Genomic DNA, 72,089 nt, shown 5'->3' with positions numbered 1-72,089 from the left:
ATTACAACACAAAAAAATTGGCTCTATATATCTATTTGTTTTTTCTGTACTTCATTTATATACTTAAATCATGTGCTATATTTGAGTCCTAGAGTATCTGAAAGAAACTCATCCATTTAAAAGTTTTAAAATGCTGCCATAATATTGAAGACAAAATAGATATAATCAGAGGCTAGAAACAGGCCATCAATAAAAAAGGAAATTTGGATTTTAGAGCAGCAAAAACTTAGAAATGATGTCAATAGTAAGTGTGACCTAGCACATGGAGCAAGAAGAATGCTCTCATCTTGCTAATGGAATTTTTTTTTGTTCAAAACATTTCAAGCAATTTCAAAAGCAAGTAGGAACTCTGTGGGAAAGCTGATTATGTACACTAACTAAAACTCAGAAATTCTGAGGCTTATGTCTTCGAGTGAGTTGACATTAAATGGGCCTGCAGGTCTAAGATAGTTACTGTCTGGTCCTTTACAGAGAAAGTTTGATAAACCTTTGATGTCTTGAACATGCACACAAGGAAAATATACAAGGTTGTTTATTCCCAAAATTCTAGTTAGTAGAGAATATTTGATTAAAATTTTATGTGTATTATGAAGAAAATGGTAAAAAAGTTGTGACTATTTTTCACAAGAATTAAATGAGAAGGTGCAGATTTCTGTATGGTATTATTTCCTTCATATCAAAAGTCTAAAGGTTGTAAACCAACATTCAATTTTACATATAGATAGATGCATTCAAATTATAAAACCGTAATTGCTGATAACAACGACCAAATTTAGGATAGTTTTTTTTTTTTTCTTTCACTTCTGGTACATTTGGGAAGAACAAATCACAAAGAATTGTGTAATAAAATGAAATCACAGAGAGAAAATTACAGCCCATCTTTATCTCTGTGATTTCATTTTATCACACAATTTTACATTTTGATTTATGTCTTTCCTGGTTTTAGATACTTAGATACTGAGTCTATAGGCCAAATACAGAGACAAATAAATAAGTTACCTGATTGGCCACCACCAGGCATTCGTATTATTTGAGAATCCTGTGATGAGACATTTGCCTAATTTGGATATGGTCCAATGGGATGGCCCTAGTTGTACCAGACATCATCTGGTTGGCTGTCTGTAATGGACTGAGGCCAATTTTTTTTGTCTGTTTTGTTTTGTTTTAAACCAGTTACAGAAAATATCTCCGTGTTGTGTACCAGTTGCTGATAATAAGAGCACTGGGTGCGGAAACGACCCCAGGCTAGTGGCCTGATGCTTATTTTATTTGAATACTTTTGTTTCACTAAACGCATGAGGGTTTTTAGACTATATGAGCATAAATGTCTGCACATTCTAATTCATAAAAAGTAAGTAACATACATTCACAGGGGACAAAGTTAGCCTAGTCAGAATTTTAATTTGAAGTGGTCATTATTCTAGTAAGGGCTGAGCTTATCTTTAGAGATGTCCCACCTGACTTGGTATTTAAGAATGTCTACAAGAAGTTTATGTTCTTATTCCTCAGGTACTCTAAATAGTAAAATTTATATTTTCTACCTGTTCTATTTTATGTACTCTATGAATTATATTATTATTGCTGTTATTTGCCCCAAATTCTAAAAAAAAATAAGACTTACCATTTTTAAATATAATTTTGAAACAGCATGGCCAGACAGGTGGTTTCCAGAAAGATCCATTATCACCATTTTTTCCTCACATTTTTAGTGAGTAAGATGGCTGTACAAGATACCTCCCACGTAGCCAACTGTGGCCCTCCGATGACCTTCAGGAGATTTCAATGTATGCAAAAGTGGCCTCTGTACAACTATCTTGCTATGTCCTTTGAGAAGGGCTTGCCCTGCACTCAGCTTTAGTTCTCTCTACTGGTAGCTGGACCAACAGAATGGGGGAGATGGGCACCAGCCGAGCTTCTGAGGTGTTATTGCTACACTTGGATGGTCCAGAATATCAGAATTGAAGGAGACAGGATTCCCGACTCCATGTACTGACATATTACCTGGAACGTTAAATGTGACCTTAGACTAGTCAACTGAGCACAAGACCTAAACCTTCAGAAAATAATATACATAGCCGGCAAGATTTTACTCTCAATCTATTGCACTTTGAAACTTGTACGTACTTGCAGATAAGTCATGCTGTCTTTCCACAGAAGCTTTAAAAGGGGATTTCAGTTCTGGGTGTATTCTCCAAGGCACAGGATTCCCGACTCCATGTACTGACATATTACCTGGAACGTTAAATGTGACCTTGCTAGTCAACTGAGCACAAGACCTAAACCTTCAGAAAATAATATACATAGCCGGCAAGATTTTACTCTCAATCTATTTCACTTTGAAACTTGTACGTAGTTGCAGATAAGTCATGCTGTCTTTCCATAGAAGCTTTAAAAGGGGATTTCAGTTCTGGGTGTACTCTCCAAGGCATACTAGTACTTAATTTAGCTTAAAGGATTTATCACAGACAATAAATGCAATGTACATTTTCATTCAATTGTATTTTGTGAGAATGCCATTCTCGTGCACATATGTGTTTGTTAACCTTTTATTATAACCCCAAGGTAACATGCTTCAGAAAATATACTATGATGTACCATTGTAAAGTGTCTTGTTTAAGCTCATTGAGGTTTTAACTTATTTTCACGTCAGAATTAGTTTAATATCCACTTAATTAAACTTTGGAAGAACCATTCTTTTTATTATTGGCATATTTCTTTCACACTTAAATTATATTCCTCCCGTTTTCAAGAAATGTTTCATTAATTTCAATTACATTGAGGCAGGTATTTCAAGATGCTGTTTTATAATCCTCAACATCATGCTTAAATTCATTTTTCTGTGTATTTTATAACCCTAAATTAACATGTTCAAATTCATATTATCAAATTATTTAGAACTGAGTTATAACAACTGGAAATAATATACAGGAAAGTATTTAAATATCAGCATATATACAGGTAAATATTAGTTAAAATGCCTAATTATATAAAGGTAAATATCTATGTACCAGTTATAAATCTATGTGTATTTCAGTAAATCAGAGTTGAAAATGATAAAAAGTCTTTGAAGCTCCTACTTGGTGATAAAATGTAGAGTACAAGTGGCAACAGAGTTGACCTGGCCTCCAGTCTTCTAGTAATGACTGTTTAACTTTTTTGAATCACCTTTTTATTAAGATATAAAATTATTATAACAATTATCCTAAAAAATCATTTTACATAGCTTGTGTCCTTAAGGCCTCAAAGTATACCTGTACTCTATAAGTGGAAGTGCCCATTTGAATTAATAAATATGGTGTTTTTTTTTTCTTGGCCCTCCTGAAGATCAAGACACATCAATAAACAGTGTCTGTAGCAGGGGTCCTCAGTGTTTGCATGGGACACAGCTCTTTGCGGCCGCTGTTTAATGACAATCCCACGCTGCTCATCTGCTCAGTCTAATTAACTGCTCACTTCTATCGTCCACTTTTCCCGCATTATTCTTGCTGCCCCACAGACCATTCTTCCCTTGAAGGCTGCTGCTGCTCTGCTGTCCATACTGAAGCTCTCTCATAATAGGGAGCGCTTCAGCTCCATTGCTTCCATCATCTCTTTTATACAGCTGGAAATTGTCAGGGCTGTGCACAGTAGCTCATCAACACCCAATGCCATACTTTCTGATTCTCCAGGTTGTTTTCACCAAAAGAAACTGAGAATTTCACATTAGCATAGCCAGGTCCTTGTACACCATCTGGCACAAATGTAGCCTGCTGTGTACTGAGTGGTTAGAATGCTAAAACACAGAGCACAGACAATGGAGTTGCTGTTGTGCAGCCCCTGCCCACAGAGCACTCCCCATGCCAGGCAAAGGTGACTGGTCTTTCTGTCGCCCCTCTTCTTACCATGTGTCTTGTAACCCAAGGGCGCTTGTGAGAGTTTGGACTTTTTGTTTTTCTTTTCTGCTGGACACTAACTTGGGCATTGTTATTTATGTGTCTGGACAATACCAAAACTGATACCAGAAATGATTTGCTTCAGCCCAGGCTACAATGCCGCTGTGCTGGATAACAGGACCCCAGATGACATGCACAGGTTGGCTTCAGTTATGCCTCCCTAACACTGGGCTGGGACTGTCTCTGCTGTTTGTTATCTCCTTGGCCAAAAAACAAAACAGATCATTCTCTGATGATATCAATGTTTATTTTTTCTCTTGAAATATGTTGTCTGTTGACACTTCTAACTGATAAATTAAACATTATAAAATTATTTCCTAGATAATGTCATATGCTTAGAAACACATCTTGTGTGATCTTACATATTCTTGTGTGTTTGTGTATGTATGTCAGAGTGTGTATGTGTATTTGTGTGTGTGTGTGTGTGTGTGTGTAGGTGTAGAGAATCTAGATACTGAAATTTTAATATTTTTTCCAACAAAAATTTAAATAGTCCTCTGAGCAATAATCTTTATATTTTTTTGAGTCAGGTTCTTGCTTTCTTTCCCAGGCTGGAGTGCAGTGGTGCAATCAGGGCTCACTGCAGCCCTGATCTCTTGCTTTTTATGCAGTCTTCTGCCTGGGCCTCCCAAATAGCTATAACTACAGACAGGTGCCACCATGCCAACTGAGAATTTTTATTTATTTATTTTTATTTATGTAGAAATAGGGTCTCGCTATGTTGCCCATGCCAGTATTGATCACCTGGCCTGAAGCAGTTCTCCTCACTTGGCCTCTCAAATTGCCAGGATTACAGTCTGAACCACTACACTGGCCTATCCTCATATATAATTAACCCTGAAATGTTGAGAATTTGCTATTTAACATTCTTTATGGAAAAATGGAGTGTCCACCAACAGTGTAAAAGTGTTCCTGTTTCTCTACATCCTCTCCAGCATCGGTTGTCTGCTGATTTTTTAATGATCGCCATTTTAATTATTGTTTTCATTTGCATTTCTCAAATGACCAGTGATGATGAGCTTTTTTTCATATGTTTGTTGGCTGCATAAGTGTCTTCTTTTGAGAAGTGTCTGTCCATGTCCATCACCCACTTTTTGATGGGGTTGTTTTTTTCTTGTAAATTTATTTGTAGATTTTTGTTATGAGCCCTTTGAAAAAATAAAAAATTTAAAAAAAAAGATTGATTGGCCACTAGGTAGATTAACAAAGAATAAGAAAGAGAAGATCCAAACAAGTACAATTAGAGATGACAGATATGATGTTACAACTGATCGTACAGGAAGTGGAAGAAATCAAAGAGATCCAAATAAGGACAGAGGAAATCGAACCATCTCTCTTCGTTGGTGATATAATTTTTACCTTCAAAACCCGAAGACTCTGGTAAAAGGCTACTAGAACTGATAAATAGTTTCAGTGAGGTTTCAGCATACAAAATCAATGCACGAAAATCAGTGGCAGTTTTATACACCAATAACATCCAAGCTAAGAGTCAAATAAAGAATACCATTTCATTTATAATAGCCACAAAGAAAATAAAATATTTAGGAATCCATCAAACCAAAGAGGTGAAGGATCTGTATGGAGTTCTACAAAACACTGCTGAAGAAAATCAGATATGTCACAAATAAATTTTAAAAATTCCATGCTCATGAATTGGAAGACTCAATATTACTAAAATAGCCCTACTGCCCATAGCAATTTACAGGTTCAACATTATTCCTATCAAACTACCAACATAATTCTTCACAAAATTAGAAAACAACTGTTCTATAATTCATATAAAAAAATCTAAATAGCCAAAGCAATCCTATGATGTTACTTCACCCCTATGGATTCTTTCCTACAATCTATAACTTCCGTGCAATCGTTGAAGAAAACACCAGAAAAACTCAAAGTGAAGAACATTCTACAAATACCTGATCAGATTTCCTTATAACTCTGAAGGTGAGGAAAAACAAAGATTGAGAAACTGTTAGAGACTTGAGGATCCTAAGGAGACATACAGTTAAATGCAGGTGTCTGGGATTGTGTCCTGGAAAAACAGATACCAGGAAAACACTACGTTGAACATGCATAAATCTGGAGTTTAGCAAATCATTAACAAAGATAGTATAAATACGGGCATTTTAATTTTATGAACATACCATGGTTATTTAAGACAGTAACAATAGGGAATTGGGTCAAATATTGCAGTAACTTATAGAATATTTTTTGCAATTTTTATCTAAATCAAACCTTATAATAAAACAAGTTTATGTAAAAAGAAAGGTGGAATGGCTATATTAATAGTAGGCATATATTTCAGAGTAACAAATATTACTAGAGATAAAGGTGTTATTCTTTAGGACATCCATAAATTTGATACATCTCTTGAATGAGTTACATACCTTAACACACAAAAAACTCCAGGACCACATGAGCTTACGGGAATATTTTACCAATACAATGAGTATTTTGTAGGGTTTGGCAATATTAATGTTTTTTTTTGTTTATTTGTCTTTAAGACAGGGTTTAGTTCTGTCACCCAAGCTGGAAGGCAATGGTGTAATTGCAACTCATTGCAGCCTTGACCTCCTGGGCTCACGTAACCCTCCCACATTACCCTGCTGAGTAGCTGGGAGTACAGGTGTGTGCTACTACACCAGACTAATTTTTTAAACTTTTTTTTTTTTTTTTTTTTTTTTTTGTAGAGATAGGATCTTGCTATGCTGTTCAGGCTGGCCCTGAACTCCTGGCCTCAAGTAATCCTCCAGCCTTGGCCTCTGAAAATGCTAGAACTACAGGTGTGAGCCACCACATCCAGCCAATATTAATGCCAATATATAATAAATATTTTAAAAAGAACACCAATTCTACACACACCCCAAAAAAGAGGAACTAAATATTTCTTAACTTCAATGAATCCAACATTAGTCCAATTAAACACATATACCCATATAAACACCTTTGACAAAAAAATTAAATAAAAAGAAAAACACAATACTGCATAATGGGTTATTAAAAAAACGAATGTGTATAAATCAGTGCAAGCATTCAAATGCAATTTTTGCAAATCTAATCCCACTATATGTAAAAATAATATTACATAGTGACCAGTGGAGAAACTTTTCCTACCCATGAATCAATCAGTATTAATTCATCCTTTTAAAAAAAATTAAAAATAAACCATCAATCATCTTAATAGATACAGAAAAAGCATTGTAGAGAATTCGACATTCATGTGTGATCAAAATTTCTCAGTAATCTGTAAGGAGGAGGCCACTGCTAACCTGATAAAGGTCATCTAAGAAAAGGCAAAAAAAGTGAATATTAAGTGTTCTCATCACAAAAAGGACACCTGTGACAGTGAATGTATTTGTTAACTAGCTAGATTTAATCATTCTACAATGTACACATACTTCGTGTACATGATAAAACATATAATTTTATGGTAGTTAAAATATAAAAAAATACAACCCCACAACTGACATTAGAATTATAAAAGACTGAAGAGTTTCCCCTTAAGAAGCTAGGGGAAGAGGCTGACTATTGTCATAGCTTATTCAACATCGCAGAGAACTCAAAGTGTATGATGGGGATCAGCGCCTGTGGTATAAAAAGGCTAGTTACAAACATCTAAAAAGTCACAAATGCAAAATAAGGAGAAATACCTGCCTTTGTGAAGTAGGATGGAGAAACAGCCAGGCAAATTACAAGAAAAAGTGAACTTCATAAAAAATCAGGAGTACCCCTGACACATGTACATATTACTGTAAGAACGTTGTATTTCATACATATTTTAATAACTGTTTTCCCCATATTTCTAAATCTGGAACCCTTCAAATATTAACAGGTTTATCCTTGTGGTTTATTTTATGTTCATTATAATGAATACCAAGCAATAATACATGTACTATTAATTTTAAAATAGGATGGTAAAATTATATTACCATTAATTAAAAAATTAAAAATACAAAACAGAAAAATAATGATAGGAGTTTTCTCTGTCATAAGAGATTTTGGGATATTTTATTTTTCTTTTGTTTATTGACTCTTTTAGATTTTCTGCAATTAGCACATATAAAATTATATCCACTTTATATATATATATTAAATGCATATATATATATGCGCTAATCCCCATCATACACTTTGAGTTCTCTACGATGTTGAATAAGCTATGACAATATTCAGACTCTCCCCTTAGCTTCTTAAGGGGAAACTGTTCAGTCTTTTATGTCTGCACATTGAATGTGAGAATGAGAAAGTTAGCAATGGACTCTGATACCACCATTTGGTGGAATTAATATATATATATTAATTATACATATATATATGCATACACATATATATACACGCACACACAAACATACACGGAGGATACACAGATTTACACACGCATACACACTAAGTTAAGGTGTCAGGCACAGTAAAAGACTTGAAACTTTTAGGGATATTCATACACAGTAAGAGGTTTAAATTGTAGTTAACTTTAATAAACAAGAACATCCTAGCTTATTATTTGATTTCGTGGTAATTAAGGAGCACAAATAAAGTACTCTTAGTGTCCAAAGGAACCCCATAGGAAGTGATACATTTCACAGGAAAGGACCTGGAAAGGCTTTATGAAGGTGATAGTACTTGATGAAAATTCTGACAACTACAAAATTTTGATGCACAAAAATGAGATAAAGAGCATCTTAAGCTGTTGAAAGATCACACAGGAAAGCACAAGTGGGTGAAACGTGAAATGCATTAAAGGAACAGTCAGCAGCCAGGTAATGTTCCAATAGAGAAATACTGCATCATAATGTGTGATTCGAAAAATTGGTGGCCAATTTGTGGATGACCCTAACTGCCAGAAAGAGGAAATTACACTTACTTTGGTAGGCAATGGAGTTTAAATGCATTAGAACAAGCAGAAAGGAATGTGTCATTTGTGTACCTATGATGTATCAGTATGTTCCTTCAGGTTACCCCTAGAAATAGAGCCTGAGACAGGGCATGTGGGCAGGTAGTTTATTTGAGAGAAGATTTCTCAAGGAAAGAGTGAGGGAACAAAGAGGAAGGGAAACCAGTATATTCTCCAGTTTCTACCGCATGAGAGTCTCACTTTCCCGCGACTTCTGAAACCTCCCTAGAAATGTCTGCACATTGAATGTGAGAATGAGAAAGTTAGCAATGGACTCTGATACCACCATTTGGTGGAATTAACACACCCATAGGTTCCTGCTGTGCTTGCTTATATGCAACTCCTGCCTCAGGAGGCGTTTTACCTAAGGCAGAAGACTGAACCGCAGTTTGTGCTTGGAATAAGATGTCCTTTGCTTGAGTTTGAGAATCCATGGAATTTTTGACCACAGATGTGGGTGAAAACAGAAGTGGTCTGAGAGATAGTACCCTATGTTTAGGGTTTTAGTCACCTTATCTCATTTGATCCTCACAATAGAAATGCATATCATCTCAACTTAGGTTAAGTATCTTTGATGTAAACTAAACTAAAATAAAAACTAAAGTAAAGGTATTATGAAACTGTGCAAGCTACTGAATAGCTGGATCTTGTTTTACTCTAAAGGAAAGTTTATATAGGAGCAAGGTAATTGCATGATCAAAACTGCAATTAGGAATGACTAACCAGTATGTCAAGGAAGAAAAATGCTTAAAAGAGAAACAACTGATAAGAGGGGTATTCATGAAAGATATTTTTATCCAAGCAAAAGGGGCTGCATTAAGTAAGGAGCCAAAGATTCAAATTTATACTAATTATTATTTAGCTGTGTAGCAATGCCTAATTGTATCATTTGTCTATCATCTCTGGAATACACAGAGGTTGTGCTTGTGTTCTAACACCTGGCCAGCACTGACACTTTGTGATTATGTGACCGTAATAATAATATTGAAAATGGAAAGTAGAAAGCAAGTATGAATGAAATTATGGAGTTAGAATCTACTGAAAGCATTAATTGGATAAATGTAGAAACAAAAGTGCCAAACTATAAAAAGACAACTCGGTTTTTATTAAATAATAAATATTTTGCTATCTCTATGACAAATTACAAACTTACAGTTCATGTGCATTGTCACATTATATCCACAAAATGTGTCTCTGATGAGGTTCTGTTTTTAAACCACAGTCAACCTAAGGTTTTTAAAAATTAAGTTATTGGCCATAACTAATAAGTGAGAAAGTATATTTTACCATCATAAGTGAGAAAGTATATTTTACCATCTGCTATCCGATCAGAGTCAATACTCACTGTTTTATACTGTTTCTAGCTTGATGCCCTAAAATATTGGATTTGGTATAGGGAATAGAAAATTCGGTTTTGAATACATGTGAGCCCTAATGATAGGGGATGTCAACTTGTTTCTGACATGTTTATTTCTTAGTGTGACAAAGTAGGGCGAATATAATTATGTTTTGCAGTAAATGTTTTGCAGAAAAAAAATCAGAGGACTAAAATCTGGTGTTATAAATTAGGATATTGGTTACCACTATACTGTTAGTGACTAATAATGAAGGCTTCCAAGTATTGTGATTTTTCTATTTTGTGATCTGAGATTTGGTTAAAAAGGTATTCTCAGTTTGAACAAATACAGTAAACTATGCCTTTATGGTTTCTGCAACTGCACATACATATAATATAAAATGTTTTGAGAAGTGTTCACTTGTTAAAAAAGTATTATCTGAGGCTTTCCACTTCCAGGAAGATACATAGAAAAAAAATGTTTTATTCCTCTTACTAAATACAACAGAAACACTGGACATTTTACACAAACCAATATGAGAATATTTCCAAACTGGGAAGAGGAGGGAAGACAAGTAGAGACCTAAGAACAAAGGAAGACATTGGTGTGGTTTCCCTAGATTTTTTTTTCCCTCATGTATTGGAGCTGAAGAAACTCTTGGAAACTAAACCAATCAATTCTAAGCAATCTATGAGTCAAATAGAAAGTAAAGCAAAATTTTTAAAAATACAATGAACTAAATAAAAATGCTACATATCAACATTTGTGAAATATAGCTAAAGCAAAGCTGTGAGAAAAATTCATAGCACTAAATTCAAATATTAACATGAGGTAATGTCTTCTTAATAACATAAGCTCCCACATCAAGAAGATAGAGATTTACCATCTGACTGAATAAATCAGTGTCTTTCTTGAGTCCCTGAATACTGCTTATTTTTTGAAAATACTTGCATCTTGGAATTTTGAGATAACACATCTCCTGATTTCCTTTAGCTTTGGATTTTTCATTTAAATTTTTCTTATGAATTTGACATTTTTCAATTACTCCTTACATATCAATATAACATAGAGCTTTGTTGTTACTTTCCTTCCTGTATATTACATACTACCTTAGGGAGAACTTTTGACACTTTTTGGTTTATCTCACGCTTTTTGATAACTCCCCAAAATCTCCCTTTAAGGTAAGATTGACTGCTGAGATTCAGATGTATTCTTAGTTCTAACTGAGAAACATCACTACATTGTTTCATAGACGTGTCAAAATCAGCTTTCAAAAAACCAAAGTACCACTACAATAGCTTGCTAAGGTTGCTGACACATAGTACCAAAAGCTAGTTGGTTTAAACAACAGAAAGGCAAAGTTTCACAATAAATACTCTGCAGACAAAAATTCCAAAATCACAGTGTTGGCAGGCATGATTCCTTCTGAGGCATTTGAGAAACAATTTGTTCCAGGCCTCTCTTTGGTTTGAAGATGGCTGTTTGTTCTACATATCTTCCCAGGGTCTTCCTTCCCTGTGTGTCTCTGTGTCCAAATTTCCCCTTTTCACAAAGTTATCAGTCATGTGGATTAGTGCCCATCCTAATGACCTAATTTTAATTTGATTGCTTCTGCAAAGGCCCTGTTTCCAAATAATGTCACTCTCTGGGTACTGAGGATTATCACTCCAACATGTGAATTTCAAAGAGAAACAATTCAACCCATAACATTCATGTTCCTGGAAAATAGGAAAGTGAGTTAGTAATTACAGTGTTCCATGGACACAGGGAGGGGAGCACTACACACTTGGTTCTGTCAGGGGGAATAGGGGAGGGACAGCGGAGGGTGGGGAGTTGGGGAGAGATAGCATGGGGAGAAATGCCAGATATAGGTGAAGGGGAGGAAGGCAGCAAATCACACTGCCATGTGTGTACCTATGCAACCATCTTGCATGTTCTTCACATGTACCCCAAAACCTAAAATGCAATAAAAAAAAAGTTCACTGTAAAAAAAAAAAGGTAATTACAGTGTTCAGAGCAAGTGCCAGGATGAATGATGGTGTGCTCCAGTGGAAGGACTTCGCTGTCCTTTCTCTGTGTTTTGGTGGCATTCTATTAATACCTCTATCCCAGTGCTTACTATTTTAGTTTATTTTTTGTCTGCCTGTTTCATTACGTTTTTGTTAATTGGAGATTTGCGACATCACCTGTTGCCAGCTCTTTATATGCGGCTATGATTTATTTGAATAAAGTGGATACAAGTCCATATTTTCTGAATACATAAAGTGATAAAGGATCTAAGTCCTAATGGCCTGCTCATCTCACCATATATTTCTCAATGTAAATACTCTAAATTCGCATCTTTATCAGAAAATGCTACTTTATTTTATGTTTTTATACATACTATATTCTCTGTTTAAAATACTTTTCTATACCTAAAGAAAATGGATTTGTCTCATTCCTTTTAAAAAATACTCCAGTAGTTACTACAGTTTTTGGTAGACAGTAAATGCTCAATATCTGTTGAACAAAGACTGGTCTTTCTAGCATGAAGCTCGTCAAATTTATAAATCAGTGACCATTTTCAAGAAAAATAAATATGATTTTCAGCCTTATGCTCAGCATTTGGTTGACAATTTCAATTCACAGATTTTAAAATAAATCTACTTTCATTTTATCCAATTCTTAGGAAATTCACAACTAAATATACTTTAAAAGTTGAAATGATTATTTATAATTTGATGTAATTTAGTAATATTTTATTTGAGTCTGTGGGTATGAAAATACTGTCTTATATATTTATATGCATATCATCACGTTTTTCCTAATACTAGATTAATTCTTAATGTACTTTTTTCAATTTTGTGTATTTATATTCATTGAAATGTTTTTATTCCTAGACATGTCTAAATAAAAGGGAAAGAAGGTCAGATACTAAAGGCAGAACACAGAATAACATATTCTCAACTCTCCTGATCTTTCTTCGATTCATATATTTTATGGGAGTAACAGACAGCTACATTTGGTCCTCGTGTGCAGTTTTGTTAATGGCCTTAGTCATTTTCAGTGGCAATTTCCTAGTGAGTGTTTACCTCCAGTAAAATGCTACTTCCAATGAAATAAGTCTACTGTAAAAACTACAGGAAGAAATCAATAGGAAGCAAGATCAGTAAAGTTAATGTTGCATCTCTTTGAGATGTTTTCAGCCTGCCTCCTTTTGACTTACAGTTATAATTACAGTACTTACAATATTGTATATAGTTCCCATTTCAGAGTTATTGGATAATTTATTTGACTAATAAGATAATTAATCTCTCATCAGAAATGTAATTTTTTATGATTGTGTTTACTATAAAATTGTCTTTGGTGCTACCAGGAGCTCATCCCGTCTATTAGAATCTCATAATCAGCCTGGTGACAAAGGCATGGCACAATGTCCAGTAGCATCTGGTTTTAAGATGACAAACTATTGGCAGATTACTGGCAAATAAATTTCCTTTATGCAGCTTAAAATATGTCTAAAGAAGCATAGTAAAAGTGTATGTTAACGTCTTTTATCTATCCACTCAATGGAAAAAGAACAGAAGGAATCTGTGCAGTATCAATGAGACTTTCACAAAGTATCTACATTAGTCCAAATTTTACAAAACATTTAAACCCATGTGCCCTGAATTCATCCAAATGAAAGATATATTCCACATATACTCAGACTTCCTTGACACTCTATTCACCACTAGCAAACACAAGCTTTATGTAAGCCATCTACAGTTTCAACAAGACCTCCTTCATGTCCTTCTACTGGAACAGTGTCTCCAAGTTCCTTCCAGTTCAATTTATCCTCCGTGTCACAACCAGAATCATTATTTTAAAACATAAAAACAACTTGCTGTTCCCTCTTTCAACCCTTAAAGGGCACTTCCTTCTCCAGCAATTGAAGGACAAACATATCTAAGACTCTACATTACATGGTCCCAAATTGCTATTCTGAAAATGTACAGTGAACTGTCTAGAATCTAAAGAAAAATGCTTTAGAATGTATTCCCAGTTCTTTCATTTACAAAATTATGAAACTAAGTCTTTCTGACCCAATATTCTCATTTGCAGTGTGGAGAATAGAACACTACCTGTTTCATAGGAATGTTGTGAAGAGTAAGTGTAAAACTTGCCTTATTTTTACAAGTATCTCAGGCTCAAATGCATATTAAAACTATTTTTTTTCTTTTTTGTTTTCAGCATTGAAAAATAAATTTAAAACCCATCTACCATTCCCCAAATCCACTTCCTTGAACACAGTTTGCTTATCTAATTATATGCTTGCTTAGAAATTCCAGGAGCCAGTTTGAAACAAACCAGGCAGAGAGACCCAGTTGGAGAATCTGCTTAGTAGGAGTTTGGGACAACCTACCACTACCAGGATGAAGTCAGGATGATGCAAACTGACCTCTTTGGAGTGTAGATTATTCAAGGTAACCACTGGAAGGAGGCAGGCAGACCTGCAGCCTCCTGCCCCACCCCCACGTTTCCCAGGCCTTCTCCTTCTTCAACCCCTTCCCTCAGCCCAGAAGGCAGAGGTGCTTCCTTTGAGGCACAGCCTGGCCATCTCCCAATTGCTAGCATTCGATCAATATCGTTGCTTTCCTGTCACCACACCTTGCTTCTCCTGTTTTCAGCCTCTGAGCGGCAAACAGCCTGACTTGAGCTGGTTACACCATGATGGATCAATGACGAGATTTTAAGAGTCCCATTAAGTCTCATGCATACATAGTAAAAGAAAACTGGACTCCTTACTCTTTCCTTATGAACTGTAAACCTCCCCCATATGTATCTTGCTACATGCTACTTCATCTGCCTTAAATACCTTCTCAGATTTATCTTTTTATTTATTTATTTATTATTTAATTGCATTTTAGGTTTTGGGGTACATATGAGGAATATGCAAGATTGTTCCTGCCTAAATCCTAACCATTTTCTTTAAGGCTAAAGTGCAAATTTTTCATGAAGCCTTTCTTCATCCAATTCATGGGAGGAAGGTAATTTTATTTTTTTATCCTCCTCAAATTATTAGTACTTCTGTAACTACATTTTATCTTCCAAATTTGTTGTAAATATTTGGTTTTCTTTTATTTACTCATTAGTCTAAAACTCATTGAAGGCTGAAATGGTATTTTATTTCCATGTGTCTTCCCTGAAACATCTGTCAGAGAACGAGACACTGATGGGGTATTAAAAACACATTCTAAACCCCATACTGTTTCTGGACTGCCTTGAAGAATGCATCGGAGAAGCAAAGCCATTCTTCCCAATTACCTAGCACAAGTACAAATGACAGAGACAATCCTTTTGAATTATATTTTTGTCCTTGGCCCTCTGTTTAAATACCCAATTGTCATTACAATTTGTGCCCAAATCAGTTACCAAAAGGTGAGACATTTTCCTGAAAATTTAGTGACAACAACAATAGAACCATGAAACTAATTCAAGAATTATAGTTTATCTTTGTGGTTACATCCGGCATTAACATTTTTTATGATGAGTTAATATTTGACATATTATTTTAAGCGAATGTTAAAGAATCAATCACTACATGAGACAATGTAAGGCCCCACACTTTTCACACAATTTGAGAATGTGTCTTGGTATAAGATCGAATGAACGGCCGGGCGCGGTGGCTCAAGCCTGTAATCCCAGCACTTTGGGAGGCCGAGGCAGGTGGATCACGAGGTCATAAGATCGAGACCATCCTGGTCAATATTGTGAAATTCCGTCTCTACTAAAAATACAAAAAAAAAAGCTGGGCATGGTGGCGCGTGCCTGTAATCCCAGCTACTCAGGAGGCTGAGGCAGGAGAATTGCCTGAACCCAAGAAGCGGAGGTTGCGGTGAGCCGAGATCTCGCCATTGCACTCCAGCCTGGGTAACAAGAGTGAAACTCCGTTTCAAAAAAAAAAAAAAATCGAATAAACTTAACCTATATAGGCTAAACAAATATGAGCAGCATAGCTCTTCTGAAAGCTTCGTGGTAATGTATCCAATTTTCTCCTTATTACTTTATTAAAAAAAAGATGCTCAAATTCAAATATAAATCAAAATGTATTTTGTGGAGTGGTTCAGTAGTTTACTGATCTTGGCATAATCATTAGGTATTCATTGTGTCCCCATAGTGTTTCTCAGAAAATCGTTATTGTAATCTTCCTGCTAAATACGAATAAAATCATAGCTTTCCGGATTATCCTGAAAATATGTATCATATTCCTAGCAGTTAGTATTACCTTGCACTTCACCATAGAGCAAATTTCATCCCATTAAATAGTAGCAGATGTTTCACATTTGTATTTATTTATATTACCAACTAACATTTATATTACTATTATATTTATATTAATAATAACATTGTTAAGGAAGGGCCTGAGTCTTACTACTTGTTATTTATTTCAAAATTTATATGCTTTTGTGTGCATTTATATCTTACTGTATCAAACAATACAGATACTGCAATGATTCACATAAAATACAAATATAATAGTAATAGAATGGTCAGTTAGACAATTTCACATCAAGTGGACTATTCTTTCAGACGTTATTCAAATATTTATTATTAAGTATTTTATTAAGACCAGCACCTTCCTACCATGTACGAGGAATAATACACGATAAAATAAAGATCTTCAAACCTGTATATTGTTTTTAGTGTCAACATACAATCAGCAAATTAGAATGTAAATTATGATTTAAAATAAGCGAGAATACTTTTCCAAAAAAATGTATAATATTTTATAAAGATATTATCTTTCCATAGCATTGGAAAATGTTTGTAGGAAGTACATATTAAGGGAAAAATATAAATGACAAAAATGGCAAGAAGCTACTCTAAATATATACCAAACTTTTTTAGTTTTTAGGGAATTACAAATCATTTGTGTGTTCTTTTATTTAGTATCCTAGACACTCTGAGAGATGTATTCTTTTCTCACAAAACTGTCTGCAAGTTTTGCTTGACACTCCCTATACTTTCTTTAGGGAAAAAAGAAGATCCTCATATCCTTACATAGAATAACAAATTAGGATGGCTTAGCCCACTGGAACTGCTACATTATAACAAACAAATCTGAACATAAGATTTTTCACTCCCACAAGAAGAACTGAAGGCAGCGAGGAAAGGTATTCCCATATGGCTTGTTACAGGATGTTTCCTTCCAGTACATTAATTATTTTACAAGTTGACAAAACATATTGACAACTAACTCTATCAAGCAGACAGCACCAGTCTGATGGAAATATTTTGGTATACAGGAGCGAGTGCAAATGATTACATATTACAAATCCCAATTCTGAACATGGTTGTAGAACTCTTAAAGTATATAAAATAATTTCTCTATTTCCTTTACCATGTGTAGAGAAAACATAATTGTGTCTCCAAAAATCCGATTGCTTGTGTTTATGTTACAAACTAAATTGCTGAATATGTGCTTGTAAGTGATTTAATCTCTCAGACTTTTTAACAATTATTTATTTGCTGGTATTAGGAAATATATTAATTTCCTTAACTGCAGTATTAATTTCCAACGGCTGCCTTAAATAAAACACCATAAATTTAGTGACTTAAAACAACAGAAGTTTGTTATCTTCCTATTCTGGAGCCTGGAATCTGAAATCAGGTTTTCAGGGGGCAGTAATCCCTATAGGGTTTCTAGGGGAGAATTTCCTTCTGCCTTTTTTGGCTTCTGCGGCTGCTGATTTCTTTGGCTTGTTGCCACATCACTCCAGTTTCTGGCCCTGTCTATACCTTGCTTTATCCTCTGTCATTTAAATCTCCTTCCGCCTCACTTGTCTTTGGATTTAGAGCTGATCTGGATCACCAAGGATATGGATCTCCTCTCAAAATTCCTAATTTAATCACATATTTCTCCATATAGCGTAATACCGACAGACCTGAAGATTAGGATGTGAACACCTATTTTGCGGGCAACCATCTGTAAATGTTACTTCTTTTTCAACCAATACAACATAGCAGTGAACATGCACAATTTTTAAAAAAGTGTTCTCCGTTCTCTTAAACTAGCTTTAAGCAAAGTTAATGATAAATTATAAACAAAAAACAAATAAAAGCTTTTCATGGGTTTTTACTGAACTAGAATAATATTCTCAAAATAGTATAAAGCAGAAAATGTGTGGCTTTTTTGCCTTTGTCTGCAGCATTGGCGTTCCAGTTTCGCTACAATATTGATTTACTTAAAAGGAAAACAGGAAGTGAGCTCTCCTATTTTGCCCTCCTCTTTCTTCTAGCTGACAGGTATTAATCCTTTGGCTGATTTTTTTTCCTTCTAATCAGAAATACCTCTCAAAGAAAAAATTATCAAGGTTAGTATCATCATGGTGGCATTAATATGTATTCCACACTGCCCAAGGGTCTACTAGGGCACGTTTAATATGTTCATACCTCATTTCAGTACAAGTGAGTTTTGGAATTTAAATCTCAATCTTCCTCTAAGCATATACATTAAGATGTCTATAGAAATGGATTTGCCTATTCTGACAATCTATCTGTAGAATCTGAAGCTTGCCAGCTGTTCTTGAATTGCTTTAATAATTTTCTGTTAGCAAACACCCATAGGATATGGCTGTACTTGTCAGAAGTCTCAATGCATACATTTTTCAGTTTAGAAATTAACAAGATGTCATTCTCAGGGTCTATATTGAGAAGACCATAATTATATATAGACCTCTTTTCCAAAACTGGAAATTTTCTGAGATCATTCTCAGCTGTATTTCTAGTTATTATAGATTATTTAACACAGTGGCTCCTAAGAGCATAGTGGTTAAAGTAATGCAAACTTTGAGAATGAGTATAAACTATTCAGAAAGACAATACATGTTTTCTACTGTTTACAGCTAAGCTTGAAAACAGTGTAAGAATTTGAATCACTGTCTAACTGCTAAACACTTTCCCGGTGAAATTTATGTGCATTTGAATATTGATACAGAGGAAATACTTATTTTAATACATTTTCTATGTTACATGTATTGTACCTAAAAATGCTATTTCTTGCTATGTCTCTTTTGAAACTATTTTTAAAATATCTTCCACTTAACCATACTTTATAATTTGTTATCAATTGTTCAATCCTTACTCACAAAACTGGTGTGTTTGCCATGATGCAACCTCTAGTTACTCTCAGACTAGGTTAATAGATAGATACACATACACTTATTGCCAGTCTCATCATCACATTTCAAAAGACACAGGTCTAGTTTTTGGTAGTACAATAGGGTGATTGTGGTTATCAATAATTTGTTGTATACTCGAAATAACTAGATGAGTCTAATTGAAATGTTCCTGATATAAGGAAATAATAAATGGTTAAGGTGTTGGGTATCCCAATCACATCACTTAGATCATTACAAATTGTATGCTTGTATCAAAGGATAACATGTACCCCATAAATATGTACAACTATTTTGTATCCATAAAAGTAAAAAATAAACAAATACTAAACATGTTATAGAAGGATCTAATGAAACACTGAAGAAAATGCTAGACACATGATACAGATCAAAAGAAACCATTTCATTATTTTTCAGTACCTTGATTCATTTTGAGACATTGAGAAAGCCAATACACCTTTTTATAAAAGTGTATTTACCTATAAAATATGAACACTTTAGCAGTAAAGAAGGAATACAGTGAAGACAGAGTTTTTGAGTATCCAAGCATTTTGCATGATTTCACAATATTCTCTCAACTTCCAACCAATTCTGCTATTAAAAGCAGGTATGTTTACAAATCGAAAAGTTAAAAGTAGTGCATTCCAACAATGTACCAACTGTTTACTTTTGTGCCTTTTTAAGTCCAGTGAAAAAAAGCCTTTCCTAGTGCAATGGTCCTGAATATATTTCCCAACATTATATTCCAATATATATGTGTTGCTTTTGAATCTCCTTGGAACTGATGACAATGAAGGAATGAGAGACAATTATATTTTATTAAATACAGACTGCCTAGAATAGCAGCATTAGTAATAAAATGGTTAAATCTTTTCTTGCTGATATGTTATCTTACTACGATCACTGCCATTACGATGAGGATCTCTTTCAGCTGGCCATTCCATTCACTGCTTGTTGACAGTGGTGCCAATGCTGTGCTGCTTGGTTAGCATAGCTTTATTATTCCTTGATTCTTAGGTTTGTCAGATCAATATTTCATCACCTATTACTTTTCCTCAGTTTTGTCTTCTTTTCAGCTTTTCTTTACTACTTATCCTTCCAGAAGAATTTTAATCAAACATCACAAGATCTCTGATCTGTATGAGGTTGTGGCTGACATGACATTCATTTACACACAGATTTGAAATGAAGGTCCTATGTAGTTAAAACTTATATCCATTAACACTACATCGATATGTATGTTTTAATAAATTTCAATAAAGTTGCATTCTTATTTTTTCTAAACTTTATGTGTATTTTCTTAAATGTGTACATTCTATATTTTGTTTCTATTAAAGTTGATATTTTGATTTCATTACAAAGATTCTGTGTGTATTACCTGGAAGAACGTGCTGAGTCTGTTAATAGCATTCAGTTTGTTGACAGAAGAAAACTAGGGGGAATCACCAATAAAGAAGAATAATTAAAATAGTAAACATTTGTATAGAAAGGGTCAAAATAGAAAATAAGTAAGCAAATTTAAAAATTTAATAACAACAAAAATCAGTATGGCAAAATAGCTATAAAAGAAACGTGACGAAACCCTGTATTTACTAAAAACACAAAAATTATCTGGGTGTGATGGCAGATGCCTGTAATCCCAAATGTCATCTACAAGTAAATGGATAAACAAAAGATGGTATAGCCGGATAACAGAATTCTATTGAACTATAGGTGGGAACAAACCATTGATACATCACATGGATGAATCTCAAAGTCTTTACTAAGTTATGGAAAGCAAACACAAGAGACTACAGATTATGTGACTGAATTTAAATGGAATCTCAAGAAAAGCCAGATTCAGAGATACAGTCACCAACTGTCTAGTCATGGAGCCAAAAGCCGAAATTATCCATCGATGGGAATTAAAGCAGCTTTGACAGTGATGGAAATGTTTTCAAACAAAATAGTGATGGTTGCACAACTCTACATTTGCTAAAAAAAAAAAAAAACCTTTGGGCCGGGCGCGGTGGCTCAAACCTGTAATCCCAGCACTTTGGGAGGCCGAGGCGGGTGGATCACGAGGTCGAGAGACCGAGACCAACCTGGTCAACATGGTGAAACCCCGTCTCTAAAATACAAAAAATTAGCTGGGCACGGTGGCGCGTGCCTGTAATCCCAGCTACTCAGGAGGCTGAGGCAGGAGAATTGCCTGAACCCAGGAGGCGGAGGTTGTGGTGAGCCGAGATTGCGCCATTGCACTCCAGCCTGGGTAACAAGAGTGAAACTCCGTCTCAACAAAAAAAAAAAAAAAAAAAAAAAAAAAAACACCTTTGAATTTTATACTTACAATGGGTGAACATGTAAAATATCACTCAACAAAGCTGTTTTTAAAAGCAACAAACCCAACCCTGCTACCATTTTTCTTCAAGGCCCGTCTCTCATCCGTTGTAATGAAAACGTATCAGTCTTAAACATAAGTTTGAGCGTTAAATTGTTATTGTTACTTATTTGGAATCAGGAAATAGTTTTCATTTTTTCAAGTAAAAAATGTTATAATTGCAGACAAGGGATTATTTGGTTTAAATATAGTTATTTTGTTCAGTCACACATCTTATGTTCTCTGTAATATTATGAGCTTTTCTCTGGAAAGGGAAAATATTAAACGCTCAAAGTGTCCTAAAGCTGTAATTACTGTATGAGTCATTTCATCCATACTTTTTCTTTTAGATAAAAATTGCTTCAGAAATTTGTGTGTTTCAACTTGGCTAGTAACTTGAAATGCCATCAATATGTAATGATATTCTTAAGGAGATATCATATGCTATTTTGGGCAATGCTGTTAATAAAAGCTGAAAGCTTTAGGAATTTTGTTTTTACTTATGGTTTTATTCTCCTGATGGTTCACTTTTCAATTTATTAAGCAAAGAAGGTAAATTTATTTTTATTTTATACTAATCTGAAACTATATTATGGCTTATAAGAGAAATGCATTTGTGTTAACCCAGAAAATTATATTGATAAATGCTATACTAGAATCATAAGATACTAATTTATGGCATTTAGAATTGTAATAAACTTGTGTTTCTGGGATTTTCATTGTACTGTAGTTAGTAAGGCTTTTTGAATTAAGAATAATTTTACTGTATCATGCAATCTTTCAAATTAAAAATTTTGATAGGCATATAAATTTCTAAGAATACAATGTTTTCTTAGACTATTAAGTAAAACCACCAGTAGGCAAAAAATGAAAATAAAAGTTGAATGTAAACATTTTAAATGAGTTTTTTAATAAAGTTATTTGATAAACAGGATAAAAATGACTGTGAGGAGAAACAGAATCGAATATAGAGTTGTTAGTAATGGGCAAGTGATAAGGCGTTCTTATCTGGCATTTTTTTGCAATTTTATACAAGATTATTACTTTGTCACTGCTTTTGAGAGTTAAATTAATTTTTAAAGTGTATTTTAAACTACCTTAACTGTGCATTTTAATTCCTTCGTCTAAGTGGTTTACATGAACAGTTCTGGCTTAAAATGAGCACAGCAGATAGAATTAAATGTTGTGGTGGAAATCATAGCAGATTTAGCATTAGATAATACTTAAAACATTGACTTTTCCCTGTAGTATGTCGTGATTTGGAGAAAGTTACTAAAATAATTCACCTCTTTGAACTAGTGTAGATTGACGGCATTTGTTGTGAGGTTGTTGTGGGAATTTGATGATATTATGTGTTTAACATTTTTTTAAGTATTATTTCAAATAAAGATAATTTTATTCCTTAGTTTACATCCTAATTAATATGTCTGTCTCTTCACTATATACAGCTGTCTCATCCACTTGTTGACATTTTTTGAAAATTATAAATGACCTCTCTGACAAGTGAGAACACTAGTGCTGTGGTTTGGCTCCGCGTTCGCACCCAAATCTCATTCTGAATTGTAATCCCCAGTGCTGGGGGAGGGACCTGGTAGGAGGTGACTGGATCAAGGGGAAAGACTTCCCCCTTGCTGTCCTCATGATACTCAATGAGTTTTCACAAGATCTGCTTGTTTAAAAGTGTTAGCCCTTCCCCCTTCCCCATCTCTCCTGCTCCACCATGTAAGATCTGGTGCCTTTCACTTCCCCTTCCATCATGATTGTAAGTGTGCTGGGGTCTCCAAGCTGTGCTTCATGTACATCTTGCAGAACTGTGAGTCAATTAAATCTCTTTCCTTCATAAATCACCCAGGTTCAGGTAGTTCCATGAGATAATGGACTAATACAGCAAGATTGTGTGAAACATTGGGTTCATATCATATCCTTCGTGCTTCCTCATTCTTTCAAAGATGCAGGTTGGAAATAATAAATGATACTTGAAATCAGAAGAGCAGAATTAGCAGTTCTGTACTTACCAGCTACATGCTGTTAGGAGAAGCCCTTCACCCTTACCTCTTCAGGATAAAATACATAGCTTGGACAAAGTGACCTCCAAGATATGAGCAAGCTTATCGTGTTACCTTTGTATCTTCTCTCAGTTCTATAAGCAGTGATGGGAAGTGCCAGTGAAGAGGTTTACTTTAAAATGAAGTTATGGCAGTGTTATGAGCCATCTAAAGTATTCTCCACAGGTCCAACATCAGGCCAACCTTCATTCTACAGTGTAAGTGTGCTTTTTTAAAGATTTCAAATATCCTTTTGTCCCCTGAGGTAAGTTAGTATTCTCATGTTTTCAAAATAAATCAGAAGAATCTTGGAGTCTGGGAAATGATTGTTTGGTTTGTTTTAATTATAAAATGTAAAATGATATTTTTTGTTTTTTTGTGTGAGGGGAGAAAAAAAGAACAAAAGGTAAAAAAAAGGATAATTTACTTAGACCCTTAAACCTCAAATAAAAGAGAGTTCTCATAATCATTTCAGCATGAGAATCAGCAAGCTGCTGCCCCAGTTCCTGGTGTCAAGGAAAATGCTGCCCAAAGAGACCTAGATTTCTGCTTCCTCTTTCCCTTGATTTGTGAATGTCCTTATTCCACCCTTTATGGCGCTCCCTTTTGTGGTGCCTTCCTTTTAATGTCTGGGCTGGAGAGTGTCGAAAGTGGGGAAGGCCTCCAAGCTTAAATTTTGTCTTCACCTGATTCAACGATAAATGATGAATTTCTCTAGTGATGCTAAAGCTTTCAATTCTCTCAGGTCAGATTGCCAGCCTAGTCCATCCCAGCTTCCTTCTGCCAGCTGCCTCTTTTAGGGTCCTCTTTGGACAGCGGATCTAGGAGAGTAGTCAAGAGAGACATGCTGGACTGTAATTCAACCCGGGGTGAATCTGGGATATTTTTCAGGTGAATCAATTATTAATTTCCCTTTGATGACCTGTTTCTCAGCTCACAGGGCCAGTGTTTAGTCATCCTCAGCACAGCGTTTAGTAAGTGGAAAAGCCAAGTGGTCATGTGGGTATGAGATTTGCCAATTACTGTATAAAAGAAAAAGCTCAATATGTTTTCATGTAAATACATCTTAATTCGTTTTTTTCAGAAATATTATCTAGTTTATTATTTTATAAGCAAATGACAAAATCCCTAGCCAAATTCTATTATTATTCACTTGTTTTTTTTTTTAATTGCATTTTAGGTTTCGGGGTACATGTGCAGAACGTGCAAGATAGTTGCATAGGTACACACATGGCACTGTGTTTTGCTGCCTTCCTCCCCTTCACCCACATTTAGCATTTCTCCCCAGGCTATCCCCCCCAGCCACCCCCCAGTCCCACCCCTATTCCTCCCAATAGACCCCAGTGTGTAGTACCCCCTTCCCTGTGTCCATGTATTCTCATTTTTCCTCACCCACCTATGAGTGAGAATATGTGGTATTTCATTTTCTGTTCTTGTGTCAGTTTGCTGAGAATGATGTTCTCCAGATTCATCCATGTCCCTACAAAGGACACGAACTCATCATTTTTGATTGCTGCATAATATTCCATGGTGTATATGTGCCACATTTTCCCAGTCCAGTCTATCATAGATGGGCATTTGGGTTGGTTCCAGGTCTTTGCTATTGTAAACAGTGCTGCAATGAACATTCGTGTGCATGTGTCCTTATAGTAGAACGATTTATAGTCCTTTGGATATATACCCATCTTATTTCTAACATTTGACATTTTTTATAAAGACAGAGTCATGCTCTGTTGCCCAGGCTGGAGGATAGTGGCACAGTCTCAGCTTACTTCAACTTCTGCCTCAGGGGTTCGAAGGATTCTCCTGCCTCAGCCTCCTGAGTAGTTGGGACTATGGGCATGCACTACCACGTTCAGCTAATTTTTGTATTTTTAGCAGAAACGAAGTTTCACCATGTTGGCCAGGCTAGTGTGGAACTCCTGACCTCAGGTGATCCAGCCACCTCGACCTCCCAAAGTGTTGGGATTATAGGCATGAGCCACTGTGCCCAGCCTAATACTTGAGATTCTTAATGTCATATTTAATTTTAAATAATTTTTGATACTTCAGGATATCATGAGGCATCTTAAGTATCATGATGCCTATAGATCTTAAGGCATGCTAATGAAGTATTGTCCTGCTTTTAAAATTCACAATTTAACTTTCCTGACATCTGCTTGAATATCTACAGTCTGAGATGGATTGTGAGTTTGAACTTGTATTATTTATCAATCTGGATTTGTATTAAAGGAAGAATTAAATACCTTTTTTTCTTATGATCCATAGCTTATTTCACATTTAACTGCCCCTATTTCCCTTTATATTTAATTTACAAAATCATCTTCATAGTCACTCAGGAACAAAGCTAAAATGTATGAATTTTAAGCCCTGTTTTGCCATGGAATCACTACCTTATCTTGAGCAACAGATTCAACTTGCTGTGTCTGTGTTTATTCCTATGTAAAAATAGAAGAGGTAGGCAAGGTGTGGTTGCTCACGCCTGTAATCCCAACACTTTGGGAGGCCAAGGCAGGTGGATCACCTGAGGTCAGGAGTTCAAGACCGGCCTGGCCAACATGGAAAAACTCTGCCACTACTAAAAATACAAAAATTAGCTAGGCAGGGAATGACATCCCTGTAATCCTAGCTACTCCCAAGGCTGAGGCAGGGGAATCACTTGAATCCAAGAGGCAGTTATTGCAGTGAGCTGAGATCACACCACTACACTCTAGCCTGGGCAACAGAATAAGATTCTGTCTCAAAAAAAAAAAATAGAAGCGGTAATATGGAAATATGGATGACTACTGCAGAGGGTTGTCATCAGGATTAAATTAGATAATAACATGCAGCCCCAGTACAATGAAGTATGTGAAATGACATGACGAGGTTCGTGAATGACCAGGGAGGTCCACACTGGCAGCTACCCAGAAGACCTGAGGGTTCAGCCGAGCTCCTCCAATTCAGTTTCTGTAAAGGACCACTTGCCATATTCGAGTGACCACGTTCAGCTCAGCGTGGAAGGACTCAGTGTACAGTGCCTGCTGTGGAATAACAGTACCATAGGTCCGACCCAATACAGTCACTCATTTCCAGACTTTCCCTACACACTTCAATTAAAAGATAAGAAGTTTACTCAGTTACTTTTGATACAGTGGGAGGAGAAAATAATCATTTGAGGCTTGTAGGGGGGACAGACTTACAAGTGGAGGACAAGGACAACTACATATAACATTGCATCCACATGTAATTGACTGCAGTGTTTTACTGTGAATGCTTAAAGGAATTAGAAGACCAGACGTATCTGTTTCACACAATGACTAGGTATTAGTATCAGCACTATCCTGACCATAATCTTCATTCTTCTCTGTCAGTATTCCCTGTAGCACAACAAAATTAGTCACCATTTTAGAGTACAATAATACATATTGTTTTATGTCATAAACTCCCCATACTTTATGTAGTTATGTTAGTCATGTTATTCATTTAAAGGTAATAATTTAAAGGTCAATATCCGTGCTGTATCTTTCAAACCCTAGCATCATTATGTGGTTTGTGACCCACAGTGAATATGCAAAAGTGTTCGGCAAAAAAAAATAAACGTATCTGCTTTTAACCATTTTGGAAATGTTGGCATAAAGTCACATAATAAATTAAATATATAAAATGTATTAAATATAAAAGTATAATTAATTCTGATTGAATATAGCCATTAATGGCATCAATATTCTTAAGATTAAACGTTTGAGAATAATGTACATGAGACTATGTAGGGGAGAAGAAAGAGAGGACCAAGCGATGTGAAATGATTGAAAGGATTTCACGCACATAAGGCTTGAAGCTAACCTGCCTTAGTTCAGGAACTAGATTTTGGCCTTTGCTCCTCTTAGTCATGGATCCAAACCCTTTCAAAGACCAGTGCTGGATTCCTCAAGCATAACCAGAAAAACAATTACAGACACAGGCAAGTAAAAGTAACTCGTTAAACCAATAAATTACAACTATTTTTTTGCTGTTCTAAACAATGAAATGATTCCATTAAAATTTGTTTCTCTAATAAGATATTTTTATTTGCAGAGATGAAGTCCAATAATTATTTAGTAAATATACTGAATACCGTGTCCTTAAAACATAGCTTTACTAAATTAATATCTATTAGCAAAATCTCGTGTATTTTCAAAGCTGTCTCCAGTGAGAAGTTGGTCATTTAGAGAGAAAGAATGGTTTGAACTGAGTGGAGCAACACAAAGATATATCTGTTTCCATCTTTAGGGTTTGCAGATGGCACAGATCCACGGTCATTTCTTCATAATTCACAGAATCCCTGACGGGAAGCATTTCTATACAAATAGTCTTCATGTAAATCTAAGGAAACACTGAAGGACTCCATTTTCATCCGTGGAAGACAGAATAAAAAAACTTATAATTTTTTCATTGGGAACTGAAGGAAAAGAGAGGACTCGCAATTAGAGAAAATATTTGAGCAAGCAAGTAATTCTAAACAACCACATTTTTTCCAGGATTCAAAAAACAAATATTTTAAAAGAGAATTCTGGGTTTAGGTTCCCCATGCCAGGGGACATGATTTATTATTGTTCATTACTGCCTCCCCCTCAAGCTGTTGTCAGGTCCTATTCTCAATGCCTTGGGGTATAGCTGGATATTACAGATTTATCAATGTTATTAGCTGATTTCCTAAGTGAAACATTGTCCTGAAGTAAAACAGAAGAATACTGTACACAGTCATTGAGTATATTTTAGACTAATGGTGTAACTGTTTCAAATTTAATAACCTGAAACTAGGTCATGGCTCACAAAAATGCAGAAGGAAAAATAAACTATACTCACAAATTATATAAAGCAACTTTTTGTTGTTATTGTTACTAATTTGACTGTCTTTCTCACCGCTTGTATTTTCATATCTGATCATAAGTTCCAAATCTACCTGTGTCTTGCCTTCCTTCCTCTACCTGGGCAACTTCTGAGTACATTGGTGATCCATAGAAATAATTTACAGGAGATTTGTTATGTGAGTTTTCTGGAAAAGCATGAAAACTTATCGCAAACATGAAAACATGCTTTCAAGTGTGGTGGGCTGTAAACATTTTCTCTGAATTCTCTCTAAAGAACTTTGAAAACGATTATATGTTGCTTGCTTATATATTTTAAAGGTTATATGATATTTAAAGATTATATTCAATCTATAATTTTGTATCATAATTTTATATTGTCTCAAAAGACTGTCATTTCTGCCATGAATCTTGACATTTAAAAACAAGATGGTCACATAATTCTTCTAAATGTTTCCAAAGGTCTGTAAATACCACAGTGCCTTGATAATCACCATCATCCATTTAAGAAACAGTTGAGGAAGTTCTAGATTAGCAACAGAAATTTGGGGATGATGGCAGAGCACCTTGGAGATACAGGGAATGTGTCTCCACACCTAAATACTGGTGCTGACAAAATCTTTCTCATATAACTATTTTGGAACTCTGAAGTCTATTGAAGGATTTCTATTTTCAGTGAAAGGCTTAGGCTGTGCATTTTAGTTAATTTGGCTCCATTTTAGCTATGGCAGAGAGTTGTGCATGTGTTCCTGGAGTAGCTTCAACATAGATGGGGACGCTCACTAAGGATCCACTTCTCCAAATAATAGGAATATTTCTTCTGACTACTTATTGCTGCCTGCGGTGAATAAGTGCAAAGAGAGGTGAAAAGAGAGGAGCAGTCTTTGTTTTTGTACCTACCCCCATTGTGGCAAAGCCCTCTCACTGTGTCTGAAGTGACACTCACGGGATTTAAAGGACTAATGTCTCATCCACCCCACTCCCTGACCACTGCTACCTTTATTTTCCTCTCTCTCTCTTTTCCCTGGGAACCAGACATGAAAGACTAGCAACTGCATATATGGAGAAAATTAAAAGTGACTGCAGATGACCAGGAAAAGATATAGGCTCGGAATGACCTGGGAAGACTACATTCATACCTCAGATTGATTATCAGCATAGAGACAGCCTACAGTACAAATGGCATACCAAGAAATAGGAATGTATAGTACATTCAAACAAACAAACAAAAATAAATCAACAGAAATTGTTATCGAGAGACCTGATGTTGGACCTACTATACAAAGAGTTTGAAGAAACTATTTTAAAGATTCTGAAAAAAGGAATGTATAAAGAAAACGCAAATAACAATAAAGGTATAGAAAATCTAAAGAAATTTAAAAGAAACTCTACAGCTGTAAAATGCAATAACTGAAATGAAAAATTCCCCAGAAGAATTAAAGGCAGATGAGAATTGGCAGAAACAGGATTCAGAGTGCTTGAAGAAAGGGCAATTAAAATTATGAAGTCTGAGGAACAGAAAGAAAAGATTAAAGGAGAAGAGAAAGTCAAACAACATGTGAGACAGTATCAAGTTAACCGATATTCACATTGCGGGCATCCCAGAAAAAAATTATATAGCGAGAAAGTAGCGGAGAAATTACTTGAAGAAACAATGGCCAAAATTTTTCTCATTTGATGAATAAAATTAATGTGGACATCTAAGAAGCTCAGTTAACTCTAATTGAGAAAGTCAGAGATCTACACTAAAACTCAGAATTAAACGTTCAAAATACACAAATGAGGAGAGAATTTAGAAAGCCACAAAAGAAAAGTTGTGCATCACATACGTCTCAGCAAATTGCTCATAAGAAATTCTAGATGCCAAAAGGCAGTAGGTTAATATACTTAAAGTGCTAAAAGAAAAGTAACCCAGAATCATATATCTGATAAAACTTTTGTTCAAAAGTCAGGAGTGATTAAGATGTTCTCAGGTTTTTAGAAAGCTCAGGAAAGTCATTACTATTAGAGCTGCTCTGCAAGAAATGCTGACAAAAGTCAGTCCTGCAGGTTGGAATGTGTGGGAACGCTCCCATGTGAGACACCCAAGTAGTGGGTCACACCATATGGTTGAGCTTGATCCCAGACACAGGCCCCCTGTTGGAGGTAGTTGAGCTATGGGGAAGAAGGACTGCAGGAAGGCTTATGTGATATACAAAAAATAACATGAGTTATTACTCTATTGTGCTGAGGTGATGGGAGGCATGGTGTCCACTTTTGGTTCTCTATTCATTATTGTTTCTTCTTAAAGTTATGACTTAAATCTTCAAAGCAAGCCAATAGTAAAAATTGCTTTGTTTATGTCTTTCCTGCACCTGGACCCTTGATATGGTATTTACAATACTGCTTGTGACTTAATGATTTATAATGTAGCCTGTGATTTTCTTGTAAAACTCCTGCCCTAGATAAATAGTTTCTTTTAAACTTTTAAACTTAGATATTGCACCCGGACTCTTATGACTGATAATTGCACCCCCTGCTTTAACCTGATTATGTATCTCCCTGTTCCCAGCATATTTATCCAAAATATGGTGACTTGTGATTGTATTGTAAAACTTTCTGTTCCCACAAAACACTGATCCCATGACGTAAACACTTCTACTTGTAATGTATATAACCAGGCCCTGAGTTCAATTAAGCTGTTGGTGAAGCATCTGACTTCTCAACCCTCCAGACCCCGTCTGTTCTTTCTTCTTCTCTTCCACACACCCCCCTCTCCATGTTGGGACCCTCTTGGTGGCCAAGAGCACCCCAGCATATGTGCCGGCCCCCACAGGAATGAAAGACCTTGGAAAATAAGTCCAAGCTATTGAAGAAAGAATGATCTCAGTAATGATAGATAAATGGCCTATTGTAAAAGCTAGTATTTTTGTTTAAATCATTTGTAATCCTACATTTTTGTTTTCTACATGGTTTAAGAGGCAAATACATTTACAAAAACAATTATTAATCTAAAAGTCGTGTTATTCTAACTTTGGTTTTTCTCTACATTTTATTTTTCACATAATTTAATATACTAACTCATTAAAAAACAATTATTATTTTATGTGTTTGGACACATGGTTCATAAACCTATAATTTCGTAATATAAATAACAGAAAGGCGTGGTGGTGGAGCTGCATAGGAACAGTTTTTCCATGTTATTGAAGTTAAGCCCCTGTAAATTCAAATTAGAGTGTCATATAACTTTAGATTGTTAAGTATAATCCCCATGGTAACTACAAAGAGAGGTCTTATTAAATACACAGAAAAGAAAATGAGAAGGGAATTTAAACACTTCACTAGAAAAATCAGCTAAACATATAAGAAGGCAGTGGTTCAATAAGTGAGGGAAATAAAGCTGTAAGAAATATAAAAAGTAAGTATCAAAATAAAAGTTGAAAGTACTTTCTTATTAGAAATTATATTTAATGTAAATGAATTAAACTACCCAATAAAATGCCAGGGTTAGGACAATGGATAAAAATAAAACATGATCCAATATATTCTCTTTATGAGAGTCTCACTTTAATCCAATGACAAAAACAGGTTGAAAGTGAACAGGTGGAAAAATACATCCCATGTAAATAGTAACATCAACAACAACCAAAGAGTATAGCTGGCTATACTAATACCTGAAAATAGAATTTAAATTAAAAATAATAAGAGACAATGGACATGATACCTAATAAGAGTTTCAAAACAGCAAGAAGATGTAATACTTATAAACATTTCAATATTATTATTATTATACTTTAAGTTCTGTGGTACATGTGTAGAAGATGCAGGCTTGTTACAAAGGTATACACATGCCATGATGTATACCATCACCCCATCCATCACCCCATCATCTACATCAAGTATTTCTCCTAATGTTATCTCCCCCCAGTCCCTCACCCTCTGACAGGCCCTGGTGTGTGATATTCCCCTCTCTATGTTCTCATTGTTCAACTCCTACTTATTAATTATAAATATTTAGATATATAACAAACAATCAAAATTTATTAAAAAATGAACAGAATAAAAGGTAGATAAAGGTATTTCTAAAATAATAGTTGGAGGCTTTAATACCTCACTCTCAGTAATATATAAAACTGTCAGAGGCAAAATTAATAAGGAAGTAGAGTACTTGGACAACATGGGAAAACATCTATAACTGGCAGACATGTACAGACTAACAGACATACACAGAACATTCTACACAACAATAGCAGTATACATATTCTTCTTAAGGGTGCATGAGGAATTCTCCAGGTCACAGCATGTGGTACTTCCCAAATTTAATTTTCAATACATTAAGGAAGATTGATATAATACAAAGGAACTTCTCTGTCTATAGTGAATGAATTTAGAAAATAGTAATAGAAAATTAGAAAATACAGACACATGGAAATTAAACAACCACTTTTAACCCATAGGTCAAAGAAAAATCACAAGATAAATTAGAAAATACTTAGAGACAAACAAAAACAAAAATACATCATACCAAACTTACGTTGATTTCACCGAAATCAGTTTTTTTAATTGAAAGCTATAAATGTTCATATAAAGCAAAGAAACCACCAGCAACAAGAAAGATTTCAAATCAATAACTTCGCAACATAAGATACCAAAAAAAAAGAAAAACAAATTAAAGACAGTATAACAGATAAAAGGAAATAATCAAGATTAAAGAAAAGAAACAAAATAGAGTACAAACAACAGAAGAAATCAATGAAGCCAAGCTAATTCTTTGAAAAGATAAAAAATGTTGACAAACCTTAATATATATTTATTATTAATATAAAGAGATAATATTCAAATTACTAAAATAAGAAATAAAAGTAGACATTCTTATAAATTCTATAGAAATAAAATGATTGTAAGAAAATATTATGAAAGATTGCACACCAACAAGTGGATAATCTAGGTGAAAACAATAAATTCCTGGAAAAATTAAATTTACCAAGATTGAATCATGAAAACAGACAATCTGAATGTCTACAGTTCATAAAGATTACATCAGTAATCAAAAATATCCTGGTGCAAGTGCGAGCATGTGCACGTGCACGCGTGCACACACACACACACACACAAATTCTTCTGGAAAGGAGACAGTCTTGATTGCCCCAAGGGAGATATAATGTATGCTTACCTAAAATGTTAACATTTTATTTATTTCTGCAAATGAAGTACAGTATTAGAATTTACATCTCCAAATAAAATCCAAAGAAAATCTCTGGATTTTATAACTTCACTGATAAGTTCTACCAAACATTTCAAGAAGAAATAACACTAATTCTTCTCAAAATTTTCCAATAAAATTAAATGTAGATGAGCAGAGGAAAATACAAATAAGATGTGTTATATACATACAATGCAGTATTAGTCACCCTTATAAAGGGAGGAAATTTTGATACATGTTTCAACATAAATGGACCTTGATGACACTATGATAAATGAAATAAGCCAATCACACAAAGAAATATGCTGTATGATTTCATTTATATGAGGTACAGAGTTATCACAGTCATAGAGTGTAGAATGTGAATTAGTAGGGGCTGGAGGTCAGCAGAAATGGGTTGTAATTATTTAATGCACGTACAATTTCAATTTTGCAAGGTGAAAAGAATTCTTTCAAATGATGGTGGGTGATAGTTGTATAACAATATGAACGTACTTAACATCACTGAACCACACCTAAAAATGGATAAGATGGTTATGCGTATTTTGCTACAATAAAAAAGTTTATAAAAGAAAATTGCATGTAGAAAGCAACAAACACACACATTTCTTCTGCAAAGGTAACAGTCTTGATTGTTTCATTTAATCTTAGATTTGTGACCATCCAAAATGTTCCCATTTTATTTATTCCTGTAAAGGAAGTACACTAGTGGATTTTACATCTTGAAAGGAAAACACAAAAGCCAAATACACATTGCATATTGAGACTGTGCTCCTTAAGATAAGCTCTCACAGAAAATGATAAGGAATGAACATAAGCACCTGCTAGGAAGTACAGAATGCCATGATGATTCTCGAAATTATAGAACACAGTATAAAAAGCACCATTCTTCATAATTCTGGAATATATACTGCAGTAAAATGTCAATGTGATGTGTCGAAAAGGGTTTTACTCTTTCCTTTATTGGTGTGAATAAGAATCTTCAAAAAATTCATAAATACGATGAGCATATACTTTTCTTTTCTAGAGTAGAATGCAGTGAATTTTAAAAGAATATGCAGGTATTATTTACATAGCTCGCAAAACTCAGGGAAATGTCACTTAAATCCATAACTAAACACAGTCTATAACTCCAGGTTTTCTTTTAAATTTTAACTCAGCTCCAAGATTCACAATAAAGAGCATATTTCCACATATTTTTACTATTTAACTTTAGGGGGAACTCACTTTAGGATGTGAAATTAATAAACTTCAGGAAAAGTTACTAAATTCAAAGGAAGCTTTGGGATTTTTATTATTTCTACTTACCAAAACCCATCTTTCAAAATTTCATTAGCATGTATATAGCCTGATTCTTTTTGTAATATTTAACTAAAATTGTTAAGATTCTCTAAAGGTTTCACAGCTCTGCTAAGCCAGTCTTTATAGGGAAAGTATTCAGAAGACCGTTTACCTAACTGACTGTGAAGAGAATTATCAGTTGCCCTGTTCATTCCTCTCACCCTGATTTTGTCATGTCATTAATTACTTGAGCTGAGAGAATGTGACATATTATTTGAACGCATCCTTAGAATTGTATGAAATGCACATTTAAATTAATCATAAAAATTTCCAGTAATGATGAAACCAGTAACATCAAACATTGAGTTATTTTCTTTTATTGTATTGTAATACCAGTAGTGTTACAAGGTTCCAAGGAAATATGTTTATTCAACTATAACAATTGATCATTTGCCCATGGATAGAATTTTAGGTTGGAAAATAATCTCCTGGAGAATTTTGAAAATACTGGTCTGTTAGCTTTTAGGGTCCCTGACGTTATGGAGAAATTGGATGCCTCTCTCAGTATTGTTTATGTAGTTTGGTCGTTATTCCTTTCATTGTCTGATAACATTATAAAAACTAAAGAAGTACGGTCTTTGACACACCTTTTCTTGTTCGTATAGTTACATGTAGTACGACATACCGGATTAATAAAGAACAAAAGAAAAACGTTTTTACTGAAATATTAGGAAGTTATTTTAAATTGCATATTCAGAATGAACAAAATAATAAAACATTTATTAATAATGCTGAGTTCAAACATTAATTGACATTATACATAAAACAAAGCAAGTATTTCTATTAATTTGCTAAGTACGCTTTAGAAATCAACAATCCAAATTTAATCACTGCAGTAGGCAGACCACAAGGAAATTTTTACTAATAAATTTATTGTTTGAAATTCCGTTTGCTTTATTATCTTAAGGCTTATCTAACAGAAGCGTTCATCTTGAAAAATATCTAATAATGTATTTAATATTTGTAATTTTGAGAAAAGTATGGCTTTTATTTTTCATATAATAGTACTTAAGGGAAATTGTGTTCAGCTATCACATCAAGATAGATTTTTAAAGAAATTACCAGCATTTTTGTAATTACCAGAGCTATCGTTCTTAGCAATGGTGGTGCAGTAGGAGACTTCAGTTGGAAAAAAAATTGATATTAAGGTGTTTGATATATTAATTTTGACTGTGAGTGAAAATGCATATTTAATTAAATATTTATTAATCTTATTGTCTTCTTAATTTACACGGCCTCCAAATCTGTTTTTTCCTTACTAGATATTTTGCCATGGGAAAGAAAAGGTTGTATTATTGTGTCAATTTTTTATACCATCAAATGTCATTTTAAGATTTTAAAAAATTAGCATAAGCAAATTTAAAAGCAGAGATATTACTTCTATTCAATAGCAAATTAAGAGAGAGCAAGGGAATGAGAGTGATTTATCTGCTCATTCTTGTGAAAATTTTTTGTGTAACATTTTAAGCATGTTTGCATTTGTATAAGAACATAGTTTGATTAGAAATTAATTTTTCATATTTATGGGTATTTGTTATTCTGTTTTCGGGACATTTCCTTTGGAAATTTTTTTGAATAACACCAAAGAAGAAGAATTAATTAGGATATTTTAAAAATTAAATAAAGGTTTTTTTTATTAGATTTTTACTAAATGGAATGGGTGATTTAATTAAATTATGCAGACCATTTTCTCGTGACAGATTTGATACAAGACAGTGCCTAATAAAGTGACTGTCACATAAGAGGTAGCCCATCAATATGTGCTTATTCCTTATTCTTTTCTTTTCTCAGAAGAAACACACCAAAGCTATTTATCTGCTTATTTCTTATTCTCTTCCTTCCTCATAAGACATACACTAAATCTATTTGTTCTGTTGCAGTATAATTGTTATGGTGTTTTGTACATTCTACCTACCTCAACCAAAAAATGCAGCTAGTCGAGATTAATATTTGCCAACAGAATGGCAGCTGACAGGAAAATAATCCACATTATATTGAAAAGAGAACAATCTTAAATGGCATGTGTAACTATCATTATGTTTTGTCTCACTCCAAAATATAACTGTATCTAACTATATTTTAAAAAATAAAATATAATGAGAAATATATACACAAAAAGAGAATGAACTGCAAGCTTTGCCGGGAGGTTTCCCTGGGCTATTTTAAACTGTATAACACCTCATCATCACCTGGCTCAGTCCCAGACAGCAGGCAGACAGTAGGGCACATTCTTGAAGCTGTAATAAATAACAGGTTCAAAATGATGATATCAAAACTTGTGTCATGCTTAAAAACAGCAAGGAATAGAAATGTAGCATGCAAGCCATCGTCCCCTTTCTTTTAAGGGTTAGAAATTGGATTTGCTTCATAATCTTTCACAAAATACATTTTGTGCAAACGAAATATATTCTGATCCTCTGCTTAGCTTAGCACAGTTAGCTGTACCATTAAAAGACAGTTTGATCTCTTCTTAAGAAGGTTGACTTTCCTCAAAACATTCTAAGCAAATTTAAAGCTTCTTATAGAACATATGGGGGACTGAGTTTATCACCAATTTTAGCTTATTTAGTGTGGTCCCCTTTCTTCTATTATCCTGAATGTATTTGTCTTGAGACTCATTTGGAAACAAATTTCTGAGATAATTAAATACGACAGATACCGTAAATGTAAAGGAAAGTGCTCTGTCTCTTCAACCCTGTAATGACATGCAAATTTCATTGATAGTTACGAGGTACCTCTTAAACCTAAGCTAGACATTGATCCCAAAACCTGTATCTAAGTTACATACTCATTAATACTAGCAAAGGAATTCCCTGTGGTATCAAAATTCTCAATTATTTTAAGAAAAATGTTAGGCAATATGAAAATGCCCATTTGGTTATGTGTAGCCCAAGGATTTCATAAGTCATGTAACTCAAATGGCATCTGTACTTTGTCACATGTATCTGTCAAATGGGCTACATAGAGATGCTACCATAGAAATGAACAATTACTGTGTCAGACTCATCCTGCTCCAAAGGTGTTTTATCATATATTACGCTGATTACCACAAACTACATCAGTGAAAGGTACAAGCAAAGAATGACCCAAAGTGGTTTCTCAAGTCTTTAATATTCAGAGGAAGAGGAAACCTTTACTTTAAGGGCATTCATTAAATCTCTAATGCAGCACACGGACATTGGAGCAGAGTTCAAATACACCTGGGCAAGGTCAGCATCTGGCGTGTCTGTGCATGTCATTTCCTACTGTCAGAGCCAAATCCATCCCTTTGTATCTGAGGTGGAAGTGTTTGATCAGGCATCCTTTGCTGTTCCCTTTCACAGAGGAGAAAGCCGGGAGAGTTAATTGAGGTGAAGTGGCATCACTCGAGTTTCACAGTTGTGGCATCGTGCTTTATATAGGGCAGAGTAGAAATTTAGCTGAAGCAGGGGTGCTCAGGTTGAATGACAAGGAAGGGAGTAAATTAAGGAGAAGTAGAAATCCAATACTTTTAAAGTATGTATAAAGCCAAAAAAAGTGTCTTGGTTATAATCTAGAGCCAGAATTCATTTAGTAAAACATTTTACAGAAATAGTGTTGAAGCAGAAGATCAGAGGAGCATGAACCAAAAATACATTTTGGAGAAAAATTGCTATAATTAAGATGTTCAAGGAAAAAGGATAAGAGTTAAATGAGGGTACTTCTCTATATTTGCCTTAAATAAAAATATATTTTATAACTCACGCATACATGAGGTTTTTAGCATTCCATGACATATTATAACCTAAATTCTAATACTAAGTCAAGTGCTTTAAATATAACTTACGTTCAGCTGTGTTCTTTTCAAATGATCTTAAGTATTTTATGTGTGTATGTTCCTGACTCCATCTACTTATTTTCACAATAATTTAGTTGTATCTAGTTGTCATTGCCATTCTGTTTCCTGACTATTAATCGCAGAGCTGTGCTTTCTCAGCACTTGGAAAACATAAAGGTCCTTATCCCATGGAGGGACAGAGGCCTGTCTGTCCTCTATGAAACTGAGAATCCGGGAGCTGGCCGTGACATAAAATAAGATAGAGCTCAACATCCTAGAAGAAAGGCCATTTTGTAGGCAAAGGAAAAGCAAGAGGAGGGCATAGCCAAACTGGCTGAAAACAGGAAAAAGTGAAAACGTCATTGGAAAGGCCCATCAAATGACAGTCACCGGCCACAGAGTGTCCTTAAGGCCCCTTTGAAGCTGTTACAGAAGAAGAGTGTTACTACTGCAATGTGTAGTTTCTATGTTTTACTCAGTCGTTGAACTTCCCATATTCCAGCATGGACGCTATTCGCCAAAGGACTGTGTCAGCAAATATGCTGAGATTTTAGAGAAGATGGAGAGAGATGCATTTGCATGAAGAGTCCAGAAAGTGAATTTCTATGGCAAGAAACGTGTGTTAAACTTGCCTCACATCAGTGGGTCCAAATTAAAGAGAACCGCTGGTTTCAATCAGAGTAGAAGCAGAGTATGATTGACAGTAGCGGACAGTTCTCACACCGCTGTTTCTGCAAGAGTTTGTCCGAGCTCTGACAAGACAAAATGAAAAAAAAAATCAAACTGTGCCAAAAAGTTGTAAAAGGTGTTGACAGCACAGAGAAATACTGAATTGTTGCCTATGTCACAGAATGTGTAACAGGAGGAGGAGAAAGATCACTTTACCCACCTGAGGACTCTCTTGAAATGTGTTTGGCATATGAAATGGAGAGCCAGAACTTGGTTCATTCAATTAAGGATCTGGCAGGAGCGAAAGCCACCCTGATTCAAGCAAGTATCCAGATGTGCGTCAATATGAAACAGAAAAAAATCAGCGTTAAGCAAATGGCTCACATCAGAATTTCACATTGAGGCTAAAATGAAAGCGAGTGAGAGAGAGAGAGAGAAAGAGGGGCCACATCATATTGATAGCTAGAAGCATTATGTTCACATATTTGGAGGAGGTTAAAAAAAGCAGAATATTTCTGTATCATATATAAAATTATAAGGAGGAATTTATTGAATCCAGTGGTGGAATTTTTGGCAAAAAGAAAGACTGTTATAGGGATTTCACAGAACTGTGCTAGCAAGGAACAAAGCCAAAATAACCTGATGCTGTGAGATCATTTGATCTCCCTCATTGTGTAATGTGTGATCATAAATTGGAAGGTTAAATACTTGAACAACATTTTATTTAGCATTTTTCACTTTTGCTATGTTAGGAAATGACCAAACTGGGGACTGGGAACCAGGATATCTGTTACTGAGACACATACAAGTCAAAGGCCAATTTCCAAAAAATCCAGGACACTATAGGAAGGAAGGCTGATATTTTTATATCAGAACTAAAGCAAGGATGTAAATCAGATAAGCAAAGAGTAAATTGTTTTTGTAGGGTCAAAATTTAGTCCAGGGCTCTTTGAATCTGTCCTGCTTCTAATCAGGAACAGTACTCACGCAGGATACGGAGTTGAGAGGCTCAAAGTGCCCTTAATTTTAAAGAGAAGCATAACTATTGGATTGTGGGCAGCGGGTGGCATAACTAGAACTTTATGCCTAATCGAATAGATGTCCTAGTTACCTCCTTCAGTGGTAATAAAATGTTAATATAAGACATAAATGGTAGAATATTAAAGAAATTTTACTCATGCACAAAGTCATAGTTTACTTTTATATTTGTTTTCTTTGCCTTTTTGGCAATTTTAATTATTTTATTATTACATGTATACAGAGAATCCCAAGGCCAGTTTTTAAAAAATGTTTAGAGGAAAGCAGCAAATCTGTTTAATTGCCAGGCAAATCAGATGTAGAAAAGAAAAAACAGCTAATTATCCACAATCCTCCCTTTCTTCACTATAGCTCTTAAGTTAGCCACTGTTCCATCACCATAGATTCAAGTTAACTCTTCTGAAATTTATATTACTGGAACCATACAGTGTGTATATTCATGTTTGGCTGCTTTCTCCAAATTTTTCAAAATGGGATACATTCATGTGTTTTATAGGGATAGGGCAAAAAGAAATCAATTTCTGATAAAACAAATTAGCCTTATAAGTCCTGGCTTAAATCAGGTATACTCACTATCTTCAGTATGTTTGGAAGTGGATGAGCAAAATGTCTCCTCTCTTCTACACAGCATCAGCCATTTTAGCTTGAAGGCTCATAGCTGGCAACAAAAATACCTTAAGATGCATTGCAGCTTCAAATGTAAATCTTAAAACTATAGAACTTTAAAAAAATAGAAGGAATTATTTAATTCTAGGACTAGGCAGTTAGACCCGGCATCAAAAGTATGAACTAGATAAATTGAAACTCATAGAATTAAAATGTTACCCCAGTAAAAGGATGAAGAGAATTTATAAACCTGGAGAAAATATTTGCAAACCACATATTGGACAAAGCTGTGTTATCTATAATATATAAAGAAAGATTAAAACACAAGCATACAAACATTAAATTAGGGAGTGGACAAAAGAAAGGAAGAGATTTCACCTAATAGAATGCAGGCAACAAATACACACATAAAGAGATGAGATATCACATCTTCTAGAACAGCTAAATTTTTTTAAAACCAACAGTATCAAATACTGGAGCTGTAGAGAAACTGGATAATTCATTCATTGCTACCGGGACTGTCAAATGCAGTCACTCTGGAAATGTGTCTGGAAGTTCCACACAAAATTAAACATTCATTTACATGATTAGGCAATTTAACTTTGATGCATTTATCTCAGAGAAATTAATTTATTTTACACAAAGACCTGTACCCAAATATTGTCAAATAGTTATCAGTAATAACTGGAAAACTGGAAACAACTCAGACATACTTCAAATGAAGAATGTTTGAAGACACTCTGAAATATCCATACCATACAACACTACTCTGAAAACATAAAAGGATCAGCTGACTGATAGACACAACTATTTCACGGATCTCAAGTGCATTATACTAAGCAAACAAAAGCCAACTTCAAAATCAGATGTTATAATGTATATGACACAATGTCATTTGATGTGATTAGTCCACTTATTTAACTTTCTTGAGAAGACAAAAATAGAGAGATGGAGATTATATCAGTGGTCGCCAAGGATGATTGTCCTTGATAGCTATTCTTGGATTGCAATTTAAAATTATATGAGTAATGTTTGTATTTTTGCAAGTATGTAACAATTATTGTTGATGATCTTTTTACTTGAGCAAATGTATTTCAATTGCCCTACATGTAACTTAAAATCTGCTAGGTTGGCCTGTGTAAAGATTCATTGAGATGATAGGAATAACTTAAGCAATCCCTGTACATTCCACATAATTTCAGTTTGTTTTTCAAAATGTGTGATCTCGTTTTATCCCTCTGCTTTAGTATGTGTGTCGCTTCTAGTGCTTATATTGCATTTGTTTAAATGTTCTATTATTATCTTTCTTTGTGTCCGTTCTAGCAACCGTGGTGCAGTTTACAGCATTCCTAATAAAAGCTTCATTCCATATAAAGTCTGTATAATCCGATAATATTTACTGCAGCATAATGCCATTTGATAAACTTTAGGTTGTCATTGTGATGTATTAATGCAGAAAGCAAACTTGATATTATAAAATTATTGGAGACTTTCAGAATCTGATATATAGAATCCCATTTTTAATCTAAATATCAGCTGCTTAAATAGGTGTAACGAACAAGAACACAAGTTCTTGACTTGTTAAAAGGCGTAACCACAACTCCATAGCAGATATAATAGATACGCTACTTTGCAATAAATTCCTGTAATTTGAAGATTTTGCTAGCAGATGCTCAAAGTTACCTGCTTATTTTTGCTTTTCATTTATGTTATTTATTATGCTAAATTATTTAAAGCACTCTATAGATACTTATATGTCTATATGCATATAGGAAATGTATCATTAAGATTTTTCTAAGCATGAAATATAATGTTATATTTACAAATGGTGTTCTTATAAAATATTTTAAATTATTTCTGATCCTTCAGAGGCCAGGATGTTACCAGATTTCTATCTATTATTACTTTGGTGTTCAAGAAAAGAAAAAAAAAGCCATTTGCATGGAAAACAAATAGTAAGTTGGCAACTTTAAGATTTGATTACTCAGTATTTCAATAAAATCATGAATTAAATGTGAAACATTTGAAAAACACAAAACATTAAGTTAATGACTATGGATTAGTTGATTTAACTTCTATTTTAAAATAAATTTATGATAAAATATTCATATTTAATAGTTAATAGATTAATAGCACAACGGAGTTCGTTATCATTTTAATTTTCTTCATAGTACTAAACAGTGAAAATCAAAATAACTTTGATATAAGATTGAGAAATTCTTACACAAATAATGTTCATATTATAACCTTACAGAGTCAGCGAGTCCATCAATACCAAGCTTATAGTTGAAATAAATGAATTTACAACAAAAATGCAAGTTGTTATTATAGTGGTAACAATAAATCCCTTATATTTTAGAACAATAATATAGCTTATGCCTTTTGAACATTTTTTGATATTGTTTTCCGCAACTTAGAAATTTATGCTGAACATATGTTACAATCAAAATGCAATAAAACCACCTGATGCTGCTCTTGACAAAATGCTCAGCGCTTTGACACAAGAAGTGAATACACTTTTTCTTCTTCATATGAAACAATGAGTTTTTGGTAGTTTTTGCAGGGGAATTGTCATAACAATTTGCAGCCACATTTCATCTCAATTTTTGCATCCAAATATTTATAGTTTTATCAATTATCATAGCTAGGCACAACAAGGGTCATATTCTAACAATGACAATGCTGCAATATTCTGTCTTGTAATTTCTTAGAATACAATAATCATATTTAATATAATTTGGGATTACACCCTCCAGTCCTACCATTTCCACATCCTGAAGCAAATCTCAGACTTATTCAGAGGAATATTTTCCAGAGTAAAACACACGTTTTAAACAAGTCCATTAAACATTTTAATTGAGTCTCCTTGCCACTTTACCAGAACGACAAGTCCATCCAATACAAAGAGTGGTAAACTTTCAAAAACGCCTAGAAAATCAAAATATTTTACCCATAACATCATTTTCTGGATATTATTGCGAAAACCCATCTTCTTCTAACAGAGATGACTCTTTTTGTTAAAAAAAAACTAACTGAATATACTCTCCATTTAATTTAAGTGAAATTGAAAGTGTAATCACATAAGTTAGCATGTGGTATGCTATGCCACAGGCACTCTAGTTATGAATTCAAGTGTTGGTTAATGAGACTTTTTAGGCCATCTCTGCCTCATATAACACTGTGCATTATACTCACTGAACACATGCTAGCAAATTATGAGGAGAACAAAAGTGGAGGCTGCAGGTGCCTGGCTCTGTGAGGAATCACAGCTGGTTCAGCCGTTGGGGAAAATCTGGATGACATAAGCCACCATTTATTTAGGCTGAGGGTTGCAGCCACAGGATTTTTGATGATGTAAACTAAGTGTATCCACCTGCTCAGTGTAGATATATTCTCATGGTTATTTTACTTGAAGTATTTTAGGAGAAGGAGAAGGAACAGATTTGTTATATTATGCCTATAGGAAATGAAACCTACAATAACTACAAAGGGATTTTTTTTTTCTTACTGTCCCAAATGTACACCCAAAGTACCACTGGAGACTCCATTTTCAATGTACGTGGCAAAAATGACAAAGCATGTCAGACACTGTCAGTGAGGATGATGAGAGAAAACCATAAGTAGACTTACCTGAATCCAAAAACAACATAAGCTTTGATAATAAGCTTCACATAAAATTACCAATCTTATCAATCTTAATGTCATAAGGGTGACACTTTCAAATAAATTTTAGTAAGATGTTTATTCATAAATATTCATAGTTTTCTTACTATGAGCCATTTTCACTTCTACGTTCTCCAGGTGAAAGAGTGAAGAAAACACAGCATTCATAGTCTCGTGGCAGTTATACTCCAAAGGGCAGAAAGATAATAGATAGTAAATACAATAAATATGCTGCTAGCAGATAAGATAAAGAAGGAAAAAGCATGAGTGGTACAATTATAAAGAATGTGACCAAGGAAGGTCTTACTGAGGGAGTGATACGTGAGTAAACATGAGGAAGTGGAAACATGACAAGAGAGAAAAGACAAGCCCACAGTCCTCAAGGCAGGGCATGACACTCTGCCTCAGGAATAGCATGGAGACTCAGACATCTGCAGTGCAGAGAGTACCAGGAGGATGGAGATGAACCCGGGAGGTGAGGAAGGAGGTTGATTATCTAGGGACTCTTACATTTTGATAAGGCCTTGGCTTATACTCTCAGTGAGATGAAACACCGTCAGAAAGTATTTGAGCAGAGGAATGTGTTGATCTGACTTATTATTTCATAAGATTAACACCTCAGCTGACATCAAAGGTGGAATTAGGGTGGCAAGATAGGAGGTTATTTAAATTATCTGAGCCGAAGTGGTAACAGTGATTTTGTACAAGGTGGAAGCAGCAGATGTATGTAGAATCAGGTCCTGGGAATATTTTGAGTTAGGGTCAGCAGAATTTATTGATGAATGATTGGAGGGGTAGTAGAGATATAAGAACCCAAGGGCTATTCCAAGTGTGCTGTGTGGTGTGTGTGTGTGTGTGTGTGTGTGTGTGTGTGTGTGTCTACTGTAAAAATGGGATGTCATTTCTTGAAATGGAAAAATGATCTGAGGAGTAGATTTGGAAGTCAGTATAGAAAATATCAGGTCCACAGTACTTGACATGTTCAATATGAGATGCTTAACTACATATCCAAGTGGCGATGTTGACGAGACAGTTGAATACTTGAGTCTGTAGTGCAGGGATGGTTCTAAACCTAAGGCATGTAGATATGCACATTTATAGTAAAACGACTAAATGAGACTATCCAGGAGAGTGAATATAAGTAGAAAAAGGAGCAGTCTAAGGTTCCTGAGGATTTTCCAGCTCTTTTTCTTTTTTTTCTTTTTTTTCTTTTTTTTTTTTGAGACTAAGTTTTGCTCTTATTGCCCGGGCTACAGTGCAAAGGCATACTCTCTGCTCACTGCAACCTCTGCCTCCAGGGTTTAAATGATTCTCATGCCTCAGGCTCCCAAGAAGCTGGAATTACAGGTGCCCACCAGCACTCCCAGTTATTTTTTTGTATTTTTAATAGAGACGGGTTTCACATTGTTGGCCAGGCTGGTCTTGAACTCTGACCTCTGGTGATCCACCCACCTCAGCCTCCCAAAATACTGGGATTACAGGCGTGTGCCATGGTGCCAGCCTCCAGCTCTTATTAGAGATAATGGGTTATGAGCATCTGGGATTACTCCAGACTTTCAGTGCTGTTCTAGCCATTGCTGCTACTAAGAAAACTAGTGCCAAAAACAAAACAGAACAACAACAAAAAAAAAACCAACGGGGAATATGGTTTCCTGTAAAGTTCTTACATATCCTAAATCTGTTACATTATCCTCATGTCTGCATGTCAACTTCCCAGGTTTATTGATGGCATAAACTGATACTGTTCTAACAGAATCTTGGTATTTTACCCTGCTTACCCAGATCTGTTGTCTACATAACTTACCACAACCCTTAAAAGACAGTAAATGCTTATAACACTGACATATTCAAATAGAAAAAAAAAAACAATGATTTTTTATGAATTCTAAAATAGTGAGGATTTTCTAAATTAAAAAAGAGATGGGGAATGGCAAAATTTATCATTGATAGTTAAATAAATGCATATTAAATAACAATGACATTTCTTGTAAAAGTCAGAATGTAATATGGTATTCATAAATTTTTTAATTGCTTGAAACTTATGGGATTAATTTAATGGAAATTTATCAAGTATAATTAGTTATTGATTTTGAACATTTTATTTTTGGATAGTTACATAGTTGATTAATGTTTTTATTTTTGTATTAAAAAACTCAAGGTGAGCAAATATGGTTTTCAGAATAAGAGTACTCGCTATACAATTTTTTAAAAGAACACAGTCCTTAATAATTCAACATTGAACATGTCTATTTGCCAGACATCAGTCATTCAGAACTCAAGATGGAAATAACAGGCCATATCTATTTCCATAGACACTTACATTCTAATCAAGGAAACAAGTAACGCTATGCAATATTTGAGGAAAGAAGTACAGCCCAGGCACGGTGACTCACACCTGTAATCCCAGCACTTTGGGAGGCCAAGGTGGGAGGATCACCTGAGGTCGGGAGTTCAAGACAACCTTGACCAACACAGAGAAACCCCATCTCTACTAAAAATACAAAATTACCTGGGTGTGGTGGTTCATGCCTGTAATCCCAGCTACTCTAGAGGCCGAGGCAGGAGAATCTCTAGAACCCTGGAGACAGAGGTTGCCGTGAGCCAAGATCACAGCCATTGCACTCCAGCCTGGGCAACAAGAGAGAAACTGTGTTTCAAAAAATAAAAATAAAAATTATGATAGCAGCACTGAAGAACTCAAAGGAAGCCAAGGCCAGTGGGGTGTAACCCATCTCGGTTTTCGCAACTATGCCTCTCCCTCACTGAGTGGTCCCATCGCCCTCACCCTCCCTCCCTCCCTCAGTGGACATCGTTGTCACATCCCAGGCTTGGACAGTTGCTTTTCTTTCTTAAATGCCTTTTTTTCTCATCGTTCCTCATTCTGGTATTCTCACCCTCGGATCCCAGCCCAGAGTGAAGACTGCTTTATTAAATCAGTTAGCTCATTTAAACATCGCTACATTCCACAGAGACTTCCCTGCTCATTCTATGCTTCATTAAAAAAATAGGTTTGTAAGTTCCTGAACGTGATATGAACATTGAGAAATATTTTGTCCTTTTAAAAAAGTGAGACAAAATATCTATGAGGTAATAGTGCCATTTTTCTCTATTTTTAAGCTATGCTGTTTTAATCATTAAATGTGTCCTGCTGAATATGAATAGACTATCTTATTTATTTCGTATTTTCATTTTTTTATTGTACTTTCAGTTCTGGATTACATGTGCAGATCGTGCAGGATTGTTACATAGGTATGCACACGCCATTGTGGTTTGCAGCATCCATCCCCCCATTACCTACATTAGGTATTTCTCCTAACGTTATCCCTCCCCAATTCCCCCACCCCTTTCTATCCCTCCCCTAGTCCCCCATATTTTCAAAAGTGAAAGAATATGCCTGTTACAAACATAACAAGTAAAACTTTCAAATTTTAAATTATTTATAAAATAACAATTAAGATTTGATTTCAATTAAAACAACTAAATGTTAGATATAAAACATTAAATTTAGTAATCTCCAGATTGCATGTTAAATACTCTCAGAGCAAGTGCATTTGTACTAACCATCTTTGTTATTTTTTTTTCTTCTGTGTCATGATTTATTTTGCCCCTTAAACCTGGAATTGCCTGCTCTCATCTTGCTAGAATTCTGGTCAGCCATCACCTCAACATTGATCTAAATTCGCCTCGGAACTCAAAGAGCACCCTGTTTATACATCTGTCTTTGCATTTGCCATATTATGCTGTAATTCAGTGCCTTTATGCATCCACAAGGACAGTGTATGTGTCTGCCTATGTGTATCTGTGTGTGTGTGTCTAAGTGTGTATGTGTCTATTTATTTATAAACACCAGCTTATTCCTTATGATAAATGCTTAAAAATTAAAAATGATTTTCAATTTAAAATAATCTATTCAAAATTAATATTAATTTAGTTAGAATTATCTACAGAAATTTGCTCCTGTATATGTCACACTTCTCCTGTGAGTTATTATTGCTATACAACTTACACATCTATGTGGGTTTAAAGAAAGCCTATGAACACAGTTTTATAATTATTAATAAATAACAGAACAAAACATCACAAACAAAATGCTTTTATGATTTATTTCATAATTCCCATGCAGTTACTTTTACTGGTGCTCTTTATTCTTCATGTGGATTTAAGTTAACCTCTAGTGTCCTTTCATTTCAGGCTGAAGGATTCCCTTCAGCATTTCTTGTGAGGCTGATAATCCTCATGAGATAATGGAAATTCCAACGCTGTACTACAATACCATTTTTCTCTACTTGAGAGTGATCTTGTTTGATTTGTGTGCATTTTCTTTGTCTGCTGCAGTTCCCTATTGAGAATAAACACTGTCATACAATTTTTGTATGATAAAATCACTTTGGGTTGGAAAAATTAAATTACAACTCAACATCCTCCATTCCTATGTCCAACAATTATAGAATTCTGTATAGAGAAGGAATAGTTGGAGCTATTTCTCTAGAGCAATTTTTCAGTGATGCATTTGTTCACTCATGCTCTCGCTTATTATGTTTTTACAAACTTATTCACTGTGTTTGATTGTAACTAACGTTTTCCTTGAAATTCTCCATGTTGCTTGACTGATACTATAGAAAAATTCAACAAGTGAAATAAAAAATCTACTGGAAGCCTTAATAAAAGATTACAGATGGCAGAAGGGAAAAAGAAAACAATAAAGTCGAAAAGAATGCTATAAAATCTATCCAGTAAGTTGGGGAGAGAGGAAAAAGCAAATGTAATATTAAAATAAATTTATATATAAGCCAAGAAAATATTTCCCTAATTACTTTATGAAAAATCTATGGTCTTACCTTTCACATGTATATTTACACTCCAAAATAATGAATGTGTAGGTATGAGGTGTGAGTCAGATGTATTTATCCAAGTGCATAACCAACTTTACTGGTACCAGTTATTGTGTGTGTGTTTTTCACAGATAACTTTTGTTTGTTCTTAGCCCTTCACCTTGAAAACCTTTAAATACTTGCAAAAGTGAAGAATATGTACACTGAACCCCACATATTTTTTCCAAACTTCAGCAACTGTCAATTTAGGGCCAATCTCATTTAGAATAATATCCTCATTGAAATTTCAACTGTCAACCACCTTTTTGGGGGAGTATTTTAATATGCTTTTTTCAAGGAATCAGCTGCATTATTTTCAAGTAAATCTTGGACATAAGATTAGAGAATCAGATATTTATTTATTAAGTTAATTAGTTTCCTTCTTATTTTATTATATTGTGGTAAGAAGATTTAACTAGAGATCTTCCCCTTTTACTATGTGTGAATGCACAATAAATTATTAACTAACAATACAATGGTGTATTATTTTGTTTTGTTTTCTCTGATAATTACTATCCTGCTACTGAGGATTCAATATGTATTTCCCTAATGATGAATAATGTCGGCATCTTTCATGTACCTGTTGACCATTTGGGTTACTTGGTTTTGTTTTTTGCTATTTAGTTCCAGGAGTATCATACACCAGATTTCTAAAAACTTTATAGCCATTGATTATCTCTCACTCTCCAGACCCTGGCAACTACCATGTTACTTTTTGTTTCTATGAGTTTATATTAGACTCCTCATACAAGTAGAATTTGTCCTTCTGCGACTAGCTTATTTCACTTAGCATGATGTTCTCAAGTTCTATTCATGTTGCATATTGCAAGTTTCTTTCTTTTTAAGGCTGAATAATATTCTAGTGCCTACACTGTGTATATCACATTATTCTTAAACATTTCATCTTTCAATTTGTTTACATATCTTGGATATTGTTAATAATTCTGTAATGGATGTGGGAGTGTAGATGCGTCTTTGAGATTCTGAGTTATTGCGGGTAAAAATCCAGAAGTGGAGTTGCAATCATTTTGAGTTGCATGAGTAACACAAGAAGACATTTTCCTAATTATTTTCTGAAATATTTATTGTTTTACTTTTCACATCCAGATTTATGCTCCACTTACAATGAACCTCTAAGGTGTGAAGTGTGAGACAGATTTATTTATTTATCCGAATGCATAAGCAATCGAAATGGTTTTCCTTTACACTCCCATTAACAGGGCACAAAGGTTACAACTTTTTCACACTCTTGCTAATATTTGTCTTATTTTGTTTTGTTTCCTCCAAGAGTAACCATTCTGACATTGAGGTTTCAATATGCATTTCCCAAGTGATGAATAATGTTGATGCCTTTCATATACCTGTTGACCATTTGAGTTTTCTGTTTCTTTGTTTGTTTTGGTTTTTGCTATTTAGTTCCAGTAGTATTATGTATTTTACATATTAGCTTTAGTTGAATATTAATCTATTTTTGGCATATGTTTTACAATATTCTCTCACATTCTGTAGATTGACTTTTAATTTTGTTGTTTTATTCCTTTGCCATCAAGACACTTTTTACTATAATGTATTTCTACTCTTCTATTTTTGTTTTGTTCCTTACACTTTTGGTATTATATCCAATGAATCATTGCCAAGAAATTTTTTTTGGAGATTTTGCTCCTATGATTTCTTCCAGGAGTTTTCCAGTTTTGGGTCTTATATTTAAATCTCTAATCCATCTTCAGTTGATTTTTGTGTATGGTATTAGTGTCCAATTTCATTCTTTTGAAAATGAATGTCCAGTTTTCCTCAGTCTATTGCTGAAGAAATTATACATTTCCTATTTTATGTTCTTGATATCCTTATAGAAGATCAACTGGTCACACATGAATGGGCTTATTTCAGGAATTTCTTTTCTATGTCATTGGTCTATGTTTGTTTTATGCCAATACTGTAAAGCTATAATTACTAGAGCTTCATACTGTAGCTTTATATCGCAATTTCTGACTTATAATATATTTATAAGTCAAAAAGTGTGATGACTTCAGCTTTGTTCTTCTCGGCTTTGATTTGGATATTTGAGATATTTTATAGTTCCCGGAGAATTTTAGATCTTTGTTCCTATTTCTGTAAAAATGTCTGTGATTTTGATAAGGATTGCATTAAATCTGTAGATCACTTTGAACTGTATAAACATTTTAACAATATTAAGTCATCCAATGTACCAACACATGGTATCTTTCCACTATTTGTGTCTTTAAATACTTTCATTAGTGTTTTGTTGTTTTATGATTACAGTCTTTTGCCTCTTGGCTTAGTTTATTGATACACTTTATTATTTTTGATGCTATTGTAAATGAGATATTTTTAAAATTTCTTTTTTTATTATTCATTGTAAGTGCATAAAAGTGCAACTAATTTTTCACGTGGATTTGTTTCCTTTGCTGTGAAGACACTCTTTACTATGATGTATTTCTACTTTTCTATTTTATTTTATTGAACTTGTTTATTTGTTCTCATACTTATTTTTGTGAAGTCCTTATGGTTCTATGCATAAAGGAACATTGGCTGCAAGCAGATTATTTTACTTTTTAATTTTCTATTAGTATGGCTTTTTTTTTAATTGTCTAATTGTTCTGCTTAGGATTACCAGTACTATGTTGAATAAAAGTTTGATATGATTTGGATCTGTGTCCCCACCTAAATCTCGTGTCTAATTGTCATCTCTAATATTGGAGGTAGGTTATTGGATCTCAGGAGCAGATTTCCCCCTGAGTGCTGTTCTTGTGGTAGCAGTGAGTTATTATTAGATCTGGTCATTTAGAAGGGTGTAGCACCTCCCACCTACTCATCCTGCTCTAGGCATGTCAAGTGCTGCCTTCTACCACGATTGTAAGTTTCCTGAGGCTTTGCCAGTGCCATAGTTCCTACATAGCCCGCAGAACCATGAATCAATTAAACCTCTTTTCTTCATTAATTACCCATTCTCAAGCATTTCTTTATAGCAGTGTGAGAACAGACTAATATGAAGTTCCAAGAGTGGGCATCTTTTCTTTATCATGATCTTATAATTTAGGCTTTCAGTTTTTCACTATTGAATATGTTCACTTTGGGCTTTTCATGTATGCTTTATATTACTTTAAGGAAATGTCCCTTTATTTCTAGTTTGTTGAGGTATTTTATCCTGGAAGATAGTTAAATGCTGTCAAATGATTATTTATGCATTAGTTGAGGTGTAATGTGATTTGTATTTATTCTGATAAGGTGGTATATCACAGCAATAGATTTGCACATGCTGAACCATCCTTGCATCACAGGGATAAACCATATTTGTCATAGTGTGTATTTCTTTAATGAGCTGTTGAATTTATTTTGCTATTATTTTGTTTAGGGTTCTTGCATTTGTCAGGGATAATATTTTCTTCTTGTAGTGTCTTTTCTGGCTTTTATATCACTGCAATATGGTATTTATAAAATAAGTATAGGTGTGTTCCCTCTTGAGTCATTTTTAAGACTTTAAGAATGATTGGTATTAATCCTATTTTAAATGCTGACTGGTTTTACCAGTGAAGCCCATTGGATTTAGGCTCTTCTGTGCCAGGAAGCTTTTGATTACTCATTCATATCTCTCTGCTAATTAGAAGTCTATCAAAGCTTTATATTTCTTTGTTATTCAGTATTGTTTGGTTGTATGTTTCTAGGTTATCTAACATGTTGGCACATGATTTTCATAATAGTCTCTTGTATTTTTTTCATTTCTTTAGTATGACCTGTAAAGTCTTTGCTTTCATTTCTGATTTTATTTGAATCTTCTCTCTTTTCCAAATCTAGATAAGGGTTTGCTTTGCCATTCTATGTTTTTTAGAAACCAACTCACTTTTTAAAATTTTTATCTTTTTCTGTTCTCTGTTTTATTTCTGCTACAATCTTTAGTATTTCCTTCATTCTGTCAACGCTGTGCTTTCATTGTTCTCCTTTTTCTAGTTGTTTGAGCTGTTAGGCTATGTGAGTTTTTTTTTTTTTTAATAGGAATTTATGGTCATAAGCTTCCCTGTTACCACTGTTTTTTCTGTGAGATATGACACATTTTCATATCTTGTGCTTGTTTTTTCATTTGTCTTAATAAACTTTCTAATTACCCTTCTGATTTATATCTTAACTTAGTGGTTATTCAAGGGTGTATTGTTTAATTTTCACAAATTTGTGAATGTTTTTGGTTTCCTTTCTGTAATTGATTTCTAGTGAACACCATTTGTGAAAGAAAACTATATCTCTCCCACTGCACTATTGTGCTTTCAGACAATTATGTCCCACTTATTTTTTGTAAGAAATATACTCTATTCTATTTAATTGAGATATTACTTACTATGTCTATATCTCACTATACAATATTCTATAGCTTTCTATTACCTTATTGTTTAATATTAAAAAATTCTATGTCATTTCCCTTTTTAAAGATTGTTTTAGTTGAATACTCTTTTACGCTCTTCAACTCTTATAGGTCTATGAGTGTTTTACAACCAAGTTTTTAATGTTCTTTCCCTAAAAACAGACACAGGGTTTGATTGAAAAGGATTTCCACACATAATATAAATATTATTTTATATCTCTAATGTGGTAAATTACTGTAATATGTATATATAATGTTTTATATTTTAATTTCTTTTACTCTTATTTACTGCTAAGTTACTGTTATTTTTAAATGATTCATAATATACTTTTTTTCTTACAAAATTATGTTATCTGATACAAATGATAATTTGCTTTTTTTGGCATTTTATATGGTTTTTTTTTCCTATTGTACTTGTTAGAACATCTTCTATAATATGTCTAGAAACAGGAATCATCAGAAACTCTCCTTCTTCCCTGCTGATGCCAAGTGGTAAAATTTCTGTCATATGTTTAGAGTCTGTAAGATCTGTATTGATGTTACTGTTTTTATTTATGATATTTATGGTTTGGGTATCATTTTGATTTCAGATTTTACATACATTTGCATTTGATGGTTACCTAATCTTTTAAAATTTAATGTATTTTTTTCTTTCTCTATTTACATATTTAGTTATTTAGTTAATTAGTTGCATCTTTCATTTACTAAGATTGTGTGTTTTTCCACTGTAGAAAGGCACTATAAGATTATGGTTAAGCATAAAGTCTTCAAATAGACATCTGAGATTGGAGGCACACTCTATATTATCTTAGACATGCCATCTTGAGAAAGTTACTTACATTTTTTATCTTTCAGTGTCTCAATCTGTAAAAGAGGAGTTTAAAAAAAAAACTTACCGAGTTGCACTACTTAAATTTACTTATGTAATGTGCTTACATCAGTATCTAGAACACAATGAGCACATGACAGGCATAAGCTGCTCTATTATTGTTGTTTTCACACCTCCAGTACGTATGCAAGATTTTTTAGCAAAACAAGGCCACCCCCTTTAATTAGTTTGTGAAATCACTCCACTCACACTTTCAGGCAGCGTGTACCAAATATGATGGACCAAACTGAAGCTCCAGGCATCAATCCTAATTGTTTCAAATCATTTCTATATTTTTGGCCCCTCTAATAGTTTAGGACAGAGAAGGTGAAACCATGACTCAGACATAACACGACTTCTGAAAAGCAGGCAAGTATTGTCCCCCACTAGAAACGTCCTGGGATTATGTTATAAAGTGTTTCCGTTTCAACCATCGTACCACCAAATATAAACTCAGAATAAAGTAAACACACATGGAGACTTAAAGAGACAAATGAAAAAGGAGAAGAAATAAATTTGATACATTTTGGGGCCCAATGCACCTATGACATGGGGAGAAATGCCAGATGTACGTGACAGGGGATGGAGGCAGCAAACCTCATTGCCATGTGTGTACCTATGCAACAATCCTGCATGATCTGCACATGTACCCCAAAACCTAAAGTACAATAAAAATTGTTTTAACCAAAATCAATAAATGATCATTCTACTTAGTAGTTTTGGATGGTTCTTTGTCATTTGTATTCGAAAGAGTCATAACTGTAACAACTGTCACTGTCTTGACAATTTCGTCAAGCCCATGAGTATCAGAGAAGAATTCCTCTAAGCCAATGAGAAGGTAAAGGGAACACAGATTGAGGACTGGACACACATAATGACACTATCATGGCTGTCACAACTTTTGAACTACTGAATTTTTCCTCACAGCACTTCAAAGCTACTAATTCCAAAGGAATATGAAGAGAAAATTTGACTATTCCTCCAAATGATGTTGATTTGAATCCTTCCCGTCTTGGACAGGGAATTTAAACTAATTTTTTAATAACTTCAATACTGTGTTACTTTGTGGATGTAAATGAGATAGATTACAAACCCAAAAGGTTGTCATCAGGATTAAATGATGCATTAAATGCTTACTAAAATGACTTGTAAAAGCAAAATAAATGCCTTCTATGAATATTACCCCACTTTTACTAGTGATTTTATTATTTGTAATATTGAAATAAGGTTTTTATACTATAGCTTAAATTTGACTATTATAAATTTATTGTTTCAAAAAAGTAAATCGGAATCATTATTAAAAAGCCAGAGGAAATAGTTTGAAAAGCACAAATGTATCCCAGCTCTGCTACTAAGTTCTGAATAACCTCATAAGCCAATGTATTTATTTCTGAGATTCAGTTTTCTCATCTGAGAGAGTATTTCAGTTAGATAACTGTACACTGTATCCAGAGTACAATGTATCTTTTTGTTTTGGTTTGGTTTTTTAGTAACAGGATTGTATCATCATTCAATTATCTAAAAATATAATCAAATATTATATTGTCATTGACAATTTTGTCAAGCCATGAAATATCAGAGAAGAACTTCTCCAAGTCAATGAGAAGGTAAAGGGAAAACAGTTTGAGCATTAGAAACACATAATGATCACAGATTCAATGATCTAAAAATATCATTGAATGATGATTGAATTGAAAAAAAAAAGAGAGAGAGAGAACTGGAAATATTTCAGAACTACCCCAGTTGAATGGTTTTACTATGGATTTTGTTTGTTTTATATTTTTCACTTTTGTTTTAGGGCCAGGAGTACCTGTTTAGGTTTATAGTAATTGGCAAATTATTTTCTTTTAGGTTCAGTATACCTCTGCATGTTGGTTGTATCGGTAAGCTGCCTGTCACAGCAGTTTGGTGTGCAGATTATTTTATCACCTAGGTAATCAGCACAGCATACAATAGATAGTTTTTCAATCCTCATCTTCCTCTCACCCTCCACCCTCAAGTAGGTCCTGGTATCTGCTGTTCACTTCCTTGTTTCCACAGTATTGTGAATTTTGGAATTAAGCTAGACATAAATACAATTTCAGTTTAAATCTCATCCTACGTTTCCAAGAGTTGTTGAGACTGACTCTGGAAGAAGCATCTTTTTCAGAAGTATTCTCTCCCTCTGCTGAACTTCAGGATGTTAGTGTGCAGCTGTCTCGTTGAGTAATTATTGAGATGTCGTTCCATGGCTTGAAGATGAGTTTGGGGCCTTCCATTAATTTGAGTTATTCCCCATGCTGACTGCCTAATCGGAGTTTTGTTGCAGCTGCTGTTCCTATTTGTTATTACACCCAGCAGTTAATTATAAATGATGTTAAAACATTCAGGCATTCTGATTGTTAATTTGGCTAAATATTACCTGTCTTATAAATCTACGTAATAGGTGTCATGTGGACTCAAATGGGTTCTAAAACAGATGGTTACACGAAAACCTACATGGAAGTGCTATAGGGGAAGCACAGGAGAGAAAATGGGAGAGCATTGTGCTAAAATGCTTACCTTTCTCATTAATATTGGCAAATAAATCAGATGTTTTTTAAAGATTTGCTCTTTTAGTAAGCCATTAATTGCATCGATCTAAATTAGTATCATTAGCTTCTTGTAAAACCTGCACAAGTTAAAGTTTAAAATACCATAACAGAGGAAGGCAATAATTAAGTCATTCAAAAATTCACACTTCATTAAAATAGAATCTAGATCCCAAAGCACATATCACATGCCAAATATATTGTAGTAAAATGTGGACTCATTTGAGACAGAATTCTGCATGTGGATAAATATCTCTCCATATCTCAGGCAACATGCACTATCTGAAGAGTGACAGAAAGGTTTCTGAAGAACCCAATTGGTAATGAATCTCTACTGCATCTGAGAAGAAAACAAAATAGACAGGGAGGCCAAAGGCGAAAGAGCAGATATCTCTAATATTTCATTTACACAACCTACAGCACCCAGGAATAAACTGCTGAAAAACAGTCTGAGAGAGCACACACCATTATCATCATTCGTTTATGTTTCTAAATTTCTCACTAAATTAATGCAAGCCAACAAGAAAACTATCTCCACGCTGGGGCTTCTAGGAAGAAGGAAGAAATAAATTTAAAAAAAAAAAAGTGGGGGAAAGAAAACTATGTGATTGGCTTTGTACTTAGTGGGATAAATTTAGGGAAGCATAATAACCAGATGGGACAATAAACCAGAATCAATGGACTTCACTATGACCACTGGCTTGGGGCAAGCTGACATTGCTATCTACATGGTCATGAAATGATTTTTTAAAATCCTTTCTAAAATGGAATTATTGGGTGAAAAATGCATAATGTAATGAGCTTCTTTATATGAACCTACTTGATATAATTCATTCTTGTTTAGTACATTTCTAACTTTCTTTACCTCAAGAAAATGTTTAGTCCTTATCACTGGGGTGACTGTCATCCTTATCTGCTTTATTCAGGTTTCCCTTGACTTCAGATTATTTGCATGCTGTAACTTCTCATTTCATCCCCTATGTCTTTTAAGGGTTTTTGGTTGTTGTTATTCTTGCAAATATCATTTCTCTGTGTGAGTTACTTTAAGAACATTGTATGACTCTATCATCTACTTAATTAATTTCTCAGTTTTTCCTAATCTGCTGTTTAATCCATTTATTCAATTTTAAATGTGGTGACAACCTATTTCCATGAAGTCATATGATGAAATAGTAACGGCTGAAAAAAATGAATGTTATATATGCAAGATACTATATACATGTATATATATCATATGAACTATTTTTTCTAACGTAAAATTTTCATAGCATGTGTATATTCAAACTCAAATATGATCACACACACATAAGTGCATTTTTCCAGGTTTTTAACTGGAAACCTAAAAGCGCTTATCAGATAAATTGTCATACTATAATCTCAATTGCGCAGAACAAATTCAATTCCCAATTAATAGTATTTATTGAGTACCTTATTAGTATACAGCAGTTAATAAAGTAGAAAAAATAAAGCCTAGATGTTATGTTAGGGGTGAAAACTGACATTAAACATGCACTGACAAAAATGTATGGCGTTTATAAGTACTGTGCTGAAAAATAAAGTATTGCAATGGAAACAGGAGGGATGAAGTGTGCTTTTAAATTGAATATCAATTAAATATATTTGAGCATTCAAAATAAGTTTTGAAATACTATGTCAGTATAAAGAAATCATCTCATCACACATAATTCTCTTTTAGAACCTTCCTATAGTTTTATCACTCCAACATTGCTTTTAGCAGTAATTTAATAGTATTGATTCTTATCTTAGCTATTGAGTTTAGGGCAACATTGTATACATATTACACATAATATTTTATACGTGTGTGTGTGTGTGTGTGTGTGTGTCTCACTCTGTCATCCGGGCTGGAATGCAGTGATGTGATCACAGCTCTCTGCACCTCTGCTTCCCAGGTTCATGTGATTCTCATGCCTCAGACTATCGAGTAGCTGGAATTACAGGCATGCACTACCACACCAGGCTAATTTTTGTATTTTTAGTAGACAGGGTTTTGCCATGTTGGCCAGGCTGGTGTTGAATTTCTGACCTCAAGCGATCTGCCCACCTCCACCTCCCAAAGTGCTGGGATTACAAGTGTGAGCCACTGCGCCAGGCCAGTCAGTATTTATTCTATTTTTTAATGTTTCCATTTTATTTTTAATGTTTTAATCTCTTTACTTAAGTAAAGAGATTTTTCATTTGTGAAAAGTCAGAGGCCTGCCCAACTTACATTTTCCCTCTCTTTTATTAAAAGAAAAATAAAGGGATTCAGGTATGCACGTCACAGACCACTTTGACTCTAGATATAAAATGGGTTTTGGGAGCCCAGAGAGACATCATGAATGTAGTACATCAAAGACATTCCATTCTCTTGCCAGGAGGTGGCATATGAATGTCGTCGTGCCTCAATTCTGGCCAAGAAGACAACAGTGTGTCCACCTGGTAGGATTCTGTGAAAAAAAAAAAAAAAAAAATGTGCTTTTGCCTTCAACATCAGGACACCAAACTTAAAATATTTCCTAAAAACCTCACCATGCCTACTAAACTTCCTGTAGTTTAGGCTTAGGAATTAATATCTGGAAACATGCAGCTATATCATATCTGAATGAGGACCAGGACATACAACATGCAAGGCAGAGAGCAGCAGAAAAATGCAGGAGTCACAAGGAAAGGGCTCCGTGAAGCAGTGCACTTGGTCTCTCACGTCCCCTGGACATCGTTCCACAGGAGATCATCGAATTCCCTTATGCAGTATACCAGTTTGGGAAAGATGTTCTGTTGCATGGAGGGGATAGCTTTCTAATTGATGTGATTTTTTGTTTATCATCAAGAAACATTGCATTTATTCTGTGCCATGGCTTGAATGAAAAAAATAAAACAGTGAAAAATATTTGATCCTTTTCATGCTAATAGTTAAATTGAGCAAAATGTTTCTGACCACAAAAAATTCTTGAGACAAACACGGGTTTGATTTTATTACTCACCTGTCATAACATCACAATATAACCCATAAATAGATATAATTTGCCAAATCAAAATAAAACATTTAAAAGTATTAGTGATTTATCTCAGAGATATTTCTATCTCGATGTCTGATTAACTTTATGATTAATTCAAAGAGAATAAGAGAAATGGTAAGATATATTCCCTTTGTTTCCAAAACTTACCTGCAAAAATTCTGTTTAGCTGCAAGGCATTCGAAAAAAAACCTTTGTTGTTGTGGTGGTCTTTCGCTTTTAATATGGCTGCTGCAGAGCAATCAAAAGAATTTTCTGGCTCTATCTTCTTTTTGGGAGCAGCGTTTAGATGCTAAGGGTCATTTGCTGGTCAAAGGAAAAGTTACTTTAGTTATGGGCTTCAGAAGTTGCAGACCATCATTGAAAGCTTTCTGGTAGGATAAAAATGGCCTCAGAGCATGCAATTTACCAGTGATTCCACAGTACAAAAGAGAAAAAGCTACTTCAAATGTTATGTATGCTCTGGTATATTTGGTGGGAAATATTTCACACATTAAACTACTTTTATTCTTCTTGTAACATAACATTTCTGTTTTTTAAAGAGATAAGGTATTTCAACAGTTGTAACAAATATTGCACTTCTGGCATCGTAAAAACCACTCATTCTTTTGCAAAAAAAATTATCTTTAGCAATTATATGCATGTTGTGTCTTACTGTTTATATAAAATAAAAAGTCAATAATATAGAAATACAAAAGCACAGTGAAGAAAATAGTACTACAGTATTTTTCCCTTCACCAAGAAATGAAAAGGAAGTTGAACTCTGATATATAATATAACTTATTTTATAAAGTCAGGGTAAATTTGCAATGTTTCATTCATTATACTGAAGATTTTCTTTAAGAAATCTAATTTTGCCTGAAAATACTTATCTTGTTCGATTTAAATAGACTATTCTCAGATACTTTATTTTGCCTTGATTTTTCACTTACGTAATTCATTTTTCTCTCTATTTTATAATTGAAGGGATAAAAATGTACTAATGTGCTCAGATCATGCTTCAGTAAGAAAGTGACAGACGTGTATGCAAAGCCCAAACTCTTAGTTTTGGGAATATGTGAAAGAAGGACAGTCAAAGTATTAAAAACCTCCCGTATAACATTTCAGACATAATCCTACGGAGGCAGCTTAAGGATAGTGTCCAAATAATAAAAAGGGGCTTGGATTACTGCTGCCAAGAAATGAGAAAGAGAACAATCTGTCTTCTTCTCATTATTGGGATTTGATTACTGTTCTTTGTGACTCTCTACATTTTAAAAAGAAATGAAAATCTTCATTTATAATTGTTGTAGGTATCCCAAAGCATTGTCCCACGAGACTGTATCATACTGTATTGGTAATGCTAGTAAGATACTGCTCATGTGAGGCCTGACCAACATGAAGTGTATTCAAGTTTTTGAACAGTATTTGCATCCCATTTATAGTATAATCATTCTTATTACCAGTAACTTTGCACTTTTCAAAATCTGTTTTATTAAATGTATGCAGATGCTTTTCACTGTAAAGATGTGTTGGTCTTTATTTTAGTTTGGGTTTTCTCGGTATTCATTTTAAGGAGCTTCTTAAAAAGACAAAATACAATTTGATATTAGTTGTAAATATTTTCCAGTTTTTAATTTTTATTTTACTTTTGTTTGTGGTATTTTTTAGTGTGCCATCATTTTTTTTTAATTTCTGGTAGATAGAACAGCAACACTCAGCTTTTATGACAAAAAGCCTACAAACGTTTTTTTAAAAATACCTCTAACAAACCTCTACAATTTTTATCCAGTTCTGTCTTGTTTCCATTTCTCATCAAAATGTTTGAATCTTTTGTATGTGTTCTGTTGTACAGTGTAGGTGTGGATCCATATTTATTTTTACCAAAGTGTTTACTCAGTTGTACTGTCACTGGAGATAGAAGAGCATATCTTTGCCAGAGTGATTTGGAATGGCATCTTAATCATGCATTGAAGAGAAGGTTTCTTTCTATTTTTGGATTCTGTTCTGTACCATGTGTCTTTTGTATGTGCCCGTTAGTATGTGAAATAGATTCCCTCCTAATAGCTGATAAAATGCCTAAAACACTGGGCTCTCATAATCTCTCATTTTAAATGAGAGGTCTAAATGTATTTCTAAACAAGTTGAAACTTTTTCTCAATACTTTTTATTATAAAGCCCATGTTGTTTCACTGATTATCTTCTCCTGTCATACATTTTACTTACCAGAATTTCTAATCATACACCTTCCTCTGTTAAATCTGTCGTAGGAAATGTTATCAGTGAGTGACTCAGCATAGACCAGTTTCAAATTCTCAATTTATTCGTGGGCATTAAGGCTCCATTGCTTCCATCTTCACCTATATGTTAAATGGTTTCTATAACCTTCTCGTTCATGTTATTCCTCAACTATATGAATATTTTATTGCATTTCCCTTACATAGTTGTTTTATTCTTCTATTCTTGTTAATTTTATTTCTTTACACATTCCTTATATTTGATATCATTCTAATAGATGCCCCAAGTCATTCAAATATTCAGGTATAGAACCACAGTTGCATTGAAGAAACTCACGTCTACCTATGTTCCTATGATCTACAGTATTTCAGACCTATGATATTTCTGGTTGATCATTGCACATCTCCACTCAGATATTTTCAGGAAACTCCAACTCAGTGAGTTCACACTTGAATTTATTATATGTTATGGCTTCTATATAGTTTTATAGGAAAACAAGATGCTGAAAATATGTTGTGAAAAAATAGCTGTGAACTATTATGGCCTTTTAAAATCCTGATCCAGGAGAAGGGTGGAGCCAGTTGGCCGAGTAGAAGACTCCACTGATATCTATCCTGATCCAGGAGAAGGGTAGAGCCAGTTGGCCGAGTAGAAGTCTCCACTGATCATCTATCCTGCAAGGAAACCAACTTAATAACTATGTACATAAAAAAGGACTTTCATGAGAACCAAAAAAATAAATGAGCACCCACAGTACCTAGTTTTAACTTCATATCACTGGAAGAGACAAGGAAGAGGTAGAAGAAACAGCCTTGAATCATGACACCAGCACCCCCACCAACAGCAGCAGCAGGATGCAGAGTATTTCTGTGTTGGGGGAAGGAGAGTGGTATGATGTGTCTCTGTGTCCCCACCCAAATCTCCTCTTGTAGCTCCCATAATTCCCATGTGTTGTGGGAGGGACCCAGTGGGAGATAATTGAAACATGGGGCGAGGTCTTTCCCATGCTGCTCTAATGATGGAAAATAAGTCTCACAAGATCTGATAGATTTGTAAAGAGGAGTCTCCCTGCATAAGCTCTCATTGCCTCCTGCTAAAGTGTAAGACATGGTTTGCTCCTCCCTGTCTCTGCCATGATTGTATGACTATATAATGAATATACAGCTTAGATCACAAAACCCAACTTCTTTAAAATATCTGAAAAGTTTTCAAGAAGGACAGGTACAAACAAGCCCAGATGGTGAAGACTAAAATGAATACCTTACTCTTCAATGCCCAGACATGGACCAAAATCTATAAGTGTCAAGAAAATTAAGAAAAACATGATTTCACCAAATGAACTAAAGAAGACATCAGGAACCAACCCTGGAGAAAAAGAAATATATTATCTCTCAGACGGAGAACCTGAAATCACTGTTTTGAGGAAATTAAAAGAAATACATGACAACACAGAGAAATAACTCAGAAGTCTATCAGATAAATTTAATACAGAGATTACAATAATTAAAAAGAATCAAGCAGATGTTCTGGAGCTGGGCTGGGCCTGGTGGCTCACGAGTGTGATCCCAGGACTTTGGGAGTCCAAGGCAAGAAGATCACTTGAAGCCAGGAGTTTGAGACCAGCCTGGCCAATATGGAGAAACGTTGTCTTCACTAAACATACAAAAATTAGCTGGATGTGGTGGGCATGCCTGTAATCTCAACTACTTGGGAAGCTGAGGTGGGAGGATCTCTTGAACCTGGGAGGCTAAGGTTGCAGTGAGCCAAGATCACACCACTTCACTCCAGCCTGGGTAACAGAGCAAGACTCCATCTCAATAAATAGATAAATAATAAAATATTAAAAAATAAATAAATACATAATTTTTAAAAAGAAGTTCTGGAGCTGAAAAATACTATTGGCACACTCAAGAATGCATCAAGAGACTTTAAAAGCAGAATTGATTATGCAGAAGAGATAATTGATGAGCCTAAGGTTAGTCTATTTGAAAATACATGGCCAGGGGACACAAAAGAAAAAAGCATGAAAAGCAATAAAGCACACCTACAGGATCTAGAAAATACCCTCAAAAGGGGAAATCTAAGAGCTCGTGACTCTAAAGAAGAGATAGAGAAAAAAATAGGGGTAGGAAGTTTGTTCAAAGGAATAACAGCTTATCAAACCTAGAGAAAGATACCAACACCCAAGAACAAGAAGGCTATAGAACACAGAGCAGATTTATCACAGAGATGACCTCGAGGCATTTAATAATCAAACCCACAAAGACCAAAGATAAATAAATGATCCTAAAGCTAGTACGATGAAAGAAACGAGTAACATACAAAGGAGCTCCAACACTTCTGGCTACAGACTTTTCAGTGGACAGCTTACAGGCCAGAAAGAGTGACATGACATAATTAAAATGATAGAGGAGGAAAACTTTTACCCAGAGTATTTATCTTCCAAAAATAACTCTCAAACATGAAAGAAAAATACTTTTCCAGTAAAAAAATATCTGAGGGATTATATCAATACCAGACCTGACCTGCAATAAATGCTAAAGGGAATGCTTCAACCAGAAAGAAAAGAATGTTAATGAGCAATAAGTGATCACCTGACAGTATAAGCTCACTGTTAATAGAAAATATACATGAAAACACAGAACGTTGTAACACTTTAACTGTGGTGTGGACTCTTGTGCTAAGTCAAAAGACAGAAAGATTAAACAATCTAAACAGCAACTACAAGTTCGCAAGACATACACAGTACAATTAGATATAAATAGAACAGCAAAATGCTAAAAAGTAAGGGGCAAAGTTAATGTCTAGATTGTTAATTTGTGTTCATTTTGCTTTCTTGTTTCTGTAAATTGTTAAGTTATTATATCCACTTAGAATAATGGTTTATAAGATAGTATTCTTAAGCCTCATGGTAACCTCAAATCAAAAAACATACAATGGATACAGACAAAATGAAAAGGAAGAAAGTGAATTATATCACCAGAGAAAATCACCTTCACTAAAATAAAAGGAAGAAAGGAAGGAAGGAAAGAAGAAAGGAAGGAGGGAGGAAAGGAGGGAAGGAAAGAAAGAAGGAAGAGAAGAACAGAAAAGCAGCAGAAAACAAATAACAAAATTGGCAGTCACATAAATGAATGAGATTCTTTCATTTACAACAACATGGATGGAACTGGAGATTATAATGTTACGTGAAATAAGCCAGGCACTGAAAGACAAACATCACATGCTCTCACTTATTCTAGGTCTAAAAATCAAGCCAATTGGACATGCAGAACAGCAGGGTGGTATTAGAGGCTGGGAAGTTACTGGGAGACTGAAGATAAGTGGATTTATTTAATAGGTACAAAAAATAAAGACTTAGTGAGAACTACAATTTGATAGTACATTAGGGTGATCATATCAATAATAATATAATTGCACATTTAAATATCTAAAAGAGTAAAACTAGATTGATTGTTACAGAAAGAATAAATGCTTGAAGGGAGGAGTACCTCCTTTCTCATGATGTGATGGTTATGCCTTCCCTGCCTGTGTCAAAATATCTTATGTACCTTAGAAATATATGCATCTCTATGAACCCAAAAATTAATAATTAAAATTAAAATAAACCTTGATCTCACCATATGCTTCTTAGAAGAAACCTACCCAAATAATAAAGACACTTACATATTAAAGGTAAAAGCACAGAGAAAAATATTTCATGCAAATAGAAACCAAAACAAACAGACATATTTGTACTTATATCAGATAAAACAGACTTCAACGTCACTAAATAAAAGGCAATGAAGTTCATTATATAATAATAAAGAACGAATTCATCAAGAAGATATAATCATATATAATATGTTCATGATATGGGACTTAGTAGATATAGAAGATATATAGAAGATATGATATACATATATAAATATATTGAAGACATAGATATATAATATATATACATTTGTATATAATATACAATATAAATAGTATATAATATATACATTTGTATAATATACTATATATCATATACTATATAATATATATAATATAATATGTATAATGTATAAATACATAAATGTATATAATATATATATTATATACAGAATGTATACATAGTATATATTATATACAAAATGTATATATAGTATATATTATACATACAGAATGTATATATACAAAATGTATATATAATATATATACATTTATAACATGTATATAATATATGTTTATATATATAATATATAAATAATATATATTATATATACAACATGTTTTTTTGCAATATTTTATTCTGAGACTATTAGAGTGAACATTCATTGCTTGAAGATGCATTTTTTTTTTAGACAACTGATTGCATTGGGAGCAATATCTTATGTATATACTTAGCCTCATATCATGATTAATAGATGGATGGCATATATCCTATTCTTATTTAATTAGGAGGCAAAAGCTAAGATTCTCAGTTCTAAGTATCTTAATTTAGACTTTAAATTCATAAAATATTATAAACACTCCAGTAGACAGAAGTAGTCTTAAAATGTAATCCTAGAATCTTAAGATTTCCTCTTTTCAATAGTAGTTAATTGGCAGCTTCAGCCAAGGCTATTTTCATCTTTCTTCTATTTGCTATATAAAAGTAAATTACAAAAAAGGGTGGGACTATTGTGCTTTCTTGTTTACATAGATTGATTTGAAATCACTCCTAAGACATGGATAATGTATACTATGAAGACACTACATTTTCTCACTCATATGTGGGAGGTAAAAAGTTGGTTTCCTTGTGGTGGAATGTACAATAGTCACCAGAGACTAGAAACGTGTGTGTTGAGAGGCGGGGGACAAAACGAGAGAATATTCATCACCTTGAATATTTATAATGTCTATATTGAAATTTATGTTAATTATAATCTCCATATTATAAATACTCCAGGTGATGGATATCGTAAATACCCTGACTTGACCATGATACATTCTGTGTGTGTAACTGAGGCAGGATAAGTAAGATAGGAGGCCTCTGACTTGTGCCTCTGTATGAAGCCCAGTGGGCTCTACACCCTCATCTATCAGCACCTAACGTTTTTGCAACTTCCTTACTCTCCAAAGAATCAGCACCAAAAGCCCATGAAGCTATTAGCTACAAATTCCTTCCCTGGGGCTGGCTAGGAGTTTTCCCAGAGTCCTGCCTGTGCAGCTAGGCTCAAGGTTTAGCTTACAGTAAACTTTCCCTCATTTTAATAGCAAAAAAAAAAAAAAAATCCCTAGTTGGAGATTTTATACACTAATGATATATGCAATGTGTGTTACAGCACATAGATACCAAACTTGTGTGTCAATTACAGGTATGCCTTACATACTCGACCTTATCAGTATTTTGTGAATATGCATGCGCCTCAGGCACTAGGGGAAATTATTGAAGATGATTCAAGTGACCAGTTCTTACACTATTTCTTATATGAAAATACAAAATTCAATTTTTGTTGTTGTTTTGTTTTGTTTTGTTTGAGACGGAGTTTCGTTCTTGTTGCACAGGCTGGAGTGTAATGGCGTGATCTGGGCTCACTGCAACCTCTGCCTCCTGGGTTCAAGCAGTTCTCCTGCTTCAGATTCCTGAGTAGGTGGGATTATAGGCACACACCACCACACCAGCTAATTTTGTATTTTTAGTAGAGAGGGAGTTTCTCTGTGTTGGTCAGGCCGGTCTCAAACTCCTGAGCTCGTGGTTTGCCTGCTTCAGCCTCCCAAAGTGCAGATATTACAAGCATGAGCTCTGAACTCAGTTTTAAGTGTACAGTTTATGCTTTCACATTCTTTTTATTTTTATATTATATTTATTGTTATTTTTTCAAACTTTTATTCTAGATTTAGCTCTACGTGGGCAGGTTTGTTATACAGGTAAACTGGTGTCATGGGGGTTTGATGTACCCATTATTTCATTATGCAGATATTAAGCCTGGTATCTAATAGTTATTTTTTTCTTCTCTTCTCCCTCCTCCCACCCTCCACATTCTGGCAGGCCCCAGAATCTGTTGTTCCCCTTGTTGGGTCCATGTGTTTTCAACATTTTCTCCCACTTGTAAGTCCGAACGTGTTATTTGGTTTCTGTTCCTGCATTAGTGTCCTGAGGATAATGGCCTCCAGTGGCATCCATGTTATTGCAAAGAATATGATCTCATTCCTTTCTATGGCTGTGTAGTATTCTGTGATGTACAAATACCACATTTTCTTTGTCCAGTCCACCATTGGGCATTTAGGTTGATTCCATGTCTTTGATATTGTAAATTGGGCTGCAGTGAACATATATGTGTATGTATCTTTATAACAGAATGTTTTATATTCCTTTGGGTAGAGACCAGTAATGGGATTGCTGGGTCAAATGGTGCTTCTGTCTTTAGGTCTTTGGGAAAACACTACACTGGCTAAACGAATTTACACTCTTACCAACAGTGAATAAGTGTTTCTTTTCTCTGCAACCTTGCCAGCATCTGTTTTATTTTAAATCTTTTAAATAGTATTTATTCTGACTAATGTGAGATGGTATCTCATAGTAGTTTAATTTGCATTTCTCTAATGATTAATTATATTTTAAATTTGTTTACATTTGTTTTAAAATCAGAAATTTAAACAGAATAAATCATTCTGAGTGTGACATCACAATAAGAATACAATAACTGTTTATTCTCAACTGGTAAATAGATAATTACATAAAATAATTTTATTGAGTAAAGTAATCTAATATATATTCATCCAAATCACTAATAGTTAATGGAAAAGTAGAGTACTGGATAACCCAATAACATAAATCTTCAACGTGATCGTTCATGTGATATTAAGTAAATAATTAAACTTTTCATGACTACCTAAGGAAAGGAGCAGCTCTTCTAGTTTGCTTCTTTGCCATTGAACCCAGTGAAGCACCTTTGCTTTTTACAGTATATTGGACCTGTGTATAAATTAAGCCTCTAAAGAATAGAATTTCGATGAACAAGTCTGTTATTTTTAGTTTTTATTAATGGAAGTGCATTTCTTCACATTTCTGGTCAGTGAAGTTCTTCAAATAAAATCTAGATTTTACTTTTTTATTTCATTAAATGATGTTGAAGGGCACTTTTTTTTTAATACCTAGAGAGTCGGTACTATGACCACAGATAAAAACAGCTGGTTTGTTTAGATTTCTTTTTCTTTTTTTCATTTTTAAGCTTGTTGGATTTCTGGAAAGTCCATGTATATAATAATTGAGAAATAATTAGGTTTAGCCATAAAATGAAGTTATATATGGTCATCAGCCCATATATATATTAATATGATTTTAACGACATAGGATGCCTGCAGGTCTATTGAATGATGCATTTAACACCCTGAAGTGCATTATTTGCTCTGTGGAACAGAGACCTGGTATCTTTGTCTATTAATTTACTAACATCGGGAGCATGTCTCTGATGTTACAAAAAAAAAAATATTCCCACGAAATCTAAAAGTCCCCAGAATTCAGTCCATAGCACATAAAAAGATGGGTGAAGTAAATGATTACCTCCTTCTGAAAAAGTTTTCATTTCTTTCCATCATAAACACTAAACTTTTACAGTTCTCACCCTGCCTCACTGGATACCATTTCTAGGCATCCTTGCTGGTTTTTGTTCCAGAACTTTCGGTGTTGAAATGCCCCGGGCTCAGTCGTAGCAATGTCCTGTTTATTTACAGCTATTCCTATATTGCTGTTTTCCTAATGTGCACCCCGGGTTCTCTTCCTCCTTTAGGTTCGGTATTCTGATGATCCATCTCAGGTTTAACATCTTACTTTAAATGCGTATGGGCATCTTCAGCTAACATGTGCTATCAGATCTCTACATAAATTTTATTCCCAAACCTGCACATCTCACAGTCTTCCCTATATTGGCAAACATTATTATTCATCTAGTTCCTTATAGTCTAAACATTCTCAAAGACATTTCTCTTTAGCTGTCACACTCAGCATTTAATATATGAGCAATTCCTGCCAAATTTATCTTCAAAGTGTATTGAAATTTCTCTCTATTTTCCTTTGAATGGAAACATCTCTGTTTTAAAGCACAATGGGTGATTTCTTGTTTACTGAAATAGCTTCCCATGTGGGTTATATGTTAACAGTTTGCTTCTGAAGATTAAAGTGGTCATATAAAAACACAAATAACATTGTAATCACACAAAGCATGCCAATTTCCTCCTTTACTCAAAAATTCCCAAGTCTTCTATTCACTTTCAAAATGTATAAATTACCTAACCAAAGCCAATAAATCCCACATTATTTAGCTGCTGCCTATTGCTCCGGCTGCATTGCTACCTCATTTATTTAACTCTATCCATGAAAACCAGGTTGGTACTTCTTGAAATATGTTAAAATATCTTCTGCCTCAGGAAGATATTTTGTGTTCTCATTCAAGGACACTATTTCAATAGGTTATAGTTCAGGTAGATAATTCCGATCTTCATTTCCATATTATCTGATTGAAGAGCTTTTTCCTTACAACCTTCTGTAAAATACTATGTCCTTTCTGCCTGTGGCACTTTTGCTTCATATTGTTAGACAAACTTCCCACTACCTAACCATAGAGTATGTATTTATTTGAATATGTTCAGTATCCATATTCTCCACAAATATGTAAGGTAAATGGTGAGGCTCTATATATCTTACCATCTTTCCTTCATATTTCCAGATTGTTATTTTCTTTTACTTAATGGTACGCACACAATAGAACAATTTCTGTACAAATAAATGCACATATGCAAAATGGCATTTTGTAAAACTACAATTTGTAAATGATAAATAAATGTCGAAAGGAGACAAAAGCATCAGGAGAAATGATGCTAAAGGGATTATTTGAAATCTAAAATTGAGAATAAAATTTGAATTGTTCAGTGAAAAACTTTGCCTCTCCTCCATTTATTATTCACCATTCTTCTCTATTTCAGTAAGAAGTTGAAGAAGCAAAACTGTGGATAACTTTTTAAATAATTTCAGCACATAAAAATCACTCCAATTATAGTGTACACACACCGCGGTGGCCACCAGTAAGTCACTCCTTTGTGTCTCCAACCACTAGTATATGGTAAAGATGATGTGATAGTCATCGCCATACTTAGATGGGCTTTTATGGCGAAAGTGATAGATTATCATTTACTTGATTAGGTTATGTTATACCACAAAGCTGATGGTATGTCACTATCAGGATTACCATACCTGAGAGGGCCAGATGGCAAGGAACTGCAGATATACTGTAGGACCTGTAGACAGTACCTGGTGTGGCTTCCAGCAAGAAAGAGATTCTCAGTTCTACAACTGCAAGGAGCTGAACTTTTCCATCGATGCTCTGAGCTTGGAAGAGAGCCTGCC

Source organism: Callithrix jacchus, chromosome 13, assembly GCF_049354715.1.
Source record: "Callithrix jacchus isolate 240 chromosome 13, calJac240_pri, whole genome shotgun sequence".
Taxonomy (NCBI): Eukaryota; Metazoa; Chordata; class Mammalia; order Primates; family Cebidae; genus Callithrix; species Callithrix jacchus.
Note: the sequence above shows the minus strand (reverse complement) of the source record.